The sequence below is a fragment of the Homo sapiens genome, chromosome 18 (assembly GCF_000001405.40).
Source record: "Homo sapiens chromosome 18, GRCh38.p14 Primary Assembly".
Taxonomy (NCBI): Eukaryota; Metazoa; Chordata; class Mammalia; order Primates; family Hominidae; genus Homo; species Homo sapiens.
In genome coordinates this window covers 60,593,781-60,655,733 of record NC_000018.10, presented here as the reverse complement: position 1 = coordinate 60,655,733, position 61,953 = coordinate 60,593,781, and the positions used below count along the sequence as shown (strand labels likewise).

Here is a 61,953-nt window from a genome sequence, read left to right as displayed (position 1 = left end):
AGTTACAATTGGTCTGCATTCTTGTCAGTTCTTAGTATTGCCAATTTATTTTTTATTCTACTAACTATGCAGTGGTTTTAATGTTTTGAGCTAATTAATAAATATGTTGAGCATATTTTCATACTTTTATTGCCATCCATATGTCTTCTTTGATGAATCTGTTAAAAATAAGCATATTTTCATAACCTTATTCCTATCCATATGTCATCTTGGATGAATCAGGCCAAAATCTTTTGCTTATTTTTAAACATCAGGTTGCTTCTTTTCTTATTGTTGAGTTTTGAAAGTTCTTACATAATCTGTATACAAGTTTTTGTCAAAAACAGTATTTGCAAAATATTTTCTCCAGTAAGTGGCTTGTCTTCTCATTCTGACAGTGTTTTCTTACTTTTTTCTTTTTTTTCTAACAGTGTTTTCACAGAGCTGAAGTTTTTAATTGTTATGAGGCCTAAATCTGGGGGAGATTCTACTAATAATTTTTTTTTGTCTGACCTAGAGTCTTTTTTCTAGATTTTCTTCTAAAAGTTTTATAATCTTTTATTTTTCACTTAGATTTATGACTCGTTTGAGTTTGTTTTTGCACACATTGTGAGATATGGATCAAGATCCCTTTTTGGGTACCTCTTATTTCTCAATTAATATATCTATCTTTGCATCTTTGTCAAAAATTAATTTACTATACTTGCGTAGGTTTATTTCTAGACTATATTCTTCTCTAGTGATCTAAGTGCCTATCCTTTTGAAAGTATCCTTTTGCTTGATTAGTGTAGCTTTATGGGAAGTCTTGCAATGGGATACCATGAATTCAGTCAAAGCACTTTCAATTGGCAGTAATTATACAGTTCAGAGAAGTCTGGAGTACTCAGGGTATAGAATTGATAGTATGGACCAAAAAGTCTGAAATAAAGTTAGGTCATGTGATAAAAAAGGGCAGAAACAAACCTCTTCTGGGCCAGAGGATGGGCTGTAAAAGGGATTGAAAATGAGTAAAGCTCAGACACAGAAGAATCACCCAATACCTTATCCATTCCTCCATCACAAACTAGGATAAAACTGAAGGCAGAATGGCGAATGGAGAGAACAGAAAAGTCCCAACTGGCCTAGGGGAGGGCCCAAAAACCAAAGCTGTTGTGTATTTTGTTATGTTTTAAATCTTGGTTTTAAAACCAGCACCCCTAGTGTGGTGCGGGGAAAGCAGCTGAGACTTCCAAAGAGGTCTGTGGAAGTGCTGAATGACACAAGGACACATCATGAGGGGTTCTTCAGTAATAGGAGGCACATCCAAGTGAAGGCATTCACATTACCTGCCAATACAAAACAGAGGGGTTCAGGTTATGCAGAAAGAGCAGAGCCTGAATTATTTGCTTTCTACTGCCCCCCATAGCAGTGTTATTAAATATTATTTCTACCTCTAATGAGATTACCCTCAGAATAAATATGAAAAGAAGAACGAAAATGGATGTAGAATCCTAGGATAATTAGTTTTTACTTGGAAGAGGCAAAAATACTTTAAATTTTCAAGCTTACATTATTTGCTAATGTAAAAAATAAGATACCAAAGAAAGTTAAAATATAAGAAGGTTAAACAAATTACATCGTGCAACACAAATTTCTGACTATGAAATTTCATACTTAATAAAATATTATGTCTGGATAATCTATGATAATTGATAATAGGAAAGGAGATGGCAGTGGTTAACATGGAATATCTCCTTTTTTTTTTTTTTTTTGAGACAAGTTACCTCTGTCACCCAGGCTGGAGTTCTGTGGTGTAATCAAAGCTCATTGTAAACTCAAATTTCTGGGCTCAAGTAATCCTTCTGTCTCAGTGTCTCCAGTGGCTGAGGGCTGAGACTTTTTTTGTTTTTTTAACTATTATTACTTTTTGTGGAGACAGGATATCATTATGTTGCTCAGGTTGGTCTCAAACTCCTGGCCTCAAGCAGTCCTCCTGCCTCAGCCTCCCAAAGCACAATATGTCCATGTTTATGGTCATGGTATGCATGGACAAAGCAGCTCTGTGTTGGGTAAGATATGGTTCTGCTTGGAAGTAGAAATTCTGATAATTTGAGGTTACAGAAATTATAAATTATGGCCATGATGAGGTCTTTATGATGGTTCTTATTTCTCTATTGGTGTCAGATCACCTGAAAATAAGATTTTCTTCCTTCCATTTTGTAAAGGAGTAAAGAAAACACCATCAAAGTTGCATTTCTGCTTAATTTCATCAAGCATTTGGCAAATTAAATACAATTCATATTCTATTTTTCAACTCATTTAGAATTATTTATACAATTATGTAGCATGCATATGAGTGACAATTCAGGCAATGAATGAAGGGCTATAAGAACACATAGGCATCCCTCTTAACAGAGAAGGAGACTTTATGTAGGTTACCCAGTGTTCAGTTGTCACGGTGGTTGGAGGCAGGAGGAGTTTGCATTGGCTTAGGTAGTGACTATTTTGGAGACCCTCTTGGACTCCAGACCTGCTGAATTCTAGTTAGTGTTCCCAATCCTGCCTCTGCAATGGCAGTCTTTGCAAAAACATCAAGCATGGCAAAGCCCTGGAGAACCCATGTCAGTAGATCCTGCACTGATCCCAGCAGCTCAGTCACTTAAAATCTTCACAGATTATTTTATTTGAGCCAAGACTGGAAAGGATTATGCCAAATTCTGGGATGTGTCAGCAAACTTTAATTAAAGAGATGGGTTGTAATGGGAGCTAAAGAAAGCACAAACTGAAACTTGTCTTGACATCTATGTATATGCTATATCCTATTATCTGCTTAAGAACCTTCTATTGTTCCCAACATTCCATAAATAAAAATGTTCAGTCTTCTCTAGTTCTTGAAAAATTTTTAAAAAGGCCATTAGATAAATTCAGATTAAAGCCACAACGGGATACCACCTTACATGTATTAGAAGAACTGAAATAAAAAGGACTAAAAATTCCAAGTGTCAGAAAAGATATAAAGCAATGTGAACACTCATGCTTTGCTGTGGGAATTTAAAATTGTACAGCCACTGTAAAATGGTTTGGCAATTTTTTATAAAGTTAAACATGTATTTATTATATGACCCAGGAAACCCACTTCTTAATTACCCTATAAAAGGTAACATTTTTGTTAATAGGAAATCTGTATGCTAGTGTTCATATATAGGCATGGTAAAGTGCTTTTTTATTTGTTTTGTCATTTTTACATACTTTTAAGTACTTGATCTTTTTTCTGTACTGCCATTTTAGCTAAGTACAAAATTGGACTTTCTTTCATAAGAAAATTTAAAAAAAATTTTTTTCTTAAATAACAGTTGTGTTGCAGTATAATTTACTGTTATAATACTCACCTTTTTAAAGTGCACAATTATTGTTTCTAGTTTATTCAGAGAGCTGTGCAACCATCATCACTATCTAATTTTACAGCACTTTCTTCATCACCAAAAGAACCTCTGTACTTATTAGCAGCTATTCCGAATTCTCCCCTAACCCCAAGCACCTGAATACACTAATTCTCTTCCTGTATTTATGGATTTGCCTATTCTGGATATTTGGACATCATATAAGATGTGAACTTTTGTGCTTGGCTTTTATCATTTAGCATATTGCTTTCAAGGTTTATACATGTTGTAACATGTATCAATATTCTATTCCTTTCTGTTGCCAAGTATAATCCACATTACTGTACCACATTTTGCTTATTCTTTCATCAGTTGACGGAAATTTGTTTTTTTCCACTGTTTGGCTATTATGAATAATGCTCATATAAACATTCATGTCCATGTTTTCATGTGGACCTAAGTTTTTATTTTGGAAGTGGAATACCTAAGAGTGGAATTTCTGGGTCATATGGCAACTATGTTTAACATTTTGATGAAATGCCAACTGATTTTTCAAAGTCATTGCACCATTGTATTTATCTGCCCCAAATATAGGAGGGTTCCAGTTTCTTCTACATTATCATAAACACTTGGTACTGTTTGTCTTTTTATTTTAGTTATCCTAATGCGTGTGAAGTGATATCTCATTGTGGTTTTGATTTACATTTCCTTAACGGTAATGATATTGATCATCTTTTCCTGTGCTTATCTTGTGTATCTTCTTTGGAGAAATGTTTGGTCAAATGACTTTCAAATCCTCGTCAAATTTTACCTAAAAAATGTAGCTGGGATTTTTATGGAAACTCTTGTTTTGTCTGTAGATTAACTTGGGGAGTACAGAATTTTCAAGAAATTTGTCTTCTGATAATGAACATGGATTTATTTCTGTTTCTTTAGGTCTTTAATTTCTCTCAGTGACGGCTTGCAGTTTATTGTGTGCCTGTTTTGAACTTCTTTTGTTAAATTTATTGCAATTAATTTTATTGTTTTGGTGCTATCGTAAATAGAAAAACAATTCTTAATTTCACTTTCTGATTGCTAACTACGAGTGTTTAGACATAAAATTGATTTTTGTATTTTGATTTTGTATTGCTTTTAAATACTTTTAAGTCTTTAGTCTTTATTTGAACAAGTATTGCCTTTGTTAGGTCTGAATCCCAAGCCTCTGTTTGAATTAAGACAATATTATACAAAGAATTATGAGGGGATTAAGAAAACAATAAATAAACATTAGTTCTTTTGGTTATGATGCCTGCAATACTTTGACATAGAGTTTTCCTGTGCCAATTTTAGATTACCTAAGTCTATAACACATGTACTCTTCCAAAGAAGGAGAAACAGCTTAAATTTCTGTGATTTTTATAGTAAGTTCTAAATGTACCAAGTAAGTAATAACATTTAGCCAGGTCCCTTAAAGCTACTCTTACTTAGACATGATCACATTTATTTGTGTGCATTTTTGTGAGGTCTTGTAAATGTGTGAATCGATCAACAAGTAATACAGCTTCACTTGTTCCCTGCTGTATTCTAGGTCCTAGCCTGAGTCCTTCCTTGCTCAATGAGGAGTCTAAAGACCTTTCACGGCTTTGGAGTTAAGAGGGTGAAAGGTAAGCATAAAATCAAAAGCAAAATGATGCAAAATTGTGCCTCTTTTATGAGGGACAAAATCACAGAACTATAAATCATTTTGGAAATCAAGAAGAAGTATAGGCCATATTTAATAAAGCTATAAAATATCCTTCTATAATTGGCATTTTCACACATTTTCATCTTATTTCTTGGTAGCATTTAACTGTTCAATACAGAATTATTGTAACAAAAATTCAGCACTGTTGAACTATCACAGTAAATCATCTGTTTAAAGGAAAATTTAATTTATAACACAGTTATTGAATGTACTTGCTGTAATTGTGCAATAATCAATCCACAGGATTTGAAAGGGGCTGAATCATGTTGATTTTCAAAGTTATCCATAAATCACTGAAGTGGACTGCATGTGCTAAGGTTAACGATGTTGAATGAGGTTATTGCACTGTTAATTATGTCAATTTTTCCCTGAGATGTGTGATCTGGGCAAAGAAATTAACATAAAGTCTGCACTATGTCCCCCCAGCTCTTGACTAAAGCAAAGGATAATTTGGATACAGTTCTACTTCCATTTCTATTTACCTCTAAATGATTTGAGGGACGAGAATAAGAGAACTGAGACTTGGAACTGCTGAGTGTACTATCTGTGAAAGATTGAACGTGTCATAAAATGCTACCAAGGCACAGCAGTGGTGACATGGCCCCAAACAGAATTTCAGGGTTGCCAGGAGGAAATTTCAAAGCTAACAGTTCAATTACTGTTTGTATTGTGAGCTCTCTGCTGCAGCCAAGTTGATTTGGTCTGCCTGGGAACACAGGACCCAGCTCAGCAAATGTAACATCCATTGTTTTGATCCAAATGTATTTCTTGCTGTCTCCAAAATCTTCCAGTCTCTCACAGATTTCTCCAAATATATCTTTATATTGGTAAATACAGGGAGTAGGATGCACAAAAAAATGACCTTTATTTTTTCTGTTAGAAACGTAGACACTGAGTTTACAGGATATGTTAATGCAGGCAGGCAACTTGACTGTGAATCAAAAATAATTCATGGCTAAAATTCTTATAAAATTTCTTTACTTGACAAAAATATGTCTCTTCCTCCTAGATTAATATCACATTTTCTGATAAACTCTGATCATTTTATCAGAGAACTGACATTCTTTACACTTTAGAAACAAAATTATAGAACCAAAGTATAATTTTAAAATGTCTCTTTTTTGAGTTTTGTTGAATTATTTTAAATATGTTTCATTCAAGTGACAAATTCATAATATCTTTACATTTTGTTTGTTTAAAGAGCTGCAGATCTTACGTTTCTTGACATTGTCACCAAACAAATGTCTAACCATCCTTCCAGGCCCAGCTGCTGTCTCTTTGTTCTCCACTGTGCCTCGAACACAAGTGTTTGCCCTCAGAAAAGCAGAAAGACAAACTAGAAAGCACATGAGCTTTGAAACAGAGAACAGTGAATTCAAAACCGTACCACCGAAAACAAAACAAAAACCACATTTAAAGTGTGTGTTCACAGTTTGTCAAGTTGCGATATTAATAATGCCAACATGTACTGTGGGCTTACTACATGCCAGACACTGTTTTAAGAGCTTAAAATATATCAACCAATTCACTGAATTCTCATACAACCTGTGAAGAAGTGCCATTATTGTTCATTATAGTGATGGGGAAAGTGAATACAGAGAGAAATTCTTAGTAAGGAGCAAAGCTAGGATTCATTCCCAGGAAGGCTGATTCCAGAATTTGTGTTCTTAACCTCTTTGTTATATTTTTTTGTCTTTTTTGTATTTTTGTGTACATCTTCACTTTTTTATTATACTTTAAGTTTTAGGGTACATGTGCACAACGTGCAGGTTTGTTACATATGTATACATGTGCCATGCTGGTGTGCTGCACCCATTAACTCTTCATTTAACATTAGGTATATCTCCTAATGCTATCCCTCCCTCCTCCCACCCCACAACAGGCCCTGGTGTGTGATGTTCCCCTTCCTGTGTCCATGTGTTCTCATTGTTCAATTCCCACCTATGAGTGAGAACATGAGGTGTTTGGTTTTTTGTCCTTGCCATAGTTTGCTCAGAATGATGGTTTCCAGCTTCATCCATGTCCCTACAAAGGACATGAACTCATCATTTTTTATGGCTGCATAGTATTCCATGGTGTATATGTGCCACATTTTCTTAATCCAGTCTATCATTGTTGGACATTTGGGTTGGTTCCAAGTCTTTGCTATTGTGAATAGTGATGCAATAAACATACGTGTGGATGTGTCTTTATAGCAGCATGTTTTATAATCCTTTGGGTATATACCCAGTAATGGGATGGCTGGGTCAAATGGTATTTCTAGTTCTAGATCCCTGAGGAATCGCCACACTGACTTCCACAATGATTGAACTAGTTTACAGTCCCACCAACAGTGTAAAAATGTTCCTATTTCTCCACATCCTCTCCAGCACTAGTTGTTTCCAGACTTTTTAATGATTGCCATTCTAACTGGTGTGAGATGGTATCTCATTGTGGTTTTGATTTGCATTTCTCTGATAGCATGTGATGATGAGCATTTTTTCATGTGTTTTTTGGCTGTATAAATGCCTTCTTTTGAGAAGTGTCTGTTCATAGCCTTCGCCCACTTGTTGATGGGGTTGTTTGTTTTTTTCTTGTAAATTTGTTTGAGTTCATTGTAGATTCTGGATATTAGCCCTTTGTCAGATGAGTAGGTTACGAAAATTTTCTCCCATTCTGTAGGTTGCCTGTTCACTCTGATGGTAGTTTTTTTTTTTTTTTTTTGCTGTGCAGAAGCTCTTTAGTTTAATTAGATCCCATTTGTCAATTTTGGCTTTTGTTGCCATTGCTTTTGGTGTTTTAGACATGAAGTCCTTGCCCATGCCTATGTCCTGAATGGTAATGCCTAGGTTTTCTTCTAGGGTTTTTATGGTTTTAGGTCTAACATTTAAGTCTTTAATCCATCTTGAATTAATTTTTGTATAAGATGTAAGGAAGGGATCCAGTTTCAGCTTTCTACATATGGCTAGCCAGTTTACCCAGCACCATTTATTAAATAGGGAATCGTTTCCTCATTTCTTGTTTTTGTCAGATTTGTCAAAGATCAGATGGTTGCAGATGTGTGGCATTATTTCTGAGGGCTCTGTTCTGTTCCATTGGTCTATATCTCTGTTTTGGTACCAGTACCATGCTGTTTTGGTTACTGTAGCCTTGTAGTTAGTATAGTTTGAAGTCAGTCAGGTAGCATGATGCCTCCAGCTTTGTTCTTTTGGCTTAGGATTGACTTGGCAATGTGGGCTCTTTTTTGGTTCCATATGAACTTTAAAATAGTTTTTTCTGATTCTGTGAAAAGAGTCATTGGTTGCTTGATGGGGATGGCATTGAATCTATAAATTACCTTGGGCAGTATTGCCATTTTCATGATATTGATTCTTCCTACCCATGAGCATGGAATTGTGACTATATATTCTTTAGAAAAATAATCAGCTAAAATAAAATGAATTATGTCAAGGTAATTTTGAACTGGAAAATGGCTGTTAATCAGATTATCAACAAACATTTAAGTAGGAGTTTCATAATGAAGCTTACCAGCAGTTTAAACTTAGAAGGTTTAAAACCCAATTATTCATTTTCATCAAAGTGAAAATAGCAAAAATATTCATTGCCATTAAAGGACCTGTAGTTTTATAAAGGATCCGCTAGAATTTATTGAGCAAAGCTGTCCATGAATTTCAGCAAAGCATTTGGCAGATTTTTTGCTATCCACAGTTGAGAAGAAACCTAGCTAGCTTCAGATTTTGATTGTATTACTCATCAACAGCATGACGTTAGACACATTATTTAAACTTTAAGCCTTAATCTTCACATTCATGAAATGGAGACAATAAATCATTTAAATCATAATGTCAATCAAGAATTAAATGAGACCACGCAAGTTAGGTTAGCAAGGTAGCAAACCATGTGATACACGAGAAGTGTTCATGTAATGTTAGCTACGGTTTGTGTATTTTTGGATAATTACAAAAGGGTGTCACTACAGTTGATCTTTAGGGACATTAAAATGATGTTGCGGAAAAAAATGAGTTAAATTAGGAGCTTGATACAAGCTATGGTCACTTCCAAATAAATATGCAAGGATCAAAAGGCAAATATGTCAGCCCAGCTATTCCCTTCCCTCTCTCTGCTCCAAAATATACAGATTTATACATCGTAATTGTTTAAAAAAGAGAAACATGTTATATATTTTATTCTTGACAGAGATGAAATACTACAAGAGGATACTGAAACTGATTTCAATACAGGAAGTCTTTATTCAGTTAATTCAAAGACATAAAATACATGTTAAGGTATTAAATGTCCACAATGGAATTTCTCTTCACAAGAGGAGAAATTTTTTGTCTCTTATGTATCCTAAGCACACTAAGAACGTACCTAACATTTAACAGATGCTAAGTATTTAAACAAACTGTGTGTGTGTACGTGTGTATAAGCTGGATTACCTTTCATCTTACCTTTCATCTTACATAGCATAGAATAAAAATTAAAAGTTCTTATTCATAACATTTTTATAACAGTTTCAATATTCCTTTCTTATTATCCTTAGGAATAGAATTAAGTTGATGTTTACATGGGATATCCAAGTTCACATTGAAGTATCATAAATCCTTCCCAAGCCTTTCAATTTCATCAATAAGATAGTCAACATCTTTCTGTCTTGAGGCAGGATTAGAAAAAAACCATTCGCAAAATATTTACTTTGTCTCCACATGGCTGGTAGCTTATCATGATTGTGCCTTCCATCATCATCTGTGCTTTAATCTTTGGAGCAATCTGTGTGTAAGTGTAAATATTATTATAAAGAAGTTTTACAAGTAACTATTCTTCCTTATTCCAGATGGCTACATAACTATCATTAGCTTCAAGTAAATTGTAGGCAATTTAAGACCATCAGGGATAATTTTTAAGAAGTAGCTTAGTACAAAAAAGCAGCAAATTCTATATTCATATTGCAGCTCTCATTACCCCATGATTTACAATTACCAAGCATAAAGTAATATAAATTTGCTAGACTGCATTAAAGAAAGGCATGTGCCATTTCCTTGTATTTATATGGCGATTCAAATAGACGTACCTGGGAAAGAGATAAAATGAAATAGAGAATGGAAAAATAGTATCATGTTTTAGTATTATTTGCATTATTTGAATCATTCATTATTGTATATCTTGAGTTTTTCTACAAGGTCACTATTTTGCAGCAAATATAGTTTCTTTGTAAATTTCACAGAGACAAGCTCTGTTTAAGTATCTTGTTCAGCTCCTAAAATGGCATCATGCAGGTGGCGTTAGAGCACATTAAAGCAACTTTGGCTACTGTTACAGGGCAAAGTGACACGAACACTCAGAAAAGCCAAAGATGGCGTTCTATAACTACTCAATCTGCACTTATTCATGGTCTATTTCTGCAAACAATTTACCTTTAAATGCTACAAATGCTATCCATATTTAACTTTCCTATAAGACTGTCTGATGGCAGTGCAGAAGCAAATATACATTTATATATATATATTTACGCATATGTAAATATATACACACAAACAATTATATATATATACACACACAATACAATCTCATATATATACACACACACACACACACATACAATTCAATTCTTTCATTCAATAGTCAGGATTTTTATTTCGTGTCCTTCTCTAATTAATATTTTATTCAATATAACAATACTATATTGGGTATTTTTTATTATCTGCAATACTGTGGGAAATTGTTTAATAGTCTTGGCTTGCCCTCCAGTCAGGAACATGTGTAGAACTCTAAGAGGTTGAGTGGTTTGGGTGTACCTCTAGAAGCCTTCTTGTTTCTGACTAACTCAGTTGGTGGTAGCTACCCTCATGGAAGGTGACATTTATATGCTTAGAAAAAAAAAATAAGAGCTTCACTTAGTCCTTGCCTCAAACCATAACATACTTAAATAAGACTACTGTGAAAAGCAAGAAGGAAAACAGAAAACTACATTTTCTGTTACAAGCCCAGTGAAATTTACTAATGATGATAGAAAAAGTTGAAGGCCTTAAACATTAATGTCAGACAATTTTTGTTCAACTTACTTTAGGGCAACTCAAATTATGTAAAATACGTGGTTGAACTATCAGCATAATTCAGAAAGGGGTGGTAATATTATAAAATAAATATTATGATACATGATTAAGTTTAGGCAAAAGCTCATATTAAATATATGGATAGGGCCAGGCATGGTGGCTCATGCCCATAATCCCAGCGGTTTGGGAGGCCAAGGCGGGTGGATCACAAGGTCAGGAGATTGAGACCATCCTGGCTAACACAGTGAAACCCAGTCTCTACTAAAAGATACAAAAAATTAGCCAGGCATGTTGGTGGGTGCCTGTAGTCCCAGCTACTCATGAGGCTGAGGCAGGAGAATGGAGTGAACCCGGGAGGTGGAGGTTGCAGTGAGCCGAGATCACGCCACTGCACTCCAGCCTCGGCGACAGAGAGAGACTTTCTCAAAAAATAATAAATAAAAATAAATATATGGATAAATGGCATATAGTGGTGATAATGTCCACTTTAATTATGAAGATAAAGATGAAATATTCTCATTGTATGACATTCATTTTAATTCTTTTCAGTATTGTTAATGGAACTATTATAAAATATCTCTCAGATTCTTGCTCAGATAATTTATGATAAATATTTTAAAATTGATAACATTTATTTAAGTATCTCTTCTATTTTTCTTTGGAATTGTAGTTATTTATATTTTTTATTCTCTCCCACTAACTTTTCAAGCCAACTGAGGACAAGGATTCTGTCTATTCATTTTTTAACTTTCAACTCCTACTGGTATACCTGGGAAATATTAACTAATGAATAAATTAACCAAAGCGTATGAATTTCAGCTGATTGCATATTAGGCATTGAAATATTTTTTCAATATGTAACCAATGAATGGATTAATTTCAAAATGACTAATGGGTTGAGTTCTCAGTGAGCCCCATATAATTATTAAACCAGTAGCTTGGAATCATATGACCACCAATCCACTAACCAAACTAAATAGACCCATTAAAAGTCAATATTAAAATTAGAATTAAAAATACCACACACTAAAAATTAAAAAGAAAAAAAAACCTTTACCTTTCGGAGTTCTTGATCTCTTTCAAAACCTTTTGGAATATGTTTAAGCCTTGCTGGGAAATACCAGAAGCAGACATTAGTGAACTCAGGCTAAATCAAAGAAAAATATTTTACAAGTATCCATAAAAACTCCACTTAATTCTTTAGTGACTTCATTATTTCAGAAGTACTTTAATTTATCTCACTTAATGTTTATGTATTTAAATAAAGGTTTCTTTCTGTGCTTAGTACATGTCAGGGCCTGGATTCAGAGATAAAAGAAGTAGCTACTTTCCTCAGAGAGGGCCTAGTCTGGCACGGGATCTGCTTGTTTCTCCAATAAACTCTTGAGTCATAATTCTTGAGGATTTTCATATCTATGTTATCATCTTCCCCATATTTTGGTTTACAAATTCCTTCAAACTTCCATTCATCCATGCCATGACCATGACGTCAACTATTTTAAACAAATAATGGTAGCATCAGTTTTGTATTTGAGAAAGATCACTCAAGTTGAAAGATAATTGATTCGAGGGAAGTATGATTGAAGATAGGAGAATATTAGTAAATAGAATGTTCTCATAATTCAGGAGAGAATGAAAAGGACTTCACTGAAGGCATAGCTGTAGTGTAGATAGGAGTGTTTCCATTTCCAAAAGCTTCAAGGGAAAGAATTGATCAGCATGATGACGAATGTCAGGCTTTCAAGATGAATTTCAAGGTTTCTGGCTTAGATGACTGAGTGTCATTCACATAGACAAAGGATGGAAGGGAACTTAAGTCAGCTATCAAAGCTTATTTCAGAGACGAAGTTAAACTGTCAGATTGTGCGTAGTATTAAAAACAAAGAAAAGTTTAGTTTTCACTTAAAAGCAGAGCAATAAGCAAATATTAAGATAATAACAGAGAGAGACGGAGACAATTTAGAAGATAAACAAGGCACCTTTGTTTCTTAATAGTTACTCTTATTAGAATGATTTAATGAGTGCCAGTAGAAGGTTTATTGAGCCTTAAAGATTGATATACAATGTAATGCTAGCAAAATTCTCAAATCTTTCATTAATATCAGCTTAGTGACTTGATAACAATGTACCAAAGATTATTATAATTTAAAGCCTACCTTCTCTTATATTATCTACTGTCTGGAAATGCAATTGCCTACTCTAAGATACAAAAAAAAAAAAAACTAAGAACAATTAAATTACATCCTATTTAGTGTCAGAGATGCCAGAGACGCAGTTAAAAGCAAACAGTTTCATTGTTTTAAAAATGTAAAAATTGAAGGTACTCATTAACTTAGTCTTTTGGACTCTTTGCTTATAAGAAAAGGAACTTAAATTAAAAATGTTTTAAAACCTAACTTATATGAGCTTAGGTAAAATAAAATGCTTACAATAATTAAGTATACCTATAAGGTTCTCCCAACACATGAGATAAGTAACAGATTCAGATAAAAATACTCAGAAAAGAAAATAGAGATCCATTGAATTATCTCAAAAATTACATAAATAAAAAGCTAAGAGTCCTCCTTACCTCTGCATCAAACACAAGCTTAAAGTTATCTTTTTTCTTTAAAACCTTATAGAAGTATTTTGCAAGTTCCATATATTTGTTGATTTGTTCCTCAAAGCCAAGGGTTCCCTGTAAATTTAAAATAAATCAAATCAAAGGCTCAATTTAAGTAAGATACTTTAAATTACCTTCAAGATGTTCCTCAGTTTTATTTAATGTGCTTTAGTATCTGTGAAACTCAGACTCATATATTCAACTGCCTGTTCAAATCTCCACTTTGATAACTAATAATATCTTAAATGACATGTTCAAAACTGAAATCCTAATGTTTCTATATGCAACTTGTTTCTACCAGTCTTCTCAATCTCAAAACATGTAAATTCTATTTTCAAGTTCCTGAGGCCCAAAAGATTGCAGTTGTTCTCACCCAGGACGCTCCTCTTTTTCTCACACTCCACACCTAATATTGTGGCAAATTTCCCTGGGCTTACCTTTTGATATGGTTTGGCTGTTTCCCCACCCAAATCTCATCTTGAATTGTAGCTCCCATAATCCCCATGTGTCATGGAAAGGACCCAGTAGGAGGTAACTGAATCATGGGGGTGGTTACCCCCATGCTGTTCTCATGATAGTGAGCTCTCACGAGATCTGATGGTTTCCTAAGGGGCTTTTCCCCCCTTCACTTGGCACTTCTCCTTGCTACCGCCATGTGAAGAAGGACATATTTGCTTCCCCTTCCACCATGATTGTACGTTTCATGGGCCTCCCCTGCCATGCTGAACTGTGAGTCAGTTAAACCTCTTTCCTTTATAAATTACCCAGTCCTGGGTATGTTTTTATTAGCACCATAAGAATGGGCAAATATACCTTCAAAATCTAATTAGAATTTGATATTTCTTAATATATTCACTGTCACTATGTCAGCCCAGTCACTCTCTCCTTCATTATTGAAACTGCTTCCTAACTGATCTTTCTGCTTCTGCCTAGGCATCGATTGCCCATGTTGAGGCCATGCCATTCACATTTACTTTAGGCTTATGTAGTGTGGAGACTTTCCAGTCCTATGAGGTGGTACTTCAGTGTATTCTCAGTAATTAAACCATCTTTGTGACCAAGGTTTACTTTATGGGTGTACAAGCTGTGTAGTCGCACAGGGCTCCCGTACTCAAAAGGGTTTCATATTAGTTGAATGATGTGCTGTCACAGTCCTGAAATTCTTTAAAGTTTTATTTTGGGCTTGTGTTTTGTAAGCAAAGTCCAATGGGACAATGAAGCATGCACATAAGCTAAGGATATACATGCAACATAAATGTCTACCATGTTTTAACACCTCATTTATACATAGCATTTGAAATGCACCATAAGCATAGTATTCCAGTGGACTCATGATACACAGGAGCCCAGTCACACTCGATGTCAGTACAATGTAAGCGTGTTGCATCTACAACATACAATACTGTAAGTGAGGATGCTGGGAGTCCCAAAAGGCCACACTTTCTGTTTAAACTAGGACTTGTTTCCAATGCAGGAAGAAAGCTGTAATGTTCTAGGAAACACTAATAGTCAAGGAACCCTTTTATATCCATTCTTACTTGTGTTACTTCTCTGTATTAACCATACTCACTCCACTCTGGCCACATAGATCTCCTGTTGTGCATTATGCAAAGTAGGCAGGCTCTGTCTCAAAGTTTTTAAATTGTGTTTCCTTTTAGCTATGCTTCTCCTAAATGCAGCATGACCTCCTCTTCACTTTTTTGAGATTTTTATTCAAATATCACCTTTTATTGGTGATGATCCTTCTATTTAACATTATAAATACTCATCATCCCTAGCACTCTGTATTCTTTTTTAATGTCTTATTTTTCTCCCTAGGAAATAGGGACATATATACATTAATTTATCTATTTATTTAAATGATTAAACTATGTATATATGTACAAATCAAAATATAAGTTTTGATTGTAAGAACGTATGATCAAACCTGGCAGCTCACAATTGCAAACAAACATTGGCTTGGCAAAGGCACTGTTAGTCACTGAAATGCCTATGAATAGGTAGGATTAAATGTCAATGAACTAATTTCTTGAGACAACCACTTTATCATTTGACATTATGCCAGGTATTTTTTTTCCTGAGGGCAATTAGTTCAGGGGAAACTACTGGTAGTTAAAAATAAATCAAAACAAACTTATAGAAAAGTTAATTGATATTATTGAAAAAGAATATTCTGACTCTTAATTCTGAAGAAATGAGGCTAAGAACCACTGAAGTCGTTGCCATAGAGCATATCACTCTCCGGAATTTTTTTCTGTAGAATCTTTTGGTAACATTCATGCATGTTGAAATGACAATAAAAATATTATGCCATGTGTCTGTCTATATAGTAAATGCATTTTTAAGTTTCTTGAAAAAATGTCTACAAAGATTAAATAGCAAAGACAATGGCAACTTTAGTCTAAACTTTAAGAAATTCTGTTAGACCAGGTCCTCCCAAAAGCAGATGCCAAGATGGGATTAAAAATCCTCAAGAATTGTATTGGTGGAAGTCCCTGTGTGAAAGACAGAGGAGAGAGAGCCGATTAGACTGGGAGAGGCATCAGACAGTGAAGAAGTCTGGCTCTAAGTTAAAGGGAGGTTAGGGAGCAGCATCCATGACTACCATAAAGTCTGAGGAAGATTTAGAAAGGCCACAGGTATCTTTATGCCAAGTCAGCTTTCAGAAGACTCTCCTGTCTCCTAGGAATGAGGACTGCCTTGGAATCCTTGCCAATTCAGTCACTGCCTGGAACAACCTTTCGGAAGCACAGACTCAAAGTAAATGCAATGGTGGATTTTAGAAGAGCAGATGAGGCTCTTGGACAATTAAGCTTTCTGTAGCATTCTGATGGCCAGATTCATTTTATGATTCCAGGACCTGTCCAATTCATGTAACAAATTCATCTCAAAGTAGGCTTTTGCATTATATTTATTTTTGCATACGTAAGTAATGTTTGTGGAATCTTATATGTCTATTTTTTCTCTGATTTTTATAATGTCACAGTACTTTATATAATTAATTACATTTATAAGAAATCTAAATTTTATTAATCATGGCTCCTCTTGCAAAAAACAAAGTATTCATTGTGTAATTAAAGCAAATGATAACAAAATAGAATTTTTTATTTATATTTCTAGATTTTCTCTTAATGCCCATTATTTTGGCAAGAGTACTAATGGTGGCTCACATAAAAATATTTAAATATTTAATAATTATAAATTATGATAACAAACTTTCAAGTCAACTCCTTTCTTTCAAGCTCAACACAGATTTTTACCTGAACCTGATTTGCACCATGTAGGAATGTTACTTTTGAGCAAAAAAACCTTCCACTATACTGAGTTTTTGTCACCTATTCCTGAAATAGCCCTGCATCTGTAATATCTACAGATGCATCATTTTTATGCCATATTCTCCGCATGCAAACAAAAAAAGATGAACCTGATTTCTTATCACTATTCTGTGTGCACTTTTTGCCATTCTTATAGTGCTATGAATTGTATCAAGACAGCCAACAAGAACTTGTGGAAAGAAACGTACGTGTTGGCTATAGATGAGTAGCCAGGTCTCATCTAAAACTCTATTGCTTAGAGTTAGTTCTCTCCATCCATCAGTAAGCTACTGTTTCTGTATCTACTTAATAGACATAATAGTACTGAAACTGCCTTTGCAAAAATTATAACTGTGAGAAAAATTTAACCTGACTCCATTTTGCTTCTAACCTCCAAGCTGCCCTAGTTCCTTCCTCAGTGTAGGCCAAGCTAACTATGGGATAAAGTTTATAGTTTAACTTCAAAACAAAAATGATAACAGTCCCTTCCCAAAACTAACCTTGTCCTTGCTCAAGAACTGAATCAACCTTTCTAAAACTAACAAATTAGTCACAAGGTTAGAATTATAGTTTAGGAGTCATATAGACAGAGGACACAAGATTTTTAGCCTCTGCAATTACTCCTAAAGATCACATCACTATTGTAAACCCTAAGATTTGTGCTTCAGGTATTTTTTAGACCCTGCATTCTGATGGACCAGCTAGGATCACCTGTGCTGATAAACCATACCAAGAAACCAGCTCATCTGGTCTTGGGACCCCCCCACCCAGGAAATGACTCAGCACAAGAATACAGCTTTGATCTCCTGTGACATCATCCCTGACTTGACCAATCAACTTTCCCCATTCTCTAGCCCTCTGCCTACCAAATTATACTTGAAAACCCCTAGCTTCAGAGTTTTCAGGGAGGCTGTTTTGAGAAATAAACTTCCATCCTTCCACTTTGCTGGCCCCGCAATTATTAAACTCTTTCTCTACTGCAATACCACTGTCTGAGTGCATTGGTTTTATCTGTGAAGCAAGCAAGAAAGAAGACCCTGCTGGGCAATTACAATACGTATCCAACAGAACTATTGGAAAACAAAAGCGAGATAACACACGTAAAGGTCCTAGTGCAATAGATGTTCAATAAGTGCTAGGTCCATTTTGGTGAGTTAATGTATTAATGTTTTCAAACCTTATTACCAAAAGTATTCAAAGTGAGTTACCAGTATATATATATATATATATATATATATATATATATATATATATACACACACACACACACACACACACACACACACACACACATACACACATATACATACACATATATATATATATTACAGTGTTTTTTAGAAATACATATATCTGAGCAAGATGATTATAAATTTACAAAAAAGTAGTCAATGAATAAAGTTAGAAGAGAAAATGAGTGCCAAGGTATTGCACACCAACTGAAAAAGGACCAATAATTTGCCTCTGTGATTCATTTTACAGACCGTATTATTCTATTTGCGTTTTGTACTAAGAATTTCATATCCACTTAAACTAATTGTTCTGGATACTGACACCTTGATACTGACAACAGAGAAAAATACCTTGTGATTCACAAAGAGGATAGTGTATACTGGACAAAGTCCTCAGCACATGGCTATACATAATTTCACACTTTCTTTAGGGCTTTTCTTTGTTATGCCACTTGATATGGGACAACCCATGAAAGAAAACCTAAAAGTAATTCAGTCAATATAAGAAAAATACTTCATGTTCCTGCATGATTAGGGCTCTCTGAGCAAAATTACTGACAACCTGGGCTAAAGGAATAGTGAATAATGAACAAGCCTTGGAACTTAAAAATAGAAGATGTCTCCTTTTTTTCCATACCAATTTGTTTTTCACATTCTGTTACTGCTGATCCCCTTTGTGGTGGAGGCATATGCTGTCTGTTCCCACTGAAGGGGTAATTAAACCTTTGCTATCTCCCCAGGAGTCAAATATTTTCATTCTGTCTTAGAATGAGGTAGAGACCTTTCCCTCCTCCCCCGAAAGAGTATTTGTTTGTTTGAATTCCAGAGTACAAGATTTCATAGGCCCCACCTCCATGTACCAGCTCCTACATAAGATTCCAGTTTCACAATTTTAGGGTTTCCTGCAGGATAGTATAAATCTCCTTTGTACCTGTAGGCTAAGATGCCCTCATGGTGGTGTCCCAAGGGGAAAATAGAGTGTGAGTGTCTATGCTAAGATATTCTGTAAGTAAATAATTTATCTTTCTCTGATCTAAAAAGCTTCATGTTTATTTTAAGGCTAAAATTTTCAAAAGTATGGATATTAAAAATACATCAGTTAAGTCAATTTTGTAAAAGGCCAAACTGTGACCCAGGTGACAGCTCTCTAAAATAGAGTAGAATGGAATTTATTAGTTTCATACATTACAAGGGTTTTTCCCCCCTAAAATTTGTTTTATTACATTTTGTATATATGGATGTGTGTTAGTACATTAACATAAAATGTATTTCTTACTGTGGGTTGTTTTAAAAAGTTCAAATGTCACCCTTTTATTGAATACACTAATAGATGAACTATATGATCCTTTAGATAATTGTATAAATAGCACTTCTTTTAAAAAATATTTTGGTAAGTGTTGAACATTTGTTCAAGGTTGAACCTCAAGACAAGTATTTAGGTATATACACTGTTATTTAAGCTAAGTCAAGCTGCATGCTTTGATTAGCAGCTAAACTATTAAATAGGAGAACTGGTGACCTCTTACAAAGTTGAAAAACTTTATAAAAATATTTACAAAATACAATCTGTACAGAAGTGGGTTGAGAAACATTGGGATTATCAGTGTCTGAAATTTACACAAGGCTGCATGGGTGCAAAAATTTGAGGTTTAAAGTCTTTTAAGTTTACCCAAAATTCCAAATTGTCCATTTAAAAAATCTTCAGGAAAAGAACTTACAGAATGCATATCTTAGAATAGTAAAAATTATCTATGAAACTTCAAAGTTTATATAATTGCTAAGTGTAATCCTGTGTTACTGATCATATAGATATCTGTATCAGAACGTTGGCTACATAATAGGCTCTTGATAGATGATTTCTATGAAAAGCATTGTCTTCGCTTTTGGAATACCAAATTTCTAACAAAAGAAATGACTTCAAATTAAACAGTAGGGCTAATAATATATCAAAGATGCTTTTAGTTCATGTCAAACCTTTGATAACAGTGTATATACCTAAATACTTGTCTTGAGGTTCAACCTTGAACAAATGTTCAACACTTATCAAAATATTTTTTAAAAGAAGTTATATTTATACAATTATCTAAAGGATCATATAGTTCATCTATTAGTGTATGCAATAAAAGGGTGACATTTGAACTTCTTGAAACAACCCACAGTAAGAAATACATTTTATGTTAATGTAATAACACGCATCCATATAAACAAAATGTAATAAAACAAAACAGAACCTAATGTCCATCTTTCTATAGAAGACTAGGAAGGGGGTGAAACACACACATACATATATACAAAACGTAATAAAACAAAACAGAACCTAATGTCCATCTTTCTATAGAAGACTAGGAAGGGGGTGAAACACACACATACATATATACAAAATGTAATAAAACAAAATAAAACAGAACCTAATGTCCATCTTTCTATAGAGGACTAGGAAGGGGGTGAAAGAAATAGCTTTATAAAATCTTGTCGGTTATTTCAGTTAAACATAAATAATGGGCAAGAGGAGGGTGCAGAACACATAATTTTTGTTGTATAATATTTGGAGAAACTGTATCTTCAGACTCTGACCCTGAAGTAGATTGATCTTTCAGGCAATAAATAAGTATTCACATCTGAGATTCAATATTGACTTCAGGTAGCTTGACCCATTATCACTTTCTATTAATAAAGGTGAAAAACAGGCCTAAAAAGGTACTAACACGTTTTTATGTTTCTAACATTTTTTTATTCCTGAAATTTCATAGAGTACATGGTAATGGTGGGACTGCCAAATATTCTTGTCACCTCAGTTAGAATTTTGACCTGAGAAACCACTTGCAATTTGCAGTTAGATAGGTGGCAGTTTTCTTGAGAGGTATTTAGGAAAATAATGGAACTATAATTTGGGATTCATAGAGTTCTAAAAATTAATGGAATCATCTAAATATTGGATGCAAATAACTAGGACCTAAATAACCACAGATTGAATAAAGGTAAACACACTGGCAATGGAAGTAGCTTATATTTGGAACAGTTCTTAAAAATTCAAGAGCCAAAAAATCTTCTGCAGAATTTAAATTATATTCCTTTACTTAGTCATTTATATTTTCCTTGTGACCAAAATCATAAAATGTGAGATGAGTTAAAAGGTCAGTCTGTGACTTTGGCCATTTTCATATGACTCATATCATATGACAATGACCATAATCATAGATAATTATGATTGAATTCTTGATTCCACCATAAGCTTTTACATAATAGGTGTGAGACATGAATATGCAATGACTGTCTTCATATTGATCCTATAATTGTAAGAAAATAATTATGCTGGACATTTGACCACATTCTGATGATTTTCATAAATGTCTCCTTTCATATTCTTTTCTCTATTGTCCTTTAAAAATAACATTACATAATAAATTTTAATACCATTAAAATCATTGTTAGTAATTTTGACTCAGTATTTACTGTCACCTCTTGTCTCTGGTAGATTTGGTGCAGTTTCTGAAAGGATTTCCTGTTTAAATTCTGGGTTGTTTTCTCTTAGCATTTACGAATGAAAACCATGCATACTTTCATTATGTTGATTTGTTTTTTTCAGCTTTTAAAGCTAAAATTTATAAAACTTGTGAAGCTAAACTGTGTCATAAAAAAGTTTCAAGATGCTCCAAGCTCAATAATATAAAAAATTGTATTTTATCTTAATTTAAATTAACTTGTAACAATGATAACTCTTGGATTATATGGTGAATTATAGCAATATAATTAAGTTTATATGTAATATTTTATTTAAACTGTATTATATCTGTATAAAGAGGTAGGTACAACGTAATTGCACAAATGAGGAGCCTGAATCTGAAAGAATTTAAATTACTTGTTTAGGTTTTTTGCATATTACAATATTCTTGTGATATTTCTCAAATTTCCCCTGCTATTAGAGGTAATGAAGAGTCAAAGACACCTAAGCTTACTTATTTTAAATATAACATCATACTATTATGTTCATTAGGACTAGAGAATATTAAATTTGAGTCTATGTTTATACTTAGTCAAAGTTACATATGTTGAAAGTGTTAATAGAAAAAGGTAGAGTTGTGTAAATCGGTTTAAGTACCAATGGAAGGTCACTAATTGACTGTCTCCTAGCCTTATTAAATCAATATTCTGGCTACTCCGTTTTTGTATTGGGCAGGTGAATACAGATGGGGAAAAGCAACTTGGAGACTTGGTGTTAATGTAAAGTTACAACCACAAATCTCAACTAGACCTTCAGCACCTCTCCACAGTCTGACTAGAGTTTCCTGGCCAATCCTCCATTGCATAGATAATTTTTCATTCGACTCACTAAATCTCCAGTTTCCCTTCACTCCTCACAATTTCAGTAGATGATCTTGTTTCTTGCTCTTTAACAAAATAGGAAAACTCAGCAAATAACATTGTAGAACCAAGTCTACCATTCTGCCTATTTGTATACAGTCTTTCCTCTAGTTATTAGGTAGGTGCAAAAGTAACTGTGGTTTCTGCCATTTTTAATGGTAAAAAACAATTAAAAATAATAGCAAAAACTGAAATTTCTTTTGCACCAACATAATACAACAGATGGATTGCACCTGACTCTAGATAGGATAAGCCCATCTAATTGTAAACTACGTCACTTGCTCACCTTTTGCCTACAACAAAGTACCCATTCCACTTTTTCACTTTCTTCTTGCATAATGATATTTTCCATCTATTAGACTATGACAAAAAGTATATTTGTATGCTATAACAAAGCTCATCTATAACAACAAAAACAAAAATTCCTTTGGATGTGAATTTCCCTCCAGCTACCACTGTGTCTCTCTCGCCCTTTATAGTCAATCTCCTCAAAGCACTTTTCTACATTTGCTCTTTTCATTTCCTTACTTTCTATTCTCACACAACTGTTCTTACTGAACCACAATGAAGTATTTATTTTTCAATTTCCAGTTCTCATTTTAGTCAAGCAATACACAGAGTTTGATACAGTATCATTCTTTGTTTTCTGAAATTCTTTCTTCCCATGGATTTGGTGACACCTCCCCATCTTTTCTTTTCTTGATGGAGTTTCGCTCTATTGCCAGGCTGGAGTGCAGTGGCACGATCTTGGCTCACTGCAACCTCTGCCTTCAGGTTTCAAGCGATTCTCCTGCTTCAGCCTCCCAAATTGCTGGGATTACAGGCTTGCGCCACCACACCCAGCTAATTTTTGTATTTTTAGTAGAGATGGGGTTTCACCATGTTGGCCAGGATGGTCTCAATCTCTTGACCTCAGGTGATCTGCCTGCCTTGGCCTCCCAAAGTGCTGGGATTACAGGCATAAGCCACGGCGCCTGACTGACACCTCACCTTCTTAGTTATCCTTCTATATACTTGGCTACACTTCAGAGTGTCCCTGGTTGGATCTTTTCTGCTTCTCCCTGATTTCCATGTTTTAAGTTTCATTTCCCTGCCTTCTCTTGTTTCTACCTACAGTCAGTCCCATGACTTCAAATACTATCTACATGTAAACACTTTTTAAATGTATATTATCTTCCACAACTTCCAAATTGAACCTCAATTCACTATTCAAAATCTTCACTTTATTATCTGTCAGTCTTAACTTAAAAAAATGATATTTCAATGATAAAAATCAGTTCTTTCCATCACATTCTTAAATTCAGGATATAACTCTTTTCTCCTAGTTGCTCAGATCAAAATGGTTGGAATGTTCTTTCACTCCCTCCTTCTTATACCCTACATCCAATCCATTAGTAAGTCCTATTTATTTTACCTTAGAACTACTCTAGGATCCAACTACTTTTCACTAGTTTCACTGCTACCACTTTAGGCCAATCCACTGTCATGTCTTGCCCAGACCACTGGAAGGACCTCCTAACTAATCATATTGTTTCTCTTCTCTTCCCTGCCGTGCATTTATCATAAGAAGCCAAAACAATTCCCTTTAAAACATACATCTGATTCTGTCTCTCCTTGGATCAAAACCATTTACTGATTTTACGTAACACTGAAAACAATATCCACAGTCCTTGTTTTTAATGCATGACCTGTCATCACTCTATATTCTCTAAGCTCCCTTAGTTTTTTTAGATATCATTTCTAGCTAACTTATTGATTATTGTCTATAGCACCCAAATCCTCCACAACCCTCCCAAATGTCACTGACATGAGAAAAGGAAATTTGGTTTCTTTGCTCACTGCATTCGCCAGCACCTAGACTGCCGCCTGGTTAAATAGTGCTCAACAAATCATGAGTAAACTGTTAAACTTCATCAATATAGATGGTGCATTGCTACAGAGTAATTTAAATGTGAATGAGTCAGACTGGTCCTATAGTCTCCAGTTTCATTATTCCCTCTTTTCTTAACAACCTGTGCATTTCGGACACTTACACATCTGTTTGGCGCCTGACGACATTGAGAGGTTCTCATCTTAGGAACACACCTGAGTTTCATATATTCTCTGCTATCTCGTGGTTGTAAAATGTCAAAATCCCAAATAAATAATGAAAATCATTCGATTGATTAGTTAAATTTGCTCTTGTTAAAAACCACATTATTATAGCCCTAAAACTTTAAAATTTTGGTGTTTTATTCCAAATACGCATATTAATATGACCCTTACCCCCTTTCTTTTCTACTCCAATAAAAAGTAGAATGAGTAAAAGATGACAAATTCCTACCTTTGCTTTCCACATTAACCACTGCTTGAAGATATCAACATGTCGGCCACACTGAATAGTTTTATCCGCCGTGTCAAAGTCAACATTGTAGAGTTTACCTGACTGGAAAAGATATTCAGCTTGCATCTGATTACATGCATCTAGAAGGCCCTAAAAAAGGAAAAACATATCTAACATGTAAGTCATATACATTTCAATAAGAAACCACAATTATTTATTTCACTTAACTATTTCCACTTTGAATGCAAATTTAAGTAGAATTTTGCATATTTAATGTAGAAATATATCCTTTTTTGAAAATAAATGACCATATTCAGTTTTTTGGATTTATCTAGAATATGGTACAATTTGGTGAATACTTGTCTATTTTTTAAAACTTTTCTTAAATGCCTTGAAGTCTTGCTGCTCTTTTGAAATTATGTGACTGTCATTTAATAATGTTAATGAGAACTGACTGCCTAGTCCACTTTAACTAAACTATCCTGTGAACCAACGATGTAGATGCCAAATAAACAGCTCTGATGACCATAGTAGATGAAGAATAAAATAATCCATACATTTAATCCATTCGTTTAATTTTGTCTTTTCTAGCCTTTTGTCTCATATGAAAAATGTGGAAAACATTCCTCCTCAGTGTTAAAGACTTCAAGAAGCTTTCCTTTGGAAGATTAAGAAATAATCACTAGAAAAGGACATGTTACCCATCATTGAGACAGAAATGTTTTCTCAGTATGTATGTTGCTTCAGCACATCAAAACCTAAATTTATGTGCATTGATGGGGTATAATTTAAATGTTAATTAAGCAGAACTATTTGTACAAGAGGTAAATAACATTATATGTATTTATGTGTTTGCTATATGCTTTCCATTTCACATTACATCATTTGATCCTCATGGAAAACTGATGGTGTAGGTACTATAATGACAACATTTTTATAGATTGAAGAAACTGAGAATATTAACATGTTAAGTAATTTTCAAGAACATATATCTATACAATGATGAATTTGGGAGCTGAAAAAAGGGCAGTTTGACTTGAGGTTTGTGGAAACACAACATCCTAAGGAAGATAACTCACACTCTGTTTCAGGCTAGGCTTGTGGATCTATAGGAAGGACCACAATGTGACGGTCAGTGTTGAAGTATTTCAGGGAAATAGAATAGAAATTATAACTCAAAAATGAAAATAGTTTATGAATCTGTATTTTGGGTGTCCTATTTACACATGTAAATATTTTCTTCTTAGGCTCTTTTGAACCCCCTTTTTAATCTTTTGTTAGAGCAGGCCTAGAGACTATTGTAAACACTTTAAAACAGTATCATCAAGATGAGTTTCTGCACAGCAAAAGAAACTACCATCAGAGTCAGCAGGCAACCTACAGAATGGGAGAAAATTTTTGCAATCTACTCAACTGACAAAGGGCTAATATCCAGAATCTACAATGAACTCAAACAAATTTACAAGAAAAAAAACAAACAACCCCATCAAAAAGTGGGCGAAGGATATGAACAAACACTTCTCAAAAGAAGACATGTATGCAGCCAAAAGACACATGAAAAAATGCTCATCATCACAGGTCATCAGAGAAATGCAAATCAAAACCACAATGAGATACCATCTCACACCAGTTAGAATGGCGATCATTAAAAAGTCAAGAAACAACCGGTGCTGGAGAGGATGTGGAGAAATAGGAACATTTTTACACTGTTGGTGGGACTGTAAACTAGTTCAATCATTGTGGAAGTCAGTGTGGCGATTCCTCAGGGATCTAGAACTAGAAATACCATTTGACCCAGCCATCCCATTACTGGGTATATACCCAAAGGATTATAAATCATGCTGCTATAAAGACACATGCACACGTATGTTTATTTCGGCACTATTCACAATAGCAAAGACTTGGAACCAGCCCAAATGTCCAACAATGATAGACTGGATTAAGAAAATGTGGCACATATACACCATGGAATACTATGCAGCCATAAAAAATGATGAGTTCATGTCCTTTGTAGGGACATGGATGAAGCTGGAAACCATCATTCTCAGCAAACTATGGCAAGGACAAAAAACCAAACATCACATGTTCTCACTCATAGGTGGGAATTGAACAATGAGAACACATGGACACAGGAAAGGGGACATCACACACCAGGGCCTGTTGTGGGGTGGGAGGAGGAGGGAGGGATAGCATTAGGAGATATACCTAATGTAAATGAAGAGTTAATGGGTGCAGCACACCAACATGGCACATGTATACATATGTAACAAACCTGCACGTTGTGCACATGTACTGTAGAACGTAAAGTATAAAAAAAAAAAAAGATGAGCTTTATCTGGTGTGATGATTGAGCTACACTTAGTCATTAAGCAGCATATATTTATAGCACTTGTCATACATGGTGCTGAGACGGTGGATTTGTGGTGAGAAAAAGGGTAGAGAGACTCTGCCTTCATAGAACTTATAGTCTGAGTGGCAGGAGGCTGGGTAGGTAAGGGCGGGGCTGGGCACTAAACACAATGTCACAGATATGAGTGTCAAATTATACCCATGATAAATGTTATGAAAGAGTTTTCATGGTGCTATAGAATATTCTGGCCTAAGGGTCAAAGATTCCATGTAGCCTGGAAGTCAAGGAAGGTTTCTGAGTAAAAAAACATTTTTGAATTCAGCAGTTTAGCAAGAAATATGCTGGGGGAGAGAGCTGTGGGAGTGAAAGTTGAGTCAGACCATGACAGGTGGAAGGAGAAAGATGTACTGAGATCATAATGGAGACAGCTGCACTACATCTTTTTGGAACTAAAAGGAAGCCAATGGATATGAATAAAACAATAGGAAACACAAGAGGAAGTAAGAGTTCAGAGAAAGCCACAGACTACACCTCCTGGGCCTTTGTGCAATGTCAAGGATTTCAATCCCCATCTTAGCGACAAAGAGAAGCTACTTAATGAGTTTATATTTTGCATTATGAAAAGCTTCTTCTGAATAAATGAAATTGATGTGGCTAGCATTTTGTTTGAAAAACATATGGTATTTTCATTCCCTTGAGTGTAAAAATGAAGAATATTTAAAATCAGTTTAAATATATTTTATGTACAATTATACAAAAATGTATATATTCACTTCCTTATAGTCAATTCCTTGTCAGCATTGAAAAATATGTTCATTAAATATTGATATACTCAATTTGTTCTACTCATTAAGGCATGAATTAAAATTGTCTATCTGCAGCCCTGGACATTCAAATGGTTAATAGATAAGAATAGAACGTTCCTCTTAATTCAAGGCTGCACCAAGATAGACTTGTTTTCCAGAAATGACCTTAAACATAATAAATGCTTATTGGTTTGGGAATTCTGCTGTACTTCCATTGACCATCCATCTATCTTTAGGAAAAGGTAAAGTACTAGACAAAATATAAAAAACAATTTATTTGAAAACTCATGATAGGTACTTATGTAGAATAAAATGTATTACTTCAACATACTCATGGTGGGCTAAGAAATCAGAGAAGACTGCAGAAAATTTGTATTTGAGCCATAAAAAGAAAGGTATCTGAAATCTGAAAGTTAAATAGAGACCTGTTAGCAAGGTGGGGGTTGGAGACAAATTTGAAAACTTCTCAAATGAAAAAAAAATACGGCCAAACAATAATGTCAAGGTTCTGGACACATACCAATGCTGAAGAAGGATCAGTCTGCTAACCTGCAGGCTTTGAGCATCTGCCATTTTGTGGATGGGATATTGCTGCCATGCAGCCAACTTAGCAGGAGCTGAAGCAGAGATAATGTTAACAGTTCCAGTCAGCAGAGCTGATAATGCACTAGGTATGAGAAAATGAATAAAGATTCCCTCAGAACTAGGGAAGATGAAGTGAGCATTAAGTACTCAAAGAGTAGGCAGGAAGGCTATAGTAGGAAGACAGATTATTTTTATACCCAAAACCTCTGGATTGCTTGCAAGTAAGAGAAAATAGAAAATGATGTCCCCAAAGGTAGAAATGAAAGTTAGGTAAAATGTGTTTGCAACTTGACAACTCAATAAAGAATATGCAAACTTTATAATTGTATTTCTACTTGGAGGAGATAATGAGCTCAAGTCCTTGTATACTGTCACATTTACTACGAAGGGAAATAAAATAAATACACATGTAAAAAGAAAATAATGTCATACCATACATACATTTATGCTTTTTTTTTCTTTTTTTTTTTTTTTTTGAGATGAAGTCTCACCCTGTTGCCCAGGCTGGAGTGCAGTGGCATTATCTTGGCTCACTGCAACCCCCACCTCCCAGGTTCAAGCGATTCTCCTGCCTCAGCCTCCTGAGTAGTTGAGACTGCAGGCACACACCACCACACTGGGCTAATTTTTTTGTATTTTTAGTAGACATGGGTTTTCACCATATTGGCCAGGCTGGTCTCAAACTCCTGACCTCATAATCCACCCTCCTCAGCCTCTCAAAGTGCTGGGATTACAGGTGTGAGCTACCGCACCTGGCCACATTTATGTTTTTTTTGTGCCAAAAATATATTACAGTTACTCATTGTCATCCACATGAAAATATGCCCTATTATTGGCTCTATACTCTAAGATTACAAATTGGCCAGTGGGCCAAATTTTATTCCTAAGAGATATTTTGCTTGGTGGCTTTTTAAAATTATTATTTCATTTTATTTGTAAATTGACAAAATTTTATTTATTGTGTGTACAACTTGATGTTTTGGTATATATGTATGAAGTATTGCATATATGCATGTTGTACACACACTAGGCATTGTGGAATGACTAAATACAGTTAATTAACATGCATTTCCTACATAGGCATTGTGGAATGTGTATATATATGATATATATATGCATTGTGGAATGACTATATCTAGTTTATTAACATATGCATTGCCTCATATAGTTTTCACTTTTGTGGTGAGATCATGTAACATCCACTCTTTTAACAATTTTCAAGAATACAATATGTTGTTATTAACTGTAGTCACCAGGTCCTACAATAGATCTCCTGAACTTATTCCTCTTATCTAACTGACATTTTGTATCCTTTGATCAACTTCCCCTTGAACTCCCTCCCCCAACTGCTTCAGCCCCTGGTAGACACCATTCTGCCCTCTAGTTCTGTAAGATCAATGTTTTTAGATTTTACTTATGAGTGAGATCATGAGGTATTTGTCCTTTTTGTGTCTTATTTTGCTTATTTTACTTAACTTATTTGGCTTATTTTACTTAACATAACGACTTCCAGATTCATCCATGTGGTCACAAATGGTAGGATTTCCTTTTTTTTTAAATGGACAAATAGTATTCCCTTGAGTATATACACCTCATTTTCTTTATCCATTCATCCATGAATGGACACTTAGACTGATTCCATAATGTGACTATTGGGAATAATGCCACGGTTAGCATGGGAGTATAGCTATCTCTTAGGCATTCTCATTTCATTTCCTGTCCTTTAAATATATAGCCAGTAGTGAGATTGCAGGATTGTATATTAGTTCTATTTTTAGTTTTTTGAGAAATCTTCATACTTTTTACCCATACTCTTTTCACTAATTTACACTGCCATCAAAAGTGTACAAGGGTTCCATTTTTTCCATGTTGTCACCAGTGCTCATCTTTGTTTTTTTTTTGTTTTTTTTTTTGTATAATAGGCATCCTAACAGTTGTGAGGTTATATCTTACTGAAGTTTTAATTTGCATTTTCCTGATGATTAATGATGTTGCACTTTTTTTCATATATCTATGGCCATTATGTTTTGTTTTGTTTTGTTTTTTGAGACAGGGTCTCACTCTGTCACCTGGGCTGGGGTGCAGTGGCACGATCTTAGCTCATTGCAACCTCCTCCTGGGCTCAAGCCATCCTTCCACCTCAGCCTCCCAACTAACTGGGACCACACAAACCCACCAACATGTCAGGCTAATTTTTTTGTATTTTGGGTGGAGATGGGGTTTCACCAAGTTGCCTAGGCTGGTCTTGAATTTCTGGGCTCAAGTGATCTGCCTGCCTCAGCATCCCAAAATGCAGAGATTACAGGTGTGAGCCACTGCGCCCGGCTGGTCATTATGTTTTTAATAACTGGGTTATAAATAATCAGGTTTTCTATAGATCCTCTCACTGTCTTTCATCTCATACCACATCTTTTCACCCACGGGTAGCTGGTTTACTACCTATGCACTATACTCATTTGATTTTGTCAAATGACTGCTACTTAAAGATCAACTTGTTCTCCTCCAAAGGGCAAATTGTGCTGCAGTATGTTTCATTCAGTGAGGTCATATTTTTGTTAATATAAAACATTCACAATAAGGCTAGTCATTGTTAACCATCTATTATGTCAGTAATTAAAAACAGAAATCATTTACTTTTTCCCGGATCAAGATAGCAGAGCACTGAAGAGGGACACCCATTAGTTTGTGTGGATTCCAGGTCACAGACTTGGCCATAGGTGATAAAACAGCTCTGGTTAGCACTCACAGTCACTGGAAAAGGAGTCTAAATGGGTTCTTCTGCTTTCACAAGCAATGCCCCAGGTCTTACCTTTCAATACCACTGAGTTTATAGGAATAGTTTCTGGATAGCAGCAGTCCACCTCCCCAAGCTGCCTACAACAAATACAAAGAACATGTGGTCTTATACTAATTACTTATTTTTTAATTACACTGACTACTTTTCCTATGTTAAATTTATTTTAAAACATGATGAAGATTTAATTATTATGCTAGATAATTATCGAGCTGGCTATAATTATTCTACTTAAAAAAAAACAATGCATTAAAAAAATTTCCTACCATGAATTTTCATTGTCTGTTCATGACACGGTGAAGTCTTAAGTTCCTAATAAATTCAAGAAGGCACTTTCTGTATAATTTCCAAAGACAGATTTTAAAAGTTGGCATCAAATTAGGCTATACTACAGAAAAATTAAAATCTCCATTGTATGCTACAACTTTAATTTTATTCAACTCTAATCAAAGTCAAAGAAATTTTTCTTAAAAGTTATTGTACTAAATTAATAGCATCGAAAAGTTATTATTTCTTTGATATTAATAAAGAAATGTATATTAGAGTAATGGGCTAAGTCTTATTTCAATTTCAAATCATGTTTGACTTTAACATTGATATTCTAAATTTGGGGTTGAATATTAATAGAGATTTAGGCTTTTAAATATAATTTGGTGTATTTTTAGCCCTTTTCATGATGTATTAAGTCTATTTAAAAATAAACTTAGGTAGGCAGGTGCGGTGACTCATGCTTATAATCCCAACTCTTTGGGAGGCTGAGGTGGGCAGATCACTTGAGGTCAGGAGTTCAAGACCAGCCTGGCCAACACGGTAAAACACTGTCTCTACTAAAAATACAAAAAAAAAAAAAAAAAAAAGCCAGGTGTGGGCCGGGCATGGTGGCTCATGCTTGCAAGCCCAGATACTCAGGAGGCTGAGGCACGAGAATGGCTTAAACCGGAAGGCAGAGGTTGCAGTGAGCTGAGATCGTGCCACTACACTCCAGTCTGGGTGATAGGGTGAGTCTCTGTCAAAAAAAAAAAAAAAAGAAAGAAAAGAAAAAAAAGATGTAAATAAGATTATTCTTTATCTGTATTTTCTGTATTTATTCATTATAAAATCTAGGTACAGAGAAATTTTTGACTTGCCTGAAATGCCTGTTAGGAATCTTTAAGGATTGTAGGATTTTTTTTTAAAAAAGAGGTATTATAAGCCAGACTAAAGGAGATGACTTACATCCACATGCATCCAGAGTTTGTGCTTCTCACAAATATCAGCGATGTCAGGGAGAGGGTCGAAGGCTCCGTACACTGTGCTTCCGGCTGTGGCACAGACACAGAATGGAGTTTGGCCCTGGTGATGAAAAAGCGGAATCATTCTTACAATCTCATGAAGTCCACAGGAACTATATACAACACTGGTACCCATTACACTTCTGGATATCAGAAATCTGGATAACTTTGATTAGGGATATTGAATAGCTAATGATTTCAAATATTCTGAGGTACATAATCACTAGAGATAGTAACATAACTGTAAGGTGGATTTATACCTTTCCCTTTCAATTTTATCTATTGTTATTTCTGTTTAAACTTATTTTAAAGAAAGTAATACCACAAACATAGAAATGGCCAAATTCCATTATACAGGAAAGACCCTGATAAATTTGCCTTTCATATGTAACAGAACCAATAATATTAGAAATACTGCAATGCTACTTAATTACACCACTTCAGTTTTATAAGAAATTTCCCACATTTTGTGTTTATTCTATTTTTTCAGCAATTTTCTTATCAATTATTTTTCACTAATAAACATACGTAAAGTATATAAAGATATTTACATGTTAAATATAGAACCGTAGAACATACCTTTTTTTTTAGCTTGTAATATATTTTTCTCTAACTCAGCTGGAATCATCTTTCCCCTCAAAAATGCAAATACACATTGATTTATTATAAGTATATAAACATACAAATTCTACCAATTGGAATAAGAAGTGTTGTGCAAGATTTTAAAACAATTAGTTTTTAGTGTCTCCTAAAGACATTTATAAGTGTATGAATAAGTAATAAATGTTCAATTAATTTAAGCCACGTTTAAGTTAGAGAGTGCTTCATCTACTATTCGGTCACCTTAAAATCTGCACACTTACTAATCAGAAGATTCTGATCATTGTAAGGAAGATACAAAATAATAAACTCTCTTTCGATCATGCTTTTTTTTTTCCTTCCTTATTTTCTTATTTAAAGTAATTAAACTTTATTTATTTGTTTATTTATTTATTTAGAGACAGAGTCTCGCCCCGTCGCCCAGGCTGGAGTGCAGTGGCACGATCTCGGCTCCCTGCAAGCTCCGCCTCCCGGGTTCATGCCATTCTCCTGTCACAGCCTTCGGAGTAGCTGGGACTACAGGCGCCCGCCACCACGCCCGGCTAATTTTTGGTATTTTTAGTAGAGACAGGGTTTCATCATGTTAGCCAGGATGGTCTCGATCTCCTGACCTCATGATCCATTCTCCTTGGCCTCCCAAAGTGCTGGGATTACAGGCGTGAGCAACCGCGCCTGGCCCTTAAAACTTTAGTTATTAAGACCTCTTGATATCAAGATTAAAAATATCAGGCGTTCAAATTTGAGGGGGGATGTGGGTGGCATAATTAAGGTGGCCTCACATTTCTTCACAGCATGTTTCCATGAAATAAATTAAAGCCAATATTTTTCTACTCCGTTCAGCTATGAGACTAACTGCCCAGCAGCCTTAGAGGTAACTCATTGGCAACATTTTAATTAAAGTCAGTACCAAGATAATAATGCTCACTATCTTCAATATTCTATTTTCTTTTGAAAAAAAAGAGACAGATAATAAAATAAGAAACCTAATTGGAATACATATCTTTGTATACCTAGAATACCTAAAGTTGTTTATAAAAATGAGAATGTTGAGCAAGTTACATAAGTAAATTATGGCTTAATTTCTTAATACCAATTATTGAAAATAAATAGTAGAAAAATCCTATTAATAATAGTAGAAATGATGTAAAATATCTTTAGAGTGGTAATTCTCAGGAAACGTGTAGGGACAAACAACCTGTGATAAAGCTTACTGGATAATAAACTTATAAAACATATTTGCAAGATATTTTATATTTATATATTTCAGAATTTCATAATATATAAATGTTTCTTATAAGGCAATAAGAAGTAATAAACTACCACTTAAAAAATAGGCAAAGGACATGTACAGTCAATTCACAGTAATATACAATTGGCAGGTCAGCATATTAAAAGATTTCTATTGTTCTGAACAACAATAAACATCATTTCTGTCAGATTTTCTAAGTATAAAAATATTGATAATATTTTAATGTTACATTTCAGTAAGAATATAATTAACTAAAAATGTTTAAAGGGCAAATGGAAAATTTGTATTGAGTTATAAATTCACACATAATTTGAACCTAGAGGCATTCATATGAGAGATATTCAAGGCAACTCAAATGTGTTTATTAAACTCAAATACGTTTATTACATTCACTTAAGCACTGCTCTTAAGTACTAAAATCAAAGGGAAAACTTATAAATGTCTTTTTAAATAGGACTTGTAAAACTTTGCTGCATTTATAAAATTGGAAACTGATGTAACTTAAAAAAAAAAGTCTGTGTGAATTCACAAGATTTCGAAGCTATACCATAAAGCCAAAGGAAATAAAGCAAATTACAGAACATAACACAGAATTGATGTATGAATAAGTTTTATATTAATAAAAATTATATCCAGAATATGTATAAAGTTTATAATATTGCTTATTTCTGAAGAATGGGATCCAAAGAAAATATAAAGATATTTTCACCTTGTACTCTAACATGGTTGAATTTTTAATTTCCAAACATCACTATGTTGATAATTTAATGTATTTCATAAATATAAAATAGGGAACAAATATATGGCAATAGAATTTTCATAAGGCCATAGTTAGTAAATAAATGTCAACAATAGGGTAAATAATTTTGGTGCTTCTTTCATAATGACTTACCTTTAAAATATAAATAAAATGAATCTGGGAGAGGATTCTTGCCAAAAAATGGAACCACAGGCAAATGAAATCTCAATCTATGAAGCAGAGTAATAATAAAACTTTGAGAATGTATTAAGAAACATACCTTTCATCACACTTTACTTCAATTACATTATCAATTCCAATACCCAAAATTGTTGCAGCTATTTTTATTGAGTAATGACCCTTGGGCAAAAATAAGAAAAGAAAAGACATTACTTCTCCTACATGAAATCCCCATTTACACACAAGTGCACTTGGGGCATATATGCATAGCTTTGAATGGGTCTGTGGATATATATGCACACAGGTATCAAGGCATATTTCCAGGCCCCCATCTTGACATTTGTTTGGATCTAGAATGTTGTAGCACCTCTTTCCAGAAGGCACTGTCACAGAATAGAACTCTTTACAAGCTTGGGTGGGAGCTTGAATATTTTAGTTCCCTGCATACACATGAAGCCACATCATTTATAAAGTTAGTGACAGTTTCCTCCAGGAAAATCTTTTTCTGCTCTGGACAGCTCTAGCTCCTGTATTTCAGATTTTTTTTTTTTTTTTTTTTTTTTTAAAGACAGATTCTCGGTCTGTTGCCTAGGGTGGAGTGCAGTGGCATGATCTAGGGTCACTGCAACCTCTGCCTCCCGGGTTCAAGCAATTCTCCTGCCTCAGCCTCCGGAGTAGCTGGGACTACAAGCACACGATGACACGACCGGCTAATTTTTTGTGTTTTAGTAGGAATGGGGTTTCACCGTGTTGCTCAGGCTGGTTTGGAACTCCTGAGCTCAGGCAATCCACCAGCTTCGGCCTTCCAAAATGCGAGGATTACAGGTGTGAGCCACCATGCCCAGCCCATTTGAGATTTTTTTTTTTTTTTAAGGCATGAGGTCTTATGAATGTACTGAATATTACAGTGCCTGTAATTCTTAATTCAGACTTTGACACCCACTTTGATCTCTTGCCTGCTAGTTTACTTTGTCCAGCAAGACAGAGGTGATAGCAGCTCTAAAGATAAACTTGGCCCGGATTATTTTTAATCGCTAGGAAAAGACCAGATATATGAGATTAAAAAATACAGAAATTAAAACCTTAACCATATTTCTATTTCAATAAAGAATACAGAGATTAAATAAAAAACTGATTTCTTAAAGATCAACATATGGAATTTCAGCTTATTTACTCGTTATAAATATTTTCAAATTATATTTCAAATAACGAAAATTGCATTTGTAAACAAGCATGTTAAGTTCTATAAAATTCTGTAATACATTGCATTGAATATAAAGTAGTAGTTTCCAACTTGATAATATATAGTAAGTACTTACTTAATGTAGCCATAGGTTCTTGGAAATTGACTTTAGCTGAAAAGATGTCTAACGAAACCAATATTTTTTTCTCTTTGACATTATAATAAAGCAACTGATGTAATTCAAGAATCTATTGTATATTGCTTCTCTTAAAGTCACAGTTTCTAAGAACCTATGACGTTAAGTGAGGACTTACTATATAGATGTGTAATGCCAATTTGAGTTTGGCAAAGGGAGTGCACTGCAAAAACAGGAATATTTCAATAAAAACTCTTCGTTTCTAGGTACTTTTAGGTAGAACTCTCAAACTTGGACTGCTACTACATTTTAAGATCATACATGTTGCCATGATAGATAAGAAGAAAGCAATCGGATTACAGGTTTAAAAAGTTTTGATGCTATGCACGAGAGTGGAATACTAAACGTAAAGGAGATATCAGTGGAGATATTGTCAGTATCAGAAGAGTTTGGCTGAGGATCTAGTCTATAAAAAATATAGTTTTCTTTTAACTGATTCCTTTGGTCCTAACCGGAAAGATGAAACAGTAATTACATTCTTTTTCTTTTTATTCAATGTGAAAAATAACTATTAAATCTTTGAAATTTTTACAATAATTATTTTGGTAAAGTTAGCAGAATGTTTTATATTTATATAAAACATTTGTTTTCTGTTTGTCATGCTGAAATTAAATTTTAATCCTGAATTATTTGTATTGCTTACCTATAGAGCCTATATTTACTGGAAAGTTGTTTTTTTCCTTTTCAATATCAAAATGTAGATCCAGACTCAGAGATTACCTGAACATATTTGATATAAGCATAATGCCAATATTCTTAGTCTTTATTTTATCAGGTTATCTTTCATGATTCTTAAAAGTTGAAAAGAACCTATACTTGATACTTACTTGCTCAGAAACAAATAATACAATGCATGGAAGTGCAGTCATGCCTTTTGTTTTTATCTCTGGATATTGTTTATAGTGAGCTACTAAAATACCATAAAGGCTTGATATACTGCCACCTATGGAAGGGAAATAATGACCATTAAGCTAATTTCAATCCTGATAAATGTTTATTGAAATAATAACAATTTGACAGTTTCTGAAACTAATGAGGTGCTAAATCACTGTTATTTTAAAATTATCCTTCCATGAAATTGGTGAAAGGTCAAAGAATGAAATTCCCACTTTTAGATTTCTGGAAATTTTATTTGCGATGATAATGCAATGGCTTATGAATGTCTGTCAAAAATAACAATGTTAGTTGGAACACATTTTGAGTGTCTCCCGATAGGTATTTTATTTAGCTTACAGAAAGTTGCTTTTTCTTACCAGGTGAAAATATTCCATCTGCTTGTTTCTTCCCAGCCAATAATTTCATACATTTTCTTGAGAAGAATTGTCTCCATGACAGTAAAAACTGGGGCTATTTCATATGTAAACCTATAATACATATAGATAAATTCAGCTGTGACTTATATTACACGGAAGAGACAAAGTAAAGTCATGTGTTAACAAGATCATATACTTTTTAATTCTATATTAGACTATGCAAGAAATGGTTACCTTTTATATATTCTAAATTGCTTATTCCAGATTGAGTATATTAGTTCTACAAAGAAATCACCATGACTTCCATTGTTTTGGGCAATACCTGAAAATTTCTTTCCCACCTGGAGGAATTTTGAAAGCAACTCCCATCCCTTCAGAACACACAACATAGTTTAGGATCAGAAAATGCCCAGTTATTAAGAAAAAAAAACCCTATATATTCTTTAAGAGACAAGTTAAAAAGACATATATCTGGAGTTGCAGACGATGTTTTGCAGAACATTAAATGGGTAGAAAAGGCCTTTTCTAGAAATTGATTGATAAATATCCTTTGTATAAGGATTGTACTTTGAGGAAACACGCCAAAAAACAACTTAGAGTTATTATGTTTTCAATAATAACAGCTGTAAAGCAAGAAGATAGCACAAGACAAGAATAATGTGGGACCCAGGGAAAAGGATTCAGAGGTGACCATGATGGGAACTCTCCCTCTGTGTCACACTGTGCAATTAGAGTCAGCTCTTCAGAAAGCAAAATTTCTTCAGAAAGCAAAAGCTGGAATTCAAGGCTATAAGCTTTCCTTTGAGTAATAATATTACAATATTATTACTCAATACCACTGAGGTTCTAATTTATATTCATATATATGTGTGTGTGCTTTTTTTTTTGTTTTTGTTTGTTTGTTTGGTTGGTTGGTTTTGAGATGGAGCCTCCCTCTGTCTCCCAAGCTGGAGTGCAGTGGTGCAATCTCGGGTCACTGCAACCTCCGTCTCCCAGGTTCAAGCGATTCTTGTGCCTCAGCCTCCAGAGTAGCTGGAATTATAGGGGTACACCACCATACCCAGCTAATTTTTGTGTTTTTAATAGAGACGGGGTTTCACCATGTTGGCCAGGCTGGTCTCGAACTCCTGACCTCAAATGATCCACCGCCCTTGGCCTCTCAAAGTGCTAGGATTACAGGTGTGAGGCACCGTGCCTGGCCTCTATGTGTGTGTATTTTAAACTATGTACTGTGGGCTGTTTTGAATAGTGTTGAAATGATTCCACTCCTAGAACTTGACTCCCAGTCCACACCCTAACATCTGAGGCTAATCAAGCAAATTCAGGCCCTGAACATTGCCGGAGAATTTCGACAACCAGGTAAACTTCACACATGTCACACAGGAAACACATAGCAGCTTCTTTGCATTTCTCCCAAGTCTCAACTATTTTGTTTTTGACACAGCAAGCCTCATATCCAGCAAAATGGAACTTCCACTACCTAAATCTTCACTCTTGCTTACGTGTGTCTAATAATCTCACATTTCTTAGGTATAGAGGGATACTCACAGGTTGGTATTTGCAGTGGCTGTCAACCATTCCCCTGCAAGTCCAGTCATATCTAACCCACTGGACAGCTGGTTAAAATAGCGAGGATGTCCTGGAGACAAAAACAAAATTGCAATAGGCCAAAATAAAAACTAGAGTTAAAAAATACTGAAATTTGATAATAGTTTTTCACCTACCAAGTACTCATGTATTGAGCACATTTAAATTATGTTATTCAGTAAACATTATTGAGGCACTATCCTATACAGAGACATTCCTAAGTATTGACGATATGGTGGTAAACCAGATGGGCATAGTTGCTATCATGTGGATTTTACAGGCTGGTCGCAAAGAAAGACATTAAACAGATAATGACACAAATGTGTTTGATTACAATTGTAAAAAGTGCTACATAGGAAAACAGTGGGTGTGGTAAGTCCATTCTTAGGGGAGTGAAAGTAGCCAGGGGAGTGGGCCGAGGAAATCTCCAGAGAAGTCTTCTTGGAGGAAGTGATTTTTAAGGTAAGATCTAAATTTAAGCATTGCCAGACAAAAAGATTTGGAAAAGGAGCAAGCTGAAACAGATCTCAATATGCTCAAGGGTGAGAAAGTTCCTGCATCTAAGGAAGGAAGGTCAAGGATGGGGGTGTGTACAACTACTTCAATGGACCAGTTAGGCAAAGTGGGAAGAAGCCATCTAAAACATTAAATAATTTTCACTGAAAAGCTGTTTATATGTTTTGGGGGGCATAATATTAGATTCTTTTACAATGATTTTTGAAGATTTATATTAGTAAGTAATCTTTATTAGTTGTCAAATTGAACACTCTATACTTGATATAGTTTGGGTATTTGTGCCCTCCAGATTTCGTGTTGAAATGTGATCCCCAATGCTGGAGATGGGGTCTAATGGGAGCTGTTTGGGTCATAGGGGCAAATGCCTCATGAATGGCTTGGTGACATCTCTGCTGTAATGAATGAGTTCTGGTTCTATTAGTTACTGGGAGATCTGACTTTTAAAAAGGTTTGCACCTGCCCTCCTCATTCTCTTGCTCATTCTCTCACTATGTGGCACACTGGCTTCCCTTGGCCTTCTGCCATGAGTAAAAGCTCCCTGAAGCCCTCACTGGAAGCAGAGGCTGGCGTGTTTCTTGTACAGCCTGCAGAAATGTGAGCCAAATAAAACTCTTTTCTTTATAAGTAATTATTAGATGTAGGTATTCCTTTATAGCAAGACAAATGGACTCCCACAATATCCAACTTAGTTTAAAGTAATCTTCCCTGGGATCCTGGCTTATGCCTACAATCCCAGCACTTTGGAATATAATTTATAAATTTATTTTGTATAATAATTTATACAACATACAAAACAAATCATATTGTCTGGAAATACAGTATTGCCCTATCCAGGTTTAACTAAAGAGCCATTATTAAGCAAAAATAAAAATTAAAAATAACAGTAAGCTAAATAGGCTATTTTTATTTGCATTTCATGTCTACAAAATACTAATTACTATCATGGGCTATGCATCATTAAAATCTCAGTGATAACTAAACAATTAAAACAAACCTCAGTTTTTCCACAGGGCAGGGGGCCGAGGGGGGCAGATCTCTTGATCTCAGGAGTTTGAGACCAGCCTGTGCAACATAGTGAGACTCCTGTCTCTACAAATCATACAAAAATTAGCCGGGTGGGTGATGTGTGCCTATGCTCCCAGCTACTTGGGAGGCTGAGGTGGGAGGATCGCTTGAGTGTGGGAGGTCAAAGCTGCAGTGAGCCGTGATCACCCTACTGCACTCCAGCCTGGGTAACAAAGCAAGACCCTGTCTCAAATAAATAAGTAAATAAAAATTAATCTTCCCCTTCTTATCCCCTAAATAGATTATCTTTTGCACTTCTTTCATGACATATTTTACAGATGATTTGTGTCACAGCTCTTTGTGAGTCCCTCTCTTTTTTCCTCTAGTATGTTACATTATCCGTATTTCAACAGTGTCCTCTCCTAGAGCACCTGTGTGGGTTCTTAACAAACAGGAACTCAATACGTACTTACTAAGTTGGATGAAATGCAATGTCTGGAAGTTGTGAGCTGTGTTAGCAAAGTGTTCCTTTCTGTTATTTACTTATCATTTTCTTAGCATCTTTATTTTTTCTCTCTGCACTTCAGATGTACAGAAATGGAAATGGAAAAGTGGAGGGTGGGTCTACAGATTTACCCTACATTTGCAACGCTAAAGGAAAAAAAAGGAATTTAATTTATGTAAGTCAGAAATGCTTCCCAATTGCCCCACTATTTTTCAGAAATACCATTTGCTATTTTTATTTCTAAGATAAATTTATTTTAATTTCACATTTACTTTATACAGTTAAATTTGAGTCTACAACAGGGTTTTTTTTTCTAATCTTATAAAAGCTTTCTTTTTATTTTGTTTAAAAATGGTTTTCTAGTTATAAATATACATGTTTTAGAAATACATAAAATACAAACTATACATAGAGAATAGTGATTTTTATGCATATATAGGAGACAACCTGCCTACTTATCTATTCAACTACCTATTTATAATAAATACATTCTACAAATGATATTTACAAAGATATCCTAAAATGATACAGATAGTTTACAAATGTGTTTATTATAAATAGGTAGGTAGAGACACCTACATATTGTGTATGCATACACACATGGAATTAACAATATAATTAAATATAACTGAGATACTGAATATATTATTTTGTGGCATACCTTTTTATAATGATCAATATCCTATGAGAAATTCCCCATGACTTCTCTAAAACTTTAAACGGTAATATTGCATAGTATTTGTTTCAAAGGATATTCTCTGTTTATTTAAGATAAATTTAAAGACAAGCATCCTTTGTTTTCTGTTATTAAAATACAGGCAGCAATGAGCATTCTCAAATGTAAATCATCTTTGTGCATTAGCATGGCAGATCAGTTTGGTCTGAAAATAAAATATTAGTGATATTTAAAGTGCTGGGGTGTAAGAAATATGTCATAACAATGTCCGTATATTTGATATTTATCAAACGTAAAGTATCCATTCACAAGCGATTTCTAATTATTAAAATTATACATAAATATTTTTCAAGATAATGTAATAAAAAATTAATAAGCCCAAGTAGAGATAATGTATTTAGAGCCACTTTGTTGGTCCTTTTTTTCAAAGACTATGTTCATTCCAACACACTATTTAGTAGGTTTAAGATTTTAGAAAAAGGGTTCCATAGACCCTATTCAAACATCACTTGCCCCTGAAAGTATGATCACTTTAAATGGCTAAGAACCTAGTTACAGTAACCTGGTGTGGTGACTCACACTTGTAATCCCAGCACTTTGGGAGGCCGAGGAGGGTGGATCACCTGAGGTCAGGAGTTGGAGACTAGCCTGGCCGACACGGTGAAACTGTGTATCTACTAAAAATACAAAACATTAGCCTGGCATGGTGGTGGGTGCCTGTAATCCCAGCTACTTGGGAGGCTGAAGCAGGAGAATCGCTTGAACCTGGGAGGTGGAGGTTGCAGTGAGCCAAGATCGCGTCATTGCACTCCAGCCTGGGCAACAAGAGGGAAACTCAATCTCAAGAAAAAACAAAAAAAAAGAATCTAGTTACAGTAAAGCTAATTTAATCAAAAAACACAATTTCAGAAATATAAGATATGTATATGTGGTAATTTTGATGCTATGTATTTTACTGGTACAAAGGATAATTAATTTGGCATCAATATTGAATATTATAAAAATAAATGAAAACTGATAAAAATTATACATTTACTTGCCATTAAAATGTAATTTCCTGAATCAAAACCATTTTATTTACTTTCTTTTATTTTTAGAATTTTAATTTTAAAATAATTTTGTTAAACTGAAAACAATTTTTAGATGATAATCCAATTTGAAAAAAACAAAGCTAAATATTTTAAATAAGAATAAATAAAACTATGATCATTTTTCAATACAAATGTAAACTCAAAGCTATTCATCCAATTTACAGTTCAAAAACATCAATCTGAAAAATCACCTGTTTTAACACTGTATTTTAAGGTATCTGTGCAATCAGCAAGTAACTGTTCCAGAGATTCAGGGTGGTCAGGCAGTTCTAAGGTAAACCCAACCAAACCTTCAAGTAGTTGATGAGGATGATGGAAGTCCAATATTTCACTCTTACCATCAAAGGTGTTTTTGCATACTGTAGAAGAATATCTACCACTTGCAGCAGAAAATATTTTGTTAAGTCTTTGTCATCTTTGCATAGCAACAAATCTAGAGAAAAGAGATAAACTACAAAGTCAGTAGCTAAATGGCAAAGAAAATTTCCAAGAGATAGATAGAATTGTCATCATTGTCAACTAAAGATATTAAAGTGCCATGTCAAATAGCAAGTCAAGTAGCATTTTCCCAAATCTTATCAACCATCTTCATTCAATGTCCCATTGGACAACCTTTATTTTTCACCAAAAATTAACCATTTAAAATTAATGCCATTGGAGCAGGTGTCCCTTCAAGACCTCCTAGAGATGTATTTTATTTGATTGTACTGCCACAAAATGATCTGGTCATTCTACTTCTAAAAGTAAATTAAATGGTCAGATCTTAAAGAACATTGCTATAAAGACACATGCACACGTATGTTTATTGTGGCACTATTCACAATAGCAAAGACCTGGAACCAACCCAAATGTCCAACAATGATAGACTGGATTAAGAAAATGTGGCACATATACACCATGGAATACTATGCGGCCATAAAAAATGATGAGTTCATGTCCTTTGTAGGGACATGGATGAAGCTGGAAACCATCATTCTCAGCAAACTATCGCAAGGACAAAAAACCAAACACCGCATGTTCTCACTCATAGGTGGGAATTGAACAATGAGAACACATGGACACAGGAAGGGGAACATCACACACCGGGGACTGTTGTGGGGTTGGCGGGGGGGAAGGGATAGCATTAGGAGATATACCCAAAGCTAAATGACGAGTTTATGGGTGCAGCACACCAGCATGGCACATGTATACATATGGAACAAACCTGCACGTTGTGCACATGTACTCTAAAACTTAAAGTATAATAATAAAATTAAAAAAAAGAACATTGTAATTGCTTTGATAAACATGTAAAGCACATGAGATTTATGTATGAAAAATAACAAAGGGATACATTTGTTAATGACATTTGTACCTGAAGCATAAGCATTTGATAAATTAGTCATTACATTCCCAGTGTGAGCTTCTTTTTTCTCGTCTTTCTCAGTTGATTGAAAAGTACAGATAGACATTTTTCCCATCTGGTTCTTATCTAAGTTAAAAAGTTAATATTTTGGGCTTACTAAAATGTGTTGATAATATGTATTTCCTCCCTTATCTGTTATCAAATAGATGTTTCTAACAAATCCATAATAATTGCGACTCCTATTTCCTTTCTCATGTAATCTCTGGAAGATAGATATGAACTGGAGAGAAAATTCAATTTTATGAAAATAATACAAAGAACAAATGATACATTTATTGTTAGTTTTGTATCAGTTTAGAGCATATGATTAGGAATATAATAATGAAAAAATGTTATCCATAAATTACAATGCCTACTACAGAATGAGATTATTATATTAACACTTAGCTGCTTATGACAATATCTACTGTATCTTAAGTGGGCCCCAAGTGCCTTGCACACATTTTGATCCTCACAATAACCTTTAAAGGATTTTTTATGCAAATAACAAAATAGATGAAGAAGTTAGATAATAGGAACAACTTTTTGAGCACTTACTATGGCTCAGGCACGTTTCTAACCATTTCATATGTATTATTCAATCCTCATAACATACAGTTAGTTAGGATGTAGGCACTACTATTGTTAACAGGAATAGCAATAAATGGTAGATTTTGGATTTATAGGTAGATCAGATTAAATCCAAGGGCCACTGCAAATTAATAGTTTAAAATATTAAGTTCTAAAATTCTCTTTAATAAAAATATTGAGCCAAACCTCCACTCAAACACGTCATTCTTAAGTGTCTTTTAGTTTTCTGGGAAATGTAGTAGGGGAAAGGAAGTACAAACTATGGTTCCTGAAATCAAAGTAATTACCCATAGCTATATGTAGAAAATATAAGGTAGCTAGAAAATGATGTATGACTACATTTTGTACTTTTGATTATCATAAGCTTGTAGTATTGTTTCCAGGTTTAATGAGATTTTTCTTAAATAAAATGAACTATTTTCCTTTCCAAATATTGCATTTGTTAAGACTATAGCAAGATTAACTTGGTTTAATTTTTGAAACTGATACAATGTTTAAGCACCTTGAAATGTTTATTCATTCTAAATGAAATTTTTTATTATAGTATTTTAATAAAGAATACAAATCCAGTATATTAAGAAATTGTGCATAAATTGTACAGATTACAGTAACGAGATGATTTATGCATCATGAAATATATTTAAAAATAAATTTTCATATTACACATTGACCCTATTGACATATATTAGGTTAATTCTACGTATTTTTTTTCTAGAAGATACGGGTAGTTTTACATTTCCCTGCTATAAACAATAAAATAAATTCTGAAGTGACTAAGAGTGTCACTTCTTTTAAATAGTCAATGGAAACAAATTCACAAGTGAAATTTTTTTAAAAACCCTTTACATGAAGCAATATTGCAGAAAGTTTGTATATAAATTATGTAGAAGCCAACAAATTTTGTATATTGGCGTAAGAATTACACTCCACTAATAGCCCCACTACATATTGAATTTACAATATAAAACTATGTTAAACTTTATATTTAATAACAAAATAGTTAAGTGCACAAGTAATATGAAGATTGTTAATATACTTCTGTCAAAATATTTTAATAATAATTATATAAAATTAGAAAGACTGTCATTTTACAGTCTTCAGTTTTTAACAAGTTGCAAATATTACTCAAAGTTTTTATAAAAGTGTACTCTCTCACCTACTAGTAATTTCCATGTCTTCTTACAAAATTTCAACTTACTTGCCAGGCTATATCCACATTTCTTGAAATCTATGTGCAGTGAGAAAATTGCTGTCTGCTTTAAGAAAATATCTGGAGCCAGAGAATGTTTTCTTGCAATGAAAAATAACTCAACCATTGAAGATTTTTTACTGCTGTAATTTGTAATACAGACTCTTTTAAAGTCTTTTCCTTGAGGTCACAGGAATAATTCTATTATTTGTAAAATGGGTGAGGATTCAATGCTTTTATTTCATTAGAGAATTGACCAATGGTTGTAATGTATTTGTATTTAAACATTACTTGCTTTAGTGCTTTTTAAAAATATAATGTTAAAAAAAAAAGGAATGGGCTTCAACTTCCTTTAGACAATTACAACTTTTATCTGCAAGATTGTGTTAGTTATGTAACATTCTAGAGTAGAAATTTAAAAAAATGCATGGGACTATTAATAGCATGAGCCAAATCCTTGTAACACAAGAATTACTTTTTACTTTTGTATTAAAACTCTAATATTTAAAATAATCCATAATGATTATCCCTTTGAGCCCCATTACCAGGTGTCTATTTTTTCAAGAATTTATCAAGTATCAGCTTATCTCTGTTGAGTAATGTGCAGGTCAACATTATTTGTATTTATTAAATAAGTTTTACATATGTTCCTAAAGGAACATGAAAATATTGATAATTCACATAATAAAAACTTCTGAAAATATGTTAGTCTCTACCCTAGGCATTTAGGTACAATTTATAAGCAGATTAAGTAACTCTTAATTCACTCTAATAATGATAGAAAAACATTGTAAATTGTAAAAGTCTGTTGACAACTTTCAAACATGATTTGGGCCAGTTGTTACAACTTTTTTTTCTTTTTTATTAAGGAGTTCACTAGAGCCTCTAACAGAAAACAAACCCAAAAAACCCCACTGTATTTGATGATTTCAAAAACCACTTCCTCCTTTGCTTTCTTCCTGCTTTCTGTGGAGTTGATCCATGACTGTGGAAATGGATAGAACTAGGAAAACACGGAATAAAAGCTCCATGTCCACAACTATGTTCTCTTTTCTTCAATGACCTACTTCTTTGCTCTAATAGTGTCACCATGTCTCTTTTGAAGGATTATCCCATTATCTTCATTCAGAAAAGAGGAGCTCAGCCTCATGACTCCTGGACATCTACTCATCTCTGTTACTAAACCCACCCATGTTATTCTAGTGTATGTACTACCTGTGAGTTAACCCTCCACTCTCCTAGGCACTGATAGGATTCTATCCTGCAAGGTTTCCTCCTTCTCCCCTCTATTCTCATCCTTACCTGTTCCTTGCCCCCCAACATTATAACCACCAGCAACCTAGCTTCAAAATGACTCAAATAATCCCACTTCAAAGGAAATGGATTTTGAGCCATAAAGTCTCTTTAGCTATTATTCCACTTATTTCCCTTTATGTCCTAGCACTTGGCAATTAGACCTTTGTTTATAGACATGCTGAGCATGAAACTAACCCTCTCAAGGCTCAAAGGGAAAGTAGTTTTTTTTGGATTTTTACTTTAGCCTAATTTTACACATTTTTAGCACACATATAAATTGAAATTGAGACCACTCAAAAATTTTCTCTGCAAAGCACATAAGTGCTTTCTTACATTATGCTACATTAGATAGAACTAAAAAAAATAAAAGAGAGTAATACTTTTCTCTTAGGGTTGATAATAATAAAACCTATAGATTTCTTTTTGGTTGGTGTTTCTTCTTTTTCTTATGTATTTCTTTCATTGCCCCCTTTCTGTGTTTCATACAGTGTTAAAAATTCTCCATATGTTGAAATCTGAAAGAAGGTGTATGAATTAGGTATTACTATTGTCTCGTTCTGTATCATGTCTTCTTTTACCTCAGTTTCTCCATCAATACAATGGACATGGTAATAATATCTACTCATGGATATGTGCTATCAAAGGAGATAATAGCTCTAAAGTGTTTGTTACAATCTTTTCCGTATATTATCATCTTTTCTCTGGCAATACTGACAGACAAAACAAAAGCAAAATAAACAAACAAAAAACAGTTTTGATGATGCTACCATTCTGACCAAAAACTTTTAATAATTTCCCATCTACTATATTATAGTCTTTAAGTTGACCCTTTTCTTGCCCTACCTCCCACCACTCATCTACAGAATGTCTGTGTCTCAAAAGTAGGACCACCCACTCTCTTGCACACTGTACCTTTTCTTACTTCCCTTTATGATATTTTGTGTATTTTCTTCTACTTTAAATAACTTCCCTCTTTTTTCTAATCCAAAGCCCATATATAACATATATTTACTGAGAACTTATTATACACGAAGCACTCTTCTAAGCTAGATTCATATTTGCTCATTTAATTCTCCTCATAGTCTTGTAAGATTTACTGCCATTTCCTCTGTCCATTTTACAAATGACAAACTTAAGGCACAGGGAGATCTTATAGCTTGTCATGGATCACACAGCTAATAAGTGGCAAATCTATGATTCAATTCCAGATAGTCTGGTTCTAAAGTCTTCTCTTAACCACGAATCTGACTTCCGTCTTATAGGGTTCAAGTGATATCTTAGTAACTCCATAAATACTTCTTTATCTCTACCACTGAGATGAAGTGATATTTATTTTCTTCTGAATTATCACACCAAGTATCTGTCAATTTTTGTAGAGCTTACCTGCTAGTCTAATGAATTTATTAGACATTCTGCCTTGATGTTCAAAGGAGTTACAAAATGTTCATTCAGTATTGTCCTCAAGGAAGTACCATTTGGTAGAAAAGAGAGTAGTGAATAGAAAAAAATATTTTAATAATGTGAAAGGTGCTACATTTATAAGATTATAACCGTTGATTCTAGTAGAGACATGGGACAGGATGGTTAGGGAGGGTGTAAACGTGGTGTTCTAAAAGCATTTAGCAGAGGAGTTAAGGCAATCCGGAGGGCCATCTAAGGCTCTCTAAAGAGGTTGATATGACGTGGTAATTGGCATTTATCTAGAGGATGCGGAAAGAGAAACATGCTCAAGGAAAAATAAAAGAAATGCATAAGGTCTTGAGAGATCAACTGAACAAATAAGAGAAAGCTACAGTATATGGTACAGCCCAGAAAACCAAAAGGAAGAAATCATCCTACCGGGTGGGAAGGATACGTGAGTGTGTTTGGTATTCATCCTTTACAGCCCAGAAAACCAAAAGGAAGAAATCATCCTATGAGGTGGAAAAGATACGTGAGTGTGTTTGGTATTCATCCTTAGAGCAATAGAAAACCAGAGAAAGTTTGAGCTATGGAGGAATGACATGACTGTGGTTTTCTTATGGTTATGGAAACAATGGTAATGGGATGATAGTTGAAAGTATTAACTAAGTGTCTCAGTAAACCTTTGTGCAGGAATTCTGTGTTTACCTAAGAGATTCACAGAGACTAGAGATAGAGACACATGCTAGCTGGCAAAATTCCTTCAAGTGAATTCCAATTTAAGTGCATAAAATTATGATGGCACGATATAATGTAAACTTATAAAGTAATATGGAATTATGGGTAAGAGAACCACATTTCAATTCAGAGAATAAGAAGGAAAATAATTTACGGGCATTGAGCCCTTAGTATGTAGCATGCTCTATTTTAAACTCTTGATAAGCAATAACTTATTTAATATGCTAATACTTTAATATTTTATAAATAATTATAAGTTATAACTAAATAATAAATTATAAATAAATAATTATAAATAATCATAAGCAATAATTTATTTAATACTCTAATACTAATATTTATTTAATACTCTAATACTAATTATTTAATACTCAAATAATAAATAAATTATTATAAATTATTATAAGCAATAATTTATTTAATACTCTAATACTTTAATATTTTAATAAGCAATAACTCATTTAATACTCTCAACAACTTAATGAAGTAGTTTAGTAGTTAAAATAGTGAACAGATGTTTTAATAGAAACCAAAATAATAGGGACTTAAGTCAATGTTAAGATTTATTTCTCTTCTGTATAGAAGTCTGGACTGGTAGGTGGCTAAGGGCTATCACACTGTTGTGCTCCATGAGGTCAGGCAGAGCTCTGGGTACCTTCTTTCTTGCCATTCCTTAGATCAATGCTGTCTGATAGAAATATAAGTGAACTAAATGTGTAATTTTTAATTTTTCTATTAATCACATTTTTCAAAAGTAAAAATAAACAGATTAAATTAACATTAGGGATATATTTAATTTAACCTAATAGGTCCAAAATGTGATCATTTTAAATATGTATTACCTCACAATTAGGATGCTAAATTTCATTGGAAATACTTGGTCATATTTAGGTTTCACAAAAATTTTGTTTGGAAAATGTTAATACACACAAATTGTTTCAACATACAATTTTTTAATAACTAAATTATTTGTTTTTAAATTTAAAGTAATTAAAACCAAATACAATTAAAAATTATTTTATTCAGTCACACCAGCCAATTTCAAGCGCTCAAGAGCCCGATGTGGCCAGTGGCCACTGTACTAGACAGCACAGGTCAAGGGTATAGCCTTCATCCACTTTTTATCCGCTAGCTCACTAGCACTGTATCTGAATTCCAGAGTAAGAAATGGGGGAAAAGGGGGATAAGAGAAATTAGCCTAAGGCTTAAGGTAGGAGGCTAGGATAGAAATCACAGTCTCATGCTCGATGGACATCTTCCTTCCTTTGTTTATAGGCAAGGAGGAAGAGAATAAGGGCAAGGATGTGCTACCAACACAAAATTGAAGAAATGGATATTGGAAAAACTAGCAGTCCACGTCACTTGTGGATACTCTTGTAGCACTATTTTTCAGACAAGAAAAGGGAGACACAAAAATTTATGTTTCTACTTTTATACATTTGTTAACTAGTAAGTTGAAAAAAAAAGTATTTCTACCGTAATATAAAGGATGTTTGAAATTTGAACGTTATCCAATATATCAGATTTTGACAATTGTTATCTAATGTTTTATTTATTTTTTTGCTTTTCCTGTGTTGATACGCTAGCTCTTAGATTGCATGAGCTTTAAGGAAATGAAAAAAAAAAATGTCATTCAATTCCTTTTACACTTTCACGGTGCCTAATATCATTCAATTCTTTACACATTTACAGGTTGCTTAGTTATACTGTAAAGTCTAAAAAAGAACTAAGTTATTCTTTCACGTAAGCCATATTTACTAGGCTTTCTTTCCACATAATTTTTGATTATCTGAGTTCAAAAGATACATGTGAAGACAGAAAAAGTAACAACTAAAAAACATAAACAGCAACTTAATAAACACTCAGAAGTCTTATTGATATATGTTTACTTTGTGAGGTTTGACTTCATCTGTTTTCTTAAGTCACTGATCTCCTCTGGAAGAATTTTTTTCATCTTTGGGGAATTGCTTTTAACAATATAATGAAGCACACAAAGTACAGAGAAAATCGTGCAGGCTTTGTGGGAATGTCTGGTTTTTATATTCATGTGATTATTTTCATTGTTCATCTCATTGTAATTTTTTGTAAGAATTTGTAAGCTTTCTGTTTACTTATATTGAAAGAAAAAATATCACAATCATATAATAACATCAAAACTATGTTGTTCTTTGTGGGGTTTGTGTCTAGAATACATCTTTATTTTATTGATCTTGAAAGTGAAAAAATAGTTTTGTTATGTTTTAGTTTTTGTAAATCACATTCACATTATTCTGATATATAATTTGTACCACGTATCTACAGTGTAGAAACTAATTCACAGAAAGTGTAGGAACTTCATTCTACAAAGTGCAACTCACAACTATCAGGGCAGAATTTTTACCCCAAACCGAAAACCAGATCACCCAACCTTAATCCCTCCATTTTGCTGAAACAACGTAACATACTAATTCTGCCGTCCCACCTAGTGGCTTTCTAAATAAACTCTAGTCATTTTATGAGTATTTTAAATTATTTTCAGGTAACGTATGGTTTTTACTTGAACATAAAATATCAGTATGTAAAGCAAAATGATTTTTCAGGTTTAGTTTAATCTGAACTGAACCATACCTAGAGCATCTGTGGTAATTGGCTGATGGCAACCAAGGCAAATGTCATGTGATCCTAGGCATGTAAACCAAGAAGACAGGAAAACAGTATCCAATTCGCTACAGATAACTGTTACAAGGAAACAACTTAATCCATAACTCTGAATGAAATATATTTGGAATGGATAGTAAAACCAATCAACTTTCTTTGTATTTTAGGAATTAAGGTTTAGCAGGATATATCAGGTCATATAATTTGTGTTTAATCAGTACCTCCCAGCCTACCCAAATCACTAAGATTTACTTTGAAGATTGCAACAAGAACTGGAAGAAAAAAATTAAAATCTCCATTAGGCAAATTTTTTGCCAGTTAAATTGGTCAAACAAAACATGTTACAGAGTTGGTAGTGGTTTTTTAAAAAGCAACTCCTAAACCTTCACAAGAATATAAACTGGTATGGCCTTTTTAAAGAGTATTTTCTTATTTTAAATTAAAATTCTCCCTTGATCCTATAATTTTGCTTTGACAAATCTAAATTAAAAAACTGTGTTACTTGTCATTGTGAAGAGAGTGAAAATAATCTAAAATATCCATCCACTGAAAAACACTTAAATAAAATATGGCGTACTATTTTATTTATTGTAGAAGCACATAGCTATGTAGAGTCAGAAAAAGACATCCCAGTACTTTAAAATGTAATATATCCTAGGGTATGTGTAAGAAAATCCCATTTTTGGTTGGGTGCAGTGGGTCACACCTGTAATCCCATCACTTTGGGAGGCCGAGGCAGGTGGATCACGAGGTCAGAGATCGAGACCATCCTGGCTAACATGGTGAAACCCCGTCTCTACTAAAAATACAAAAATTAGCCGGGCGTGGTGGCAGGCGCCTATAATCCCAGCTACTCGGGAGGCTGAGGCAGGAGAATGGCGTGAACCCGGGAGGCAGAGCTTGCAGTGAGCCGAGATCACACCACTGCACTCCAGCCTGGGCGACAGAGCGAGACTCCGTCTTAAAAAAAAAGAAAAGAAAAGAAAAGAAAAGAAAATCCCATTTTTATGAAAAAGTACACATACACACACACAGTACATTCAGTGAACAATATGTAGTGAGTAACTTAGAGACAAAAAGAACTGGAATGAATACACCAAATTATCTATTACTAATACGGGAGTATTCAAGAATGGTAGTGGTAAAGGGAGAATTTACTTCTATATATTTTTTTTAAGATTTCATTTCTTTAAAAACATGTAATAAAATATATGGCTGTTCACTGAACACCAACCTGTAAGTGCTTAGAGATTTCATGAGGTTAGGCAATGAATATGTATAGAGGAAATAAGACTTACTAAGTAAGCTGAACAATACCCAGAGCTCACATGGTTGAGATCCATCCCAGTTTTGAAGTAGGAGAATGGAGAGACCAATTTGAACACATGGGACATTCAGTAGAGCTCTCAGGAAGAGCCAGAAAGGCTGCAAGTTAGAATTAGGCCAAAATTAGTTCTAGAATAAAGGCTACTCTAGGACTAACAATGCTTAAAAGTCAAGAGTTGCAAGGATAATGTGAACTGCCTACCTAAGCAAAACTGATACTCTGAAGGATGACATCTATATACAAAGCAACATAAAATTCACAACGTCCGGCATCCAATAAAAAATTTAAAATATGCAAAGAAGTGGAACAATGTAACCCACAACCAGGAAAAGAAAATTGGTAAGTAGAAACAACCAGAAATAACAAAGTTGATGGAATTAGCAGAAGGAATTTTGAAAACATGTACTACAAATATATTCAAAGATTTAAGGAAAACATAAATATAATATAAAGAGATATGGGAACAATAAAACTAAACTAAATTGAATTTCTAGGGCTGGCTGAACAAATAAAACTTATAAAATGAAAAATTTACCAGATTGATCTAATAGAAATTTAGAGGTTACAGAAAAGGAAAAAGATAAGACTAATGAATTTGAAATGCATTAAACATTGAAGACTACCTAAACTAAACTAAAGGGAGAAAAAATATGGTCAGAGCATAGTTATATGAAGTAAAATAATAGAGTTTCATGTATGTTTAAGTTAACTTCCAGAAGAAGAGGAAAAAGAAAACTATTTGAAGAAATAGTGGCTTAACCTCAAATTTGATTAAAACTATAAACCCACAGATCCCAGAAAGTTCATCAAATCCCAAGGTGGATAAACAGATGAAAAACCACACCAGAATGTATGTATCAACTTGCTGAAAGCAAATAAAAGTTTTAAAAAATTTACAACAGTCAGAAAAAAAATGTACAGAGGACTAAAGTTATAAGAATTTTTAAAGTGCTTTAAAAGTTTATTTAAAGAAAACCACTGAAAACTAGAATTCTGTATTACATTTTACATCACAAACAATAGTGAATTTCTAAGTAGCACTACAGGAGACATTAAAGAATGTTATCTGGGCCAACTCAAAACAATAAAATAGATTCTTCTTAAACTTTGCTCTACGTAAAAGAATTAACAATGTTAGAAATGATAAAAGTATGGATAAAATTATCAGATTATTTTTTCTTATTTTCAGTTTTTATAAAACAATTCATCATTTGAAGCCCCAAACCAAAAGGTAACTAACTGTATTATCTTTCTCTTCAGATACATCAAAGAAAACCAACAATATGAAGAGATAAGAATGAGGAATGCCTGTTGGATTTGGTAGGATGGCGAGTATTGGTTGTATTTGCCAGAAAAAGTTTCAGTAAATTATTAAGAGCAGAAGCCAGTCTGTGGTGGGTTGATAAGTGAATGATGGCAATTTCCAGACATACATCTAATTATCAGCATGCATTTCCCATCTTACCTTTCAAAATCCTATCATAATTATATTTAATGGAAAATTCACTTTAGATAACATTAAAAAGATTGCAAAATAGAAAATGGAAGAATGGTAAGTGATTTAAGAGGGTGATGCATAATCTCCATACAGATCTGTAGAGACATAAAACAACTGCCTGGAATAACTCTGGAAAGGTATAAGCGGAAGCACCAGATAGTGCAGAAAGTGAGGGTATGGTGTGATATAGAAAACGGATGATTGATTGAATATTGGTAGATAAAGATTGAACCCCAAGATTCTCCTCCTTGTATAATCAAGCAATCACCATTCTCTTCCACTCTCTACCTCTGCGTTCCCAATTCCTACAGAATACTGAAGTTTTATGCCTTTAGGAAGTGAACTTGGGAGATGTTAAAGTGACAAAGCATATTAAAAGCAAGGGTGAAGCAAGGGGCTACAAACTGAGGAATTAAGTGTAATTCATACTGCAGTCTAATTCTTTCCACTGATATGATTCCAAAACCACTAGCAAACATACCTTTCCTCTTTCCTCAGGAACCTCCAAAGGACCCAAAAGCAAGAGAATATAAGAGGCCTCCTCATCACAAATAAAAGAGCTGAGAGAAAATGTTTCAAGATGCTTCACTGGAAAAACTCACCAGGTGCCTGTAACTAATTTCTCTAATTGGCATTCTCACTCTCACATTCAAAACTTTCACAATGAACATACAACACAATCAATGATTACCAGCCAGTAGGGAAGTGGGTCTTAAGTAATCAAATAAGAAACTGAGAACATGCTTTAAATAGAAAAGAAAGAGAGAAAACACAAAAATAACTCGTAGTATTTCCAAAGAAACAAGAGGTGATCAAATATCCACAAAACAAGAACCTTAGCCAAAGCAAATAAGCAGAATAAGAAAAATTTCTTAGAAATTAAAACATGGCATGTCAGAATCACTTAAGTGCCTAAGTGACAATATATGTTAAAGCCCAAAATACAGTTAAACAATATATTATTCATCTGTGGAAAGATTTATGAGCAAAGAATATATAAAGAACTAATATGTTGAGTTACAGATTAGCATCCCAAGTGCAATTAACTATTGTTTTAATTTAGAAACATAATTACAACGCAAAAGGTAATATTTTAGTTCTTAGAAATGTAATAGGCAAAAGATGAAAAAGATACATACACATGCATTAGGCTATGTAGATGCTTTAACATTTCCCTTTCAGAGTAAAATTCAAGAGAATTTAAACAATGAAATCCACCAAATGGCCATTTAAATAATTGTGGAAAAAATTTTATATGCCTGCTCATATTACAATTGAAATTATCTTGGAAATTGTTTTCAAATGAAGAAGACATTATTATTTTTAGAACCTTTTATTCTATTTTATCAAATGTCACTTATACTGGTCTTTCATTATTCTTCAGGTTAGACACTATTCAAGGGTATTAATGTTGAGGAAATGGACCCATTTTTCTTTTACTTACATGTTATTTAGAAATTTGAAATAATTTCTCATAGAAAAATATTCATGTCATATTGTCTATAAAAATCACTAAATGTAACTGCTGTATTTCATTATTTTAAGTAATATTATTGATATCATTGGATTCTTCATGAATTTAAAATAAACCTTTATTTAACATGTTGCTTAAAAGTAACATTGGGTAACTAACCATAGACTAATTTGATTTAATGCAGAAAGAGAAAAATAAAAATAAAACTTTGAAATTTGAGAAATGTAAATGATTGATTTTGTATCATTTCAGTTTTGTATCATACACATTAATAAAAGTTTAATATTCTGTGCCATGAAATTGGAAGTAAGGATAAAACATAAGAGTTGCGTACTGAAGGAGAAAGATAGGTTGACTTGAGGGAAAGCACTCATCCACTTGTTAGAGATGTAAGCTAAACTAGCCACTTTTTCATGGAACACCACCTTTACCTCAAAACAAAAACAAAGCAAAAAAAAACTGTGAACATCTAGATTTGTGTGTTTGGCAGACTGTTTTTTGTTTTTGTTTGTTCAGAAATGAACAAAGTGAATCTTTCAATATAAGGGAAATAATTGATATTTGATTATAAAATTTGAACTTTCAAGCAAATTTAGGAAATTTCATTCTGCTATTGTGAGCTTGACAGCTTCCCAATAAATATTTTCTTTGACATAAACAGTAATACTAGAAGATCTCCATTAGTCATTAAACCAATATTTTCCAAATGACCAATGCATATTACAAGTCATGCATTTCAAAGTGCAGATGAACCAATGAATTTTAATATAAAAGAGAACAAAAAGTTCAGTGATATACTTTCAAATTCCACACTTCAATTAACTGTTAACAAACTGCCACTTCTAATTTTTTGCATGTATCAAAGAAAAATAACCACAATTATATTAAAAGACTATTGAAATATGCCTGCCTTTTCCAGTTACACAAGTGTTCCAGCTGGATTTTCCTTATTTTTGATACATAATAGATGTACATACTTTTGGAGTACATGTGATATATTCACATAATTTGTAAAGATTAAATCAGCATAATTGGGATATTTATCACCTTAAATATGTCTTTTCTTTATCATGAAAACATTCAAATTATTTTCTTCTAGGTATTTTGAGATATAAAATAGATTATTGTAAACTCAAACACTAGGTCTTATTTCTATCAAACCATATGTATTTTTTAAACTATTAATAAATGTTTCTTTATCCTCCCCTCCCCTCTACCCTTGCTGGTCTCCAGTTTGCACCAATCCACTCTCTATCTTCATGAGATCCATGTTTTTAGCTCCCACATATGAGTGAGAACATGTGATATTTGGCTTTTTATACTTGGCTTAATTCATTTAACTTAATGACCACTAATTCCATTCATGTTGCTACAAATGATAGGATGTTTTATGCATGAATAATACTCCATCGTTTATATATACCACATTTTCTTTGTTCATTCATCCATTGAGGGACACTCAGTTTGATGCCATGTTTTGGCTATTGTGAATAGTGCTGCTATAAACATGAAAGTGCAGGTATCCTTCAATATACTGATTTCCTTTCTTTGGGGTTTATATTCATTAGCAGAATTGCTGAATCATATGGCAGTCTTGTTTTTAGTTTTTGGACTAAAACGAATCATATGGTAGTTCTGTTTTTAGTCTTTTAGTTTTTGTATGGCGTTTTCCAAAACTCCATACATCCTCACCAGCATCTGTTATTCCCTGTATTTTTGATAAAAGCCATTTTAACTGGGGTGAGATGGTATCTCATTGTGGCTTTAATTTGCATTTTTCTGATAATTAGTAATTCTGAGCTTTTTATTTATATACACCTGTTGGCCACATGTATGTCTTCTTTTGAGAAAATGTCTTCTTTTACCCATATTTTAATTGGATTGTTTTATTCTTTAGATGCTTCCACTGACACAACATTTTGAAACATACAGAACCCAAAAGCAGATATAAAAATTCAAATGTTTTCCATTAAGCCAAACATGCAAAAATCTTATATTAAGCCAAATTTACCAATGTACAACACTGTTACCTTTCTATTTTTATTTTTGTTTTAGGAAATATTTTATAAAACCATAGTATTTATGTATGTCACCCAGGCTGGAGTGCAGTGGCATGATCTCAGCTCAATGCAACCTCCACCTCCATGGTTCGAGCAATTCTCCTGCCTCGGCCTCCCAAGTAGCTGGGACTACATGTGCACACCACCACACCCAGCTAATTTTTGTATTTTTAGTAGAGACGGAGTTTTGCCATGTTGGCCAGGCTGGTCTCGAACTCCTGACCTCAGGTGCTTCACCTGCTGCAGACTCCCAAAGTGCTGAGATTACAGGAGTGAGCCACTGCACCCGGTCAATTTTAAATAAATACATAAATTATTTTTTAAATTATCAGTTGTAATTTGTAATATTTCTAACATAGCCGAAATTGTTAGATGTGACTCACATAAAGCAAAATTCTTTCAGATCTTCAATAATTGTTATGAGGTAAAGGGTTCCTAAAACCAGAAAGTTTTAAAACTACTGCTTATAAAGTGCTGCCTTCCTAATATAACTATTGTAGATGTAAAAGTATTCTAAAATGGAAATTTTAATGATATTCTTATTTAAAAGGAAACAGTAAGTTAATTTTTTTTTCTTATGGAGTCTTATTATTCATTTTTTAATAATATACAGATATAACAACTCTGCCTAGTGTCTGCATTTGAATCTCAAATAATCATCATTGAACATAAAAAGGAAAAAAAAACATCTGAATATCACAAAATAACTCAATACCACAAATTGGCTGATGAATATTTAATTTGCACATTAATTGATCTACAGATAAGTAAGGCTTGCAGAATAAATGAATAAACTCATAAATATTTCCTGAATTATTTATCTATTTGGTCTTTTGTAGAAGGCAGTAGGTGTATTATGCAAAAAAGTTGCTCCATAAATATTAATACATGACATATTAAAAGTCAAAAAAAAATGCCCTTTTCTTATAATCACTGGCCACTGCTACTCTACTAATAAGCAAAGATGAAAGATGGAGATTTACATAATTGAACATCATTTGAAAATGAGATATTAGCTTGATTCATGTTTACACATCCAAAACTTTAAAACTCTTGGACATGATGATGATTAACCAGAAGAAAGGGGATTATGGCACATTTATTTTTCATCTCTCTAGTTTAGATGGGAGTGAGGACGCAGGTCTATTCCCCTATTAACTGTCACTCGCTGAGCCTCCTGTGTGATGTACATATACAAGATGACATGGTCTTGTATATATGGCCAAAATATATGTATTTCTTTGTGAAAGTTTACCTTTTATTGAATTAAAGGGTGATTAAAAGTAGATTAAAGATTGTTTCTTTATTTTACTATTTACACAGTGTGCATGACTCCCCCAAATAGTCTTTTATTATTTGAAGTACTACTTATTCCTACAAGGCTTCCTTAAATAATCCCTAATATCATAAGATTAAATATTTTCTATTTCCTCAGTATTGGCATAGAAAATCTTAAGTTTTTTGAGGGGGGTGGGTGGTTGTCAAATATCTTACAATCTTTTCTTGTTTATTTATTTATTTTTTTGTAGAGACAAAGTGTTATCATGTTGCCCAGGCTGGTCTTGAACTCCTGGCCTCAAGCAATCTTGCCACCTTGGCCTCCCAATGTGCTGGGATTACAAGCATGAGCCACCTCTCTCAGCCTGTTTTTTAATATACATTCTATCTCATTAACTACATTATAAGTTCCTTGAAGTAAACTAGCACTGTACTTGGCTTTGTTCATATTGATGTGGTGCAAAGCTGATAATTTAACAGATGACTATTTTTGGTTAACCAAAGTGACTCAAATGACCCAAGCAAGTTCTGTCAGCTCAACTCAAGTATCCTGGTGAGGAAACCCAAAAATAAACTTTACCTGAGGAAAGCTAGGAACCAAGGATACCATATTCATATTTTGTATTATTATTACATAAGAACTTAAGTACCTTATTTCCTATTGGAAAAGAAAATACATAAGTCTACATTCTATAGCCCTAATTACCAAATATTGCATTATATGAAGAAATAAGCTATTAGCAGTGAGACCCAGAATGAAACTTCAGTAGTGTTTCAAGCGAAATCCTTTAAAATCACTCCCATTTCCTCTGCCTATTTTTTTTATAGTGAGTGATATTAATCTCTCTACTCTAAAAGGATGAAATGAGTAATGAAAGGGCATGTGCCACCCTAAAAAATGCTTTAATATTCACTGGTAATGTTTTTTGCTGTAAATTTAAAATCATAAAAATTATGTTGGTGAAATTTGTGACGACAGATACTTTTAATTATATTCTAACAAAAAGTTGCAGGCCTTCTAACATGTTTATTCTCGTATCTTCCTCACATCTATTAATGACAACTCATTCCCCTCATCATCATGAGGACTAGTTTGGGTTTCCCCAAACCAGACCCTGAGACAAAGACTTGAATGCAGGTAGTTTATTTGAAAGGTAATCCCAGGAAGTAGAAGTGAGGGAGTAGGGAAAATGAGATGGAACAAAACCCAATAAACAATTGATACTGTGGAGAACTGGGACCCATTCCTGTTGATGATGCTCAAAGGAAACATGAAGAACAAACCTTTGCATTGTCCCTTGTTGACCTACTGCCTACTCTTCCTCATAAACTGAAGGTTACCCACCCTGGGCATATTCAATCCCTGGCTTTCAGGGGTGTATTGATCACAAATTTGGCTCACAAGAATGTACCCCCATCAAAAAAGCAGAGTCCATGGTACTTAGAGTGAGATGCTTTCATTATACAGGATCTTATTGTAGGTGAACGCCACTGTGGACCAAGCAATTAAGAGGTGAGACATCTACAACATCTGCCACATCAATGTTCACTTTTTAGAGTCAATA

At 33.9% G+C, this 61,953-nt stretch overlaps 2 long non-coding RNA genes across 3 annotated transcripts; one reads left to right on the top strand and one right to left on the bottom strand.

Moving 5' to 3' along the window:
• Window positions 1-9,270: 9,270 nt before the first annotated feature.
• On the bottom strand, window positions 9,271-17,836 carry LOC105372156 (uncharacterized). 2 transcript variants are annotated; one of them, XR_935556.3, is made up of 4 exons: window positions 17,513-17,836; window positions 13,666-13,773; window positions 12,154-12,589; window positions 9,271-9,813 (listed from the first exon to the last, which is right to left on the bottom strand). It is a non-coding gene; the product is annotated as an uncharacterized LOC105372156 (long non-coding RNA). The 2 variants fall into 2 exon arrangements; XR_935555.2 differs by lacking the exon at window positions 17,513-17,836 and adding an exon at window positions 15,269-15,624.
• A 6,939-nt stretch (window positions 17,837-24,775) lies between these two features.
• LOC124904313 (uncharacterized) lies at window positions 24,776-28,283 on the top strand. Its single transcript, XR_007066393.1, has 2 exons — window positions 24,776-25,106; window positions 25,521-28,283. It is a non-coding gene; the product is annotated as an uncharacterized LOC124904313 (long non-coding RNA).
• The last annotated feature ends 33,670 nt before the right edge of the window (window positions 28,284-61,953 follow it).